We start from the raw sequence: 72,089 nt of genomic DNA on the forward strand, positions 1-72,089 counted from the left end.
GGTTCTGTTCAAGATCACGTCACAAAACGTTTCGAAACACTTTGTTGCGTGACCGGAAGTGTTTTTAAAACTCGTCTCGAAACGTTGTTCTGATGCAGTGAGTGTTGAATGTGTCGGGACTGTATCGACACCGTAGTACCGAGCAGTCCATCACTACTGTAATGTAATATTACAGATATATCTTGTAAATCTGGTACTGGAACGTGTCATAACATGGGTTTATAATGTGAATGTTCGCATCCCATGCTTCTCTTCATGCCCTTGCGCTGACAGAGACATGGATTCGCCCAGAGAACACAGAAACTCCAGCTGCTCTCTCCGTCAACCACTCGTTCTCTCACTCACCCCGCTCAACCGGGCGAGGTGGCGGGACAGGTTTGCTTCTTTCCCCACATATTAATACACATCCACCCCACTCTCTGTTACTGCCAAATCATTTGAACCCCATTATGTGATGCTAACTGATCCTATCAAAGCATTCTTAGTTGTCCTCTATCGCCCACCAGGACCGCTAGCCGACTTTGTGGAAGAACTGGACATGCTCCTCAGCGTCCTCCCGAATGATGGAACCCCACTGATAATCCTTGGGGACTTCAACATCCACCTCGAAAGAACGCAGGCCGTCAACTTCAGGTCTCTCCTGACTTCCTTCGACCTGACCCTGCTGAACACACCTGCAACCCACAAGGGAAGCAAACAGCTCGACCTCATCCTGACACGTACCTGTATCACTAACTTAACCTCTGTAACCCCACTACACATTTCTGATCACTCCTTTATCCAATTCTCTGTCTCTCTCCCTCCAACTCCTCCTACCTCGCCTCCTCTCGTAACTTTCCGCCGCAACCTCCACTCCCTATCCCCCTCCCATTTCTCCTCCATTGTATCATCCTCCCTTCCTCCCATTGACGAGTTTCATGTCACACCCCACAGACACTGCCACCAACACCCTGTTATCCACATTAACTGCATCACTCGACACTCTCTGTCCCCTGTCAACCAGGTCTGCGCGATATTCTCCCTCCTGCCCGTGGCTCACGGATGTTATTCGTGAAGAACGGTCCGTCCTTCGGGCAGCTGAGAGGATGGCGCAAGTCCAAAGACGGTCTGGACCTTGTATCACTCCCTCCTTAAATCCTTCTCTGCTCGCATAACCATTTACTGCCTAAGCCAACATTCCAAACATTCCATATGCTGTTGAAATATGATATTCATATTAATATGCAAATCTTATGAATTTTCATATTAAATCATACACCTTAACTGTTGACACCATATTGAAGAACAGAACTAGGGGATTTTTATGATGTGAATAAATATATGATTACTTAAGGCAAATCATATTTTATCAAGGTGATTTCAGGCAGCCATTTTTTACAAAAACTTCTCCATCCACCATACCTCATCAGACAACTTCATTTTTAACCACTTTAATTACAAGATGGAGGAAAACTTTGAGCAGGTGGAATATCCACAAATCTGTGGGCAATGTAGAACAGAAGACAGATTAGAAATATCATATTTTGATTAAAAGTTATGACCATTCTAGTGACTACATGGAAACACGTGGAAACATGGGGAAACCGAAATTTCTCTGCCCCAAAAATAGCTAGCGCTATGGCTGGATACTCCTCTCGATAACTAAAAAGCGTTGGAGTTTCTTCCACAATCGACCGAATTGGCCAAACAAGGCATGTACATTTAGCTTACAGTGTATATAATCTAGCTAGTTAATGTTGTTTTTCTAAGTTTTTTAGAAATCTGCTCAAATCGAGGCTAAACAGTGCTACTAACGTCATTACTGCCTGTCAGGCAGGCGCTCGCGTCACTCCCACAAACAAATTCTTCGTAAGTAAAAAGTTTAGACTTTTAATTGACAATATTGACAACACATATTAATAAACTTGTCTTTACTCAGAATATCGTCTCAGATTTCAATTCGAAGCTGTAAATCTAACACTGTAGGCAATCTCCCATGGTCTCCGCTCTGGCTCCGCCTCGAAAAACAATGGCTGCCGTTGCAGACGATACATTTATTTTCCCCTCCCAGTAACCCCTTAACCAATGATATGTACTTTGAGCTTAACTTGTCATGAGTATCTGGCAGTTTTCAGAAATAAAATCGGTGATTGGACGGCAAAGATATTAAGGCGGGTCTTATGGGTCTTTTTCGACCCATATTTGAATGGTCCGGCTAGATAGGGATAACTGGTGCTAAAACCAACTACTTCCTGAACAAAATGAACTCTGCCTCAAACCTTCACAAACTTTTCTCCACCCTTCTTAACCCACCTCCCCTACCCTCCCTTTCCACCCTGACGGCAGGCGACTTCTCCTCCTTCTTTGAGAAAAAAGTTGCCGACATTAGCAGTCGGTTCCCTGAACCCACCTTTCCTACCCTCTCACCCTCTATGACTGACCCAACTAAATGTCTAAACTCTTTCTCTCCCCTTTCCGAGGAAGAGATCTCTGACCTCTCTCATTGCCCCACCTCCTGTCCCCTTGATCCAGTCCCCTTCCCTCTCTTTCTCTCCCTCCATCATAACTTATATTCTCCATGTCCTTAACTCTTCTCTTTGGGCACTTTCCCCTCTTCCTTCAAACAGGCCAGAGTTAGCCCTCTACTCAAAAAACACTCCCTTAACCCAGCCATCCTCCAAAACTACAAACCAGTATCACTGCTACCCTTCTTTTCAAAAACTATTGAACACACTGTATCTAACCAACTGTCAAACTTTCTTTCTCAGAACAACCTGCTTGACCCCAACCAATCGGGCTTCAAGACTGGCCACTCCACAGAAACTGCCCTCCTGTCAGTCACCATGGCCCTCCAGTCTGCAAGAGCGGCTTCGAGGTCATCCGTCATCATTCTGTTGGACCTTTCTGCAGCATTTGATACAGTTAACTATCAGATCCTGCTCGCCAGACTTTCTGAGATGGGCATCACTGGCACTGCACTTCAGTGGATTTCATCTTACCTGTCGGGAAGATCCTACCAGGTCTACTGGGGAGGCAAAGTGTCAGGCTCTCCACTGGTGTCCCACAGGGCTCCGTCCTTGGACCCCTCCTCTTCTCCCGGTACACCACCTCACTTGGACCAATCATCACCTCCCATGGCTTCTTCTACCACTGCTATGCTGACGACACCCAGCTGTACCTGTCGTTCCCCCCCGACTGATCTGGGGATCTCAGCAAGGATCGAGGCCTGCCTTGCAGACAGTGGCGGCTGATCAATAGAGGGCACCCTGGTGAAAATTAACAATAACAAGAAACACATATTTAGCCAGTCAGCGTCCTCAAAAATGATGCCTAAAGGGCGCTGAAATAATCGCCCAAAGCAAAGAGTTAGACTATAGAAGTGATTTGGCAACTGTAGGGCCTACTTTACATTGTTGAAAATGAATGACTCCGGACCGGACTTCAGCCGTTCTGAAATTCTGTCAGATATCCTCTCCAAAATCCTTTTGAGAGGAGAACTTTAGTGGATACAAAATAAAAATAAAGAGTTTGGCCCAGATCAACCTGACATCAAAATTACACAACAGGCGAGCAAAAAGGGTAGAGCTAAATCATAAACAAGAGGTTTCTCCCACGATTGGGAAGCTACAACAGAAAGGCCTGGCTAGCTGGATGCAGTCATGTCAATGCCTTATTTTGCTTCCCTTGCTTGCTTTTTATAACATTCGGAACAGATACAGCATGGACTGTTACAGGAATGCTACAGTGCACAAAGGCACACATAGATAATACAATCAAGCTAGCCATGCTAGGCAGAGACAATATCGCTATGCAACTGGACGAAGGTCACCGGATTGGGGTACAGTAATAGTTGTGTTTCCTAATAATACCAGGGAGAGTGGCTCAGTGCCCAGATGTCCGTGGTTTTCAATATTTCTGAACTGAGTGTAATGATATTTATAGTCCACAAATGTGGACATTTGCCTATAGCTGTGTGCATTAATTAAATAATTACCATTTCACAGAGAACTTGTATCATGTAGTTTGTGTTCAATTGTATTAGGATGGTTACTGAATTGACTGAATATTTCACAGCCCCACCTAGAATAATTTTCACCAGCCGCCACTGCTCGCAGACATCTCCGCCTGGATGACCAAGAACAACCTCCAGCTGAACCTCGCCAAAACTGAACTTCTCATCATCCCGGCCAAACCCTCCATCTCCCACGATCTCTCAATCACCCTGGGATCTGTGACAGTGACCCCTTCATCCTCTGCCAGGAACCTTGGGGTTACCATGGATGATGAGCTCTCCCTCATAGCCCACATTGCTGCAGTCTCCCAGTCGTGTAGATTCACCCTCTACAACATCCGGAAGATCAGGAGATACCTGTCTGAGCATTCCACCCAGCTGCTAGTCCAAGCACTTGTCCTGTCCAAGTTGGACAACTGCAAATCCCTGCTCGCGGTCTCCCAGCATGCGCAACCCACCCTCTCCAGAGGATTAAGAACGCAGCGGCCTGCCTGGTCTTCAATCTACCCAGAGGCTCCCATGTTACCCCGCTCCTCATCTCCCTCCACTGGCTTCCCATCACGGCCCGTATAAGATTCAAGACTCTGGTACTGACCTTCCGAGCGATGAACGGGACTGCACCTGACTACATCAAGTCTCTACTCCAGCTTTAACCCTTGTGTTCTCTTCGGGTCATTCTGACCCATCAGTCATTGTGACCCACCGTCGTATTGCGACAACTTTACCGCATACAAAAACAAAGTGAAGCATTTTCTTTTAACTGTCGGGCTGTCTCAGACCCCCCACATTGCGAAAGTTAAAAGAAAATGCTATTTATTTGTTTTTGTATTGGGTAAAATTGGGTAAACACAACGATGGTTCGTTGTGAATCTTTGGGTCATGTGACCCAAAGGCAGCACAAGGGTTAAACCCCCACCCGCCACCTACGGTCTTCTTCTGACAACCGTCTGGTGGTCCCACCGCTCAAGAAAAGGCTCAAGAAGCACTTGTTCCGGGAGTACAACAGTACTTAGGAATGGTTTGCTGGACCTGATGTTAGTTTCCTCCAGGATCACAAATGTCTCTTATTGAGAGACATGTTGCTCTTGTTGGTTAGTTGTAACTGATTAAAAATTATTTTACTCGCTGTGAAATATATTATTGTTGCTTGCTTTTCTACAGGTACACTCTTGCACTTTGAGGTTCATGTTGTTTAATTGTAACTACATGCTCTTGTGGTTCTGGCCTTTGGCACTTATGTGGTTTTTCACAATGTATGCTTCAAGTTTTGGTTACACGTAATGTTGGGGCTATCTCGTTGTTATGATCAGTGACCTATGCACTTTTGTAAAGCTCTCTCTTGGAAGTTGCTTTGGATAAAAACGTCTGCTAAATGAATACATGTAAATGTGAACGTACACAACGTACATATGTTTGTACAATTACAAATCATTTTTTCCCCCGCAAATCTGGTTTATTCAGGATAATAGTACACATTTAAAATTTGAAATGCTGTTTTTTTACAGAGTAGTTCAATTAATAAAAGTCATATTTATCGGCAAAGAACAGCCTGTAATGTAATATTACAGATATAACATGTAAATTTGGTACAGGAAAATTACAATTATTTTGAGGTTAAGGCATCTCACAGTATGGACATTGCAATTTATTGCCCTGTCCACATCATCTGTCTTCATGCCTGCATGGCTGTATGCCTGCAGGGCTGCATGGTTGTCAGTAGAAACTAGGTCTCATGATTGTCCACATTTTTTATAACTGTGACCTTAATTTCCAACGTCTGGAAGCTGTTCTTGTCTGTGATGGCTGTTTGATATATTGCTGTACAAGTCATAAGTATCATTTTTATATGTCTGGAATATGCTCAGAGGACATATCAATGTAGTCACTATTTTGTACTTTGACACTACGTACACACAACTAAAATAGTGATGAAATTATCTGATGACACCAAGGAAACCATTTGCTTGCATTTGAAAAACTGACTTTTGGGTGTTAATCTATTTGACGACAACATGTAAGAATGCCAAAGTCCTTGCCAAACTCCAATAAGGTCTATAAAAGCTTTTTAGAATCATTGTTACTTTGAGCAACACACCTAGAGCCTGGTAGCAGGCAGGTCCTCCTTGTTATCAGACAAACAATTACTTGACAAAATTGTATTTGCTGTTTAAGCCATATCAATTTAGAATAGTGTGCTGTGGTAAAGTTTCCAGAACATGTAATAATGACCGTTCCACAGGTGCATGTTCATAATTGTTTATGGTTCAGTGAACAAGCATGGGAACATTTTTAAACCCTTTACAATAAAGATCTGTGAAGTTACAGTTAGGTCCATAAGTATGTGGACATTGACACAATTTTCATCATTTTGGCTCTGTATACCACCACAATGGATTTGAAATGAAACAATCAAGATGTGCTTTAAGTGCAGACTTTCAGCTTTAATTTCAGGGTATTTACATCCAAATCAGGTGAACGGTGTAGGAATTACAACACATTTTATATGTGACCCCCCCCCCCCCCCTTTTTAACCCTCGTGCTGCCTTCGGGTCACATGACCCAAAGGTTCATAACGAACCATCGTTGTGTTTACCCAATTTTACCCAATACAAAAACAAATAAAAATTATTTTCTTTTAACCTTCGCAATGTGGGGGGTCTGAGACAGCCCAACGTTTAAAAGAAAATGCTTCACTTTGTTTTTGTATGCGGTAAAGTTGTCGCAATACGACGGTGGGTCACAATGACTGATGGGTCAGAATGACCCGAAGATTAGGGATGGGACGTCTGGCACTGATGCATCGATGCTTGTGTCGCAAAACCAATACGCACAGTTTCGAAAAAGTGGTTTGGAGCTTGTGTCAAATTACGATGTCACGTGATTGATGACGTTCAATGCTTCAGACGTCACGAACTGGTTCAAAGTTGTGGCGCACTTCTAAACAACAACAAACAAGTAACAAATCCTGTTCCTGAATAAGAACTTATAAATGTTATCAAATAAGACTGTTGCACAAACACATTCCCCCGAACCCCGTTATGGTACACTGCCTTTTCATATTGCACAAGCACATCCCCACTGTCCCAAGTATTCCCCTGATTCACAAAACATATCACAAAATGTAAGGAAAGAGACAGCTATATAAGCAGAGTGGTCGTGTAGGCTACTACTCTGTATCAGCGGTCATTTAATACTTCCATACACTTAAGCATTCTACCGCCCTTATACTGTTTGCTGAACATTACAAAGTGTGGTGTAGACATTTATTCATTTAGCAGACGCTTTTATCCAAAGCGTCTGCTAAATGCTAAATGAATAAATGTAGACTAGTTGAACATCACAGTAAAACATATTTATTGTATGAAAATTACACAGTTCTCAAATACACATGTATGGTTTTAATGAATGAACACGAATATTAGACCATCACGTAGCCTTACAAAAATGAACGACATTGAATAATTAACAGGCGAAGTACCGTCAGAAACTACTGGTACATCTCATTCAGTTAGTTTAAACGGCTGCTATAATTTTATCTGACCACTAGATGTCACTGTGCTCTCCAATTTCAATGCGCCAATAGTTCGGCTCTTTGGTTCGGCACAATCCGGAAGAAACCACCAAAGCTTCACAAGGCATCGTTTGCCCATCCCTACCGAAGATAACACAAGGGTTAAGGGACCAAAAATAATTGGACAAACTAACAATCATAAATCTAATTGTCACTTTTAATACTTGGTTGCAAATCCTTTGCAGTCAATGACAGCCTGAAGTCTGGAACCCATAGACATCACCAGACGCTGGGTTTCGTCCCTGGTGATGCTCTGCCAGGCCTCTACTGCAACTGTCTTCAGTTCCTGCTTGTTCTTGGGGCATTTTCCCTTCAGTTTTGTCTATAGCAAGTGAAATGCATGCTCAATTGGATTTAGGTCAGGTGATTGACTTGGCCATTGCAGAACATTCCACTTCTTTGCCTTAAAAAACTCTTTGGTTGCTTTCGCAGTATGCTTCGGGTCATTGTCCATCTGCACTGTGAAGCGCCGTCCTATGAGTTCTGAAGCATTTGGCTGAATCTGAGCAGATAATATTGCCCGAAACACTTCAGAATTCATCCTACTGCTTTTGTCAGCAGTCACATCATCGATAAATACAAGGGAACCAGTTCCATTGGCAGCCATACATGCCCACGCCATAACACTACCTCCACCATGCTTCACTGATGAGGTGGTATGCTTTGGATCATGAGCAGTTCCTTCCCTTCTCCATACTCTTCTCTTCCCATCATTCTGGTACAAGTTGATCTTGGTCTCATCTGTCCATAGGATGTTGTTCCAGAACTGTACAGGCTCTTTTAGATGTTTTTTGGCAAACTCTAATCTGGTCTTCCTGTTTTTGAGGTGAACCCTCTGTATTTACTCTGGTGAAGTCTTCTCTTAATTGTTGACTTTGACACAGATACGCCTACCTCCTGGAGTGTTCTTGATCTGGCCAACTGTTGTGAAGGGGTTTTTCTTCATCAGGGAAAGAATTCTTCTGTCATCCACCACAGTTGTTTTCCGTGGTCTTCCGGGTCTTTTGGTGTTGCTGAGCTCACCAGTGCGTTCTTTCTTTTTAAGAATGTACCAAACAGTTGATTTGGCCACACCTAATGTTTTTGCTATCTCTCTGATAGGTTTGTTTTGATTTTTCAGCCTAACGATGGCTTGCTTCACTGATGGTGACAGCTCTTTGGACTTCATATTGAGAGTTGACAGCAACAGATTCCAAACACACATACCATACTTGAAATGAACTCTAGACCTTTTATCTGTTCCTTGTCAATGAAATAACAAACTCCCTTTATGAGGGAATAACATACACCTGGCCATGGAACAGCTGAGCAGCCAATTGTCCAATTACTTTTGGTCCCTTAAAAAGGGGGGGAGGCACATATAAAATGTATTGTAATTCCTACACCATTCACCTGATTTGGATGTAAATACCCTGAAATTAAAGCTGAAAGTCTGCACTTAAAGCACATCTTGATTGTTTCATTTCAAATCCATTGTGGTGGTATACAGAGCCAAAATTATGAAAATTGTGTCAATGTACAAATACTTATGGACCTAACTGTACTTGGATTTTTCTAAAATAATTTTTTAAGATACAGTATCCTGAAAAAGGCAAGTTTCTTTTTTTGCTGAGTTTAGCTAGGAACAGATACAGTTCACCAAGCAACCTAATAGACCTGGAAAGAGAGAAGTGAACTAACACTGAAATGCATACTTTCAACGCATTAACTTATCACACAGACACATACACACACACAGACATTCAAGGAACAAACATGGACATGAACACTATGACAAGAAGGTCTTGTGAGGAGACATTTTATATATGTGTACATTTGTTATGTGATCATGTCATTCAGATACATTTCCATTACATTTCTGTGGACATAACAGAGTTTTGGATGTAGACGCCAAAACCGGGATCCGTAACCATGCCCACCATCTGACCTGATACCTGGAGGTCTCTGTGACCTGTTGCTATAAGCTGCTGTGGTAACTTGGCTAACTTGGCTATGATCCAGAACATATGCCCTAGATCCAAACCCTATACTGACTTAAGATCCAAACCCTGTGTCAAGGGGAGAAACACTGGGATGCTATGCAGAGGTGCTCGGCAGTGAGGGCACTGTGACGCCGGGTAGCGAGTCCTCCTAGAAACTAGGCAGTGATGATGCCTGCAGCAGAAAAGGCATTGGGGATGGGGGCTGCAATACGGGTCCACAGGGTTGGCCAGGAGATGATGGATATGGGGCAGAAGGAGACATCCAGGGAATAGATGGCTGAACACAACCCTTAGTGGTCTGGGTGAGCTGGACTCAACCAGGGGGACTGATGAACTGGGCGGTATGGGGCCAAGGTTGGACTGGGAGGCTACTGGTGAGGAGACTAAGCTAATCAGGAGGAATATGTCAAGCTCCTCACGAAGGTCATCAGACTGGCGGCCTTTACGTAAACCATAGTAGCTGGACTGAGGTCTTCTCCAGATGTTGACACCTCTGATGTTGGGTAGAGGCCACAAGGAGCCACACAGCCTGACTGAAGTCAAACCTTCTTTCAAAGGAGAGACGCTTCTCAGCTGGGTCCAGGCAGCCAGGACTGGTGAGTGGTGAACCAGGAAGCATAGCAAACAATATGGAGAATAGGCCAACTAGATACTCTATTTAGAATGGCTGAGACACTAACTTGTAGCAGAACAACAAACTGTCGAAAAGTGACTGGAGATCCAGAAAGGATATACTGTTGGGTTGATGAGTTGATTGAAGGCAGGTAAGATGATTGGAGAAGCGGAGCAGGTGTGTAGGTAGAACTGGTAACCAGCGGTTGCTGGAGACTGGAGCCACACTCACACATACACACAGGCAGACCAACAGGGAACACTAGGGAGCAGGGAAACACTCACAAACACAAAGGAAGACATTTTTAAGTAAGCATATAAGGTTACAGTTCCAACCTTCCAACCTGCTGTCTTTCTGACCATCACTACTTTAGTTTCAATCTGCAACTTCCTTTTCAGTCTGACTTCATTACAGTCTAGATTAAGGGGATTTATTCAGGGAGTTAATGAATAATGTTGATTAAAATACTCCTGACAGTGACGCACACCCTGTCCCTTTTAGTGTTTCAGTGAAGAAGACACGCTCTGATGCTGACCCTGAACGTAACCTCCTCCACAGTTCCTTGTAAAGAGGATTAGCTGTAGCATCCTGGCAAGAAAGCACATTCTGTTGGCTGGAGCTGATGGGTACTGGCACCTATTGCATGTGTACATCTTGTCATTAGCATTTACCAGGAGGAAGTGACTCGCTCAACTGATCTGTCTGACTCTTGACCTTTTCATGCTCCCTACTCACCTCTCAATCCTTCACCCCCCCCCTACCTGGTCAACTCTTTGTCCCTCCATCCATCTGTTCCTCCAACCCTCCACCACCCATTAACCACTTCACTTCACCTCTCCATCCATCTAATTTACTACTGTCAGGAGAAACATCCTTCAGCAAAATCCATTACATTATCATAAAACTGTCTAAAACATTAACATATTTTTTAACACAAAATAATTACTAAAAACAAAAAATACTAAATATTACTTTAAACCAATTAGTATTTTCAGTAATGACTAAAACTAAATAAAATCTTTTAGTCTAAATGAACACTGCCTGGAAGTAATGGACCCCTTTATGTCATGATGTATTTTGCATCATTCTGCTGGACCTTTCTGCAGCGTTTGATACTGTTAACCATCAAATCCTGCTGGCCAGACTTTCTGAGATGGGCATCACTGGCACTCCACTTCAGTGGATCTCATCCTACCTGTCGGGAAGATCCTACCAGGTCTCCTGGGGAGGCAAAGTATCAGGCCCCCGCCAGCTCTCCACTGGTGTCCCACAGGGTTCCGTCCTTGGTCCCCTCCTCTTCTCCCTCTACACCACATCGCTTGGACCACCTCCCATGGCTTCTCCTACCACTGCTATGCTGACGACACACAGCTGTACCTGTCGTTCCCCCCGACTGATCCGGGGATCTCAGCTAGGATCGAGGCCTGCCTCACAGACATCTCTGCCTGGATGACCGAGCACCACCTCCAGCTGAACCTCGCCAAAACAGAACTCCTCATCATCCCGGCCAAACCCTCAATTTCCCACGATCTCTCAATCACCGGATCGGCAACGGTGACCCCTTTATCCTCTGCCAGGAACCTCGGGGTGACCATGGATGACGAGCTCTCCCTTACAGCCCACATTGCTGCGGTCTCCCGGTCGTGTAGATTCACCCTCTACAACATCCGGAAGATCAGGAGATACCTATCTGAGCATTCCACCCAGCTGCTAGTCCAAGCACTTGTCCTCTCAAAGTTGGACTACTGCAACTCGCTGCTCGCCGGTCTCCCAGCATGCACAACCCGCCCTCTCCAGAGGATTCAGAACGTGGCGGCCCGTCTGGTCTTCAATCTACCCAGACGCTCCCATGTTACCCCACTCCTCATCTCCCTCCACTGGCTTCCCATCACGGCCCGTATCAGATTCAAGACTCTGGTACTGACCTTCCGAGCGGTGAACGGGACTGCACCCGACTACATCAAGTCTATCCTCCAGCCTTACACCCCCCCCGCCACCTACGGTCTTCTTCTGACAACCGTCTGGTGGTCCCACCGCTCAAGAGCGCCCGGTCCCAACACAAGCTCTTCTCCTGTCTGGCCCCCCAATGGTGGAATCAACTCTCCACCACCATCAGGGACACTGACTGTCTCCCCACCTTCAAAAAAAGGCTCAAGACGCACTTTTTCTGGGAGTACAACGGAACTTAGGAATGCTTTGCTGGGAAATATTTTACTGATGATTGTTTTTTCTACAGGTACACTCTTGCACTATCTTGGGGAGTTTCATGTTGTTCAATTGTAACTTGTAACTTGTTTAACTGCATGCTCTTATGGTTCTTCCCTTTGGCACTTATTTGGTTTTCCACAATGTATGGTTCATGTTTTGGCTGCTCGCAATGTTTGGGGCTATCTTGTTGTGATGATGATGATGATCAGTGACCTATGCTGTTTTGTAAAGCTCTCTCTTGGAAGTCGCTTTGGATAAAAGCGTCTGCTAAATGCATATTCAGGACAATGAAGCAAAATTTAGTGAAATGGTGTGAAATAGTATTTAATGTATATGAATTATTTGAGCAATGTAATATGAACACTGTTTTAACACAATGTTGACTACGTGAGGTAGATGGGTGTGTCAGAGATGTTACCCAATAAGCAGCAAGTGTATGTGAGCCCCACCGTGTTAAAAAGGCAGAGTGCCTGCTGCAAGTGAAGACATCGCATAAGTGACATCTTCCCAGGTGACAGGATTTGAGGTCTTGCTTGCAGACATCCTTATAGTGTAGCTGTGGGCAGCCAGTTGGTTTCTTGCCAGATGAAAGTTCCATGAAGAGAATGTCCATAGGGATTCATCCATTGTCCGTCCTCAAACGCCGCTGCCTCAGGAGAGAGTACAAACTGGGAAGCTGTGCTCTGTCCACAACTGATGACTGTGTGATTGTTTCCCTCCAGGTGATGCTAGTTATGCGTCTCAGGCAATGCAGGTGGAGGCTGTGTAGCCTCCACTCTTGTTGTGAGTATGGACTCACTGCCAAACAAGAGTGTGCTGATGACACAGGCTATGTACACCTGTGCCTTCATGTGGGTGGGGAGTTGGCCATTGTTCCACACTCTAGCTATGAGCTTTCCAAAAGTTGAGGCTGCTTATCCAATGTGGCTGCTGAGTTCAGCATTGAGTTGAATTATTGGTGATGATGGACCCAAGGTAAGTGAAAATGCATACATCTTCCTGTGTGTAGTTGTTGATGGTAATGTCAGTGCCCTGTACCATCCTCTTGGTTTTGTCCAGGCTGGAAGTCCTAGCATGCTTGGGTGAACCGGTCCATGAGGATTTGTGCTCAAGGGTACTCCTGGGAGTTTGCCATTCCTACTGTGTGGATGATGAGTGGAATAGTTGACCAATTGTCCTTGTGTGTGTGTACACTCCCTCAGTTTATGGGTGCTAACATACATCCCTGCTTGACACCACAACAGATTTTTGGGAGGGATCTGCGGTGGACCCATCAAACTGGATGGTGTCTTGCATGCAAGGTGCAAAATTAACTTTTTTGTCCACTGGCCAATTGGCTAGTGAATATTCAAATTTGACCAGCCACTTAATAGATTACTATAGTTTTTTTGGCTGGTGAGTATAGAAAATCTACTAGCCTCTTGTATTTTGCCTGACATTGGCTGGTGGATTCAGTTATTTTTGTGCCCTGCTTGCATGTCTGTGTGGATGGACAGTAGGATGCAGTGGAGTGTTGGGGGGAAACCTCAAACTCATCCCTCTGGAAGAGGCCGCTTCTGCTCACAAAATTGAAAAGCTTTGGTGACGTCAATGAAAACAAAGGCATGCAAATGTCAGGTGTCAGGTGGCTGAGCGGTTAGGGAAGCGGGCTAGTAATCAGAAGGTTGCCAGTTCGATTCCCGGCCGTGTCAAATGACGTTGTGTCCTTGGGCAAGGCACTTCACCCTACTTGCCTCGGGGGAATGTCCCTGTACTTACTGTAGGTCGCTCTGGATAAGAGCGTCTGCTAAATGACTAAAATGTAAATGTAAAAATGTAATGTCCCATGGCTCTTCTTCATTGGCTCCCTTGCATCGACCTGGCGCGCGTGTGCGTGCGTGTTTGAGTGTGTGTGTGTGTGTGTGTGTGTGTGCGCTCTTTGACCCCTCTAAGCTTGACCAACTCTTTTATGGCCACTCCAGTAAGATTGTGATCAAGCCCAGGTCCCCTTGTTTAGGTAAGCCTAATGTTATCCAGAGTTCAGATTTGGGGTTAGGCCTCTCTTTGCACACAAGGAATACTGAACACAGAATCATTCTTATACAGGATAACAGTTACATCTTTAACTTTTCTAACAGTTTCTCTGTTCTGTACACTTCTCTTGCAGCTTTCTCAGAGAGTAGATCATGTCGGAAGTAGATCTTCCCTGCCTGTGACTTTGGGTAAAGCTTCTCTGCGGTGACCTGGATTCAGTGTAACTCTAGCAAAGAGTTTACCAGGAATGCTGAGTATAGAGATGGTGTGGTAGTTGTAAGCCACTCTTGTCTACCTTGTTCTTGTACAGAGTGGTGATGTTAGCACCTCACATGTCTTACCTTCAGCTCAGGCAGAGGAGTTTGTGTAGTCTGTGAAGAGCAGGCTTCCCACACAACAGGACTTTCGCTGTAATCCCATCACTGCCCGATGCTTTGTCGCTTGCTCGCTGTCGATTTCTTTAGTTATCCATGTCAGCTCCTCCATTATGGGTAAAAGAACTACATGGCTAAGTGCCATTAGGCGAGGGCAGGGCCAGAGTTGGACCCATTTTCAGCCCGGGAGTGTAATGGCCAAAACCAGCCCATCCCCACCAGGGGCCGAGCCATACATTGAATATTTGGGGTTTAACATAAAACTAGCTAACCATGGTAACATAGGACCTAGTCAAGGTTTTTATGTGAGCTGAAATCAGAACTTCAATTCAATTCAATATATTTATTTGTCATTGTCATAGAAAACAACAAAATTCTGTTTAGAGCATTCAAACACTGCATAGTTTGACATAAAAAGTGCAATACAAAGTGCAATATCCCTCCAATAAACTTCCCATAAATAACCCCTGTGTAAACCTTAGCACAATCAATACACGTAACAGTAATAATAACAATATTCAGTATTAGCAGCATCGTGAAGGGCTTTTAACAACATGGACGACCTAACAGAAACATAACAAGGGCGTATTTGTGCAACAATGCAAAGTCCAGTTCATTGTTATTGTAATTGGTGGGTGTGGTTACTGTCCATGAGAGGGAGGCAGAAAGGGGGGGGGGGAGGGGGTTTGGCACTGTTCAGAAGCCTCACAGCCTGTGGGTACAGACTGTTGGTCAGTCTGGATGTTCTGGCCCGTATGGACCTGTACCTTCTACCTGAGGGCAGCAGGTGGAACAGATTAGCTTCACATTAATGTGAAGTGAAGATTTTTTGCATTAGATTCAGTGCAAAATAGTTTTTTGAGCTTTATGTAATATAAACATTACGTTGGACTCATATTATATTTTACGGAAATTACAACCCAAATTTTACCTGAAAGATTCAGGGCTTTTGAGAAAACATATTTTTCCCACCCTTGCAGGAACCTATGAAGTGACAGATCTTTCTTTTTTACCTGGGTTTTTCAGTTCCTCCTGGCATCTTTTTCCCATCCATTTTATTATTTTCGCATCAGCTTAATCTTGCTAACTCCCTCCACAACAATAAATTATGGTTTAGGGTTGTCTCCATGAAAATAACCTTGGTACACGCACTTGTGTCTGAGAAAGAGAGCATGCGCAACAACTGAAAACGGCACTTTTTAATGCATGGCCTGATCATGCGTGTATTTAGATTAAAACCTAGTGTAGTCTATTAGCTTACTTATCAGTCACACAGTAACTTAACAAACTTAACACATATCGTTTTATTCGGTGTGTGAAAAAAACTAAGAGAAAGCAGGCGATCTGCTGGCCCAATTTATGAGCGGGCAGAGCGGCCCACCGGGAATTCTCCCGATTCTCCCGATGGCCACTCCGGGCCTGGGTGAATGTCCAAGAGCCTATTTGATGCCATCATACATGCCTTTGATGTTGCCGGTGTCAGCAGCTGATTTGATGTCGCTGCAAAGCTTTAGTCAGTAGCTGTTGGACCAGCGTCACAAGGCTTGCTGGAGTTTGTTCCCATGTAGGGTCTTGTTGTTTGGAGTGCATTTGGTATTTGGTGAGGGCAATAAAGAAAAATACAAGATTGTTGCCAATTTCATTGAATTGTCTCCAAACCAATTGTTGAACCTCAGCTTTTTGCCCAAAACTGTCAAGGCCATGCTACAGATGGTATAAGGTAGGCCTGTCCAATACTGCTGGACGAAGCAAGATTGAGGTAAGTGAAGGGATTTCTCTAGGGCACAGAGCAAGGCAGCAGTTTTAACAGAGTCTGCTATTTTGCTGTTGTCAATGTGAAGGACTCTTTTTGTTTTGGCAGTTATTTTTTGTCTGCAGCTTTCAGCACATGAGGAAGTGGTCTGTGCCACACAGTATGACCTGTGAAAACTTTTGATTTGGAGGATGCCTCTGAGATCAGCAAATTGTCATACTATCAGATCCAGCTAGTGCTAGTGACCAGCCAGACATTCTCTGAGAGACTTTGCGTAAGGGTTTAGTGTGACAAAATTAGTTGGTAATGCTTAGGTTGTGGTATGGCAGAACTCAAGCAGATCCTGACCACTGCTTTATTTTACCAATGCCATTGTGTCCTAAGCAAGATGGCCAGGAGTCACAGTCTGCTCTGCCTTGGCATGCATCTACAATCTTTATACATGGCCATTTTCCAGTTCGAAAAACAAGTAACGGACTTGAACGTTGTCTCAGGAGTACAGGCCAAAAATGCCTGCACACAAAACAATGTGCAGTGTCTTGAAGCTTAGATTACTCAAGCCAATTGTCCTCTTTGTACCAGGAGGCGTTGAAGGCCCTCGTCCTACCCTGTCTGTGCTGAGTGCGAGGGAAGGTATTCAGGATCGGTTGAGCAAGGCACTTGTTTGAGAAATGTCTGAAAATATAAAAAGTCTCTAAATGAGTCTATGGAAACTACTACTCATGGTCATTGCTGAAATTGTCTAGGACTGGGTAATTGTTAAGAAATAACATACCGGGGTGTTCAAGCTTTACCCGTTTTCAGCCAAAATGTACTGAGAGGATGCTGCATTCCAGCAGCAAGCATTACAAAAGAGCAATTCACATATTACTACATGGTGGGTTAATAACATTTCATTTTGAGTTGATTCATATTCTAGGTGCAGAAAATGTAGTCAATGGTTGAATTGGGAGGTTCCTGCTGTTGCTGTCATCTGATTCTGCACAGGCTTCGTTAGGGTCAGTGGTCTCATCCATGGGTGGATTATTATTGACAGTCATAAACTAGTCACTTCGTAAACTAGATTTTAAACATTCATTTACATTTTATTACAATATAATACAAAGTGCTTAACAAAGATGTTTAACAAAGACATACTACACTGTAAAAAAAAACCCCGGAACAATCTGGCAGTTGGGACACCAGATTAAACCCATTAAATTACAGTAAACAAAAAAGTTTTTATTAACATTAATTAAACAGCACTACAGGGAGACAGGAAGGATAGCTGATCGTCTTCTCAGTGGTAGACCACGTAAACAATCTTTATTGGTAATCATGGGGTACATGTGTAACAACACCTGCAGAGGATTGGTACATCTGAATATCAAACCTGTGGCACATGTAGGCCTGATGACAAGAACACTGCCCGAGTCACACACAATCCCTCCATCAGTGCTCCGCAAAAGGCTGAGAGAGGCTGGACTGAGGGCTTGTCAGGTCCACTGTAAGGCAGGTCCTTACCAGACATCACTGGCAAAAACGTCATCAGAAACCCACCTTCGCTGGACTAGACAGGACTGGCAAAAAGAGCTCTTCGCTGACGAGTCGTGGTTTTGTCTCACTAGGGGTGATGGTCGAACTCATGATTATTGTCTAAGGAATGAGCGTTACACCAAGGCCTGTACTCTGGATCGGGATCGATTTGGAGGTGAAGGGTGCTTCATGGGCTGGGCTGGGGTGTCACAGCATCATCAACAGTATGTCAACGTTGTGTGTTACAGGAAAGTGTAGCAACCCAGGGGACTTGAAGGCCCAATACACAATAAAATAGGATTCCGACACTTGGGGTTAACATAAATTGGTCTTTACTAAAGGGTTTCAGGGGAAGGGTAATGAGACAAACTTTAAATCAGGGGTCTTCCCATCCGGGGTCTGTTGTCCTTCAAAGAGTGTGGTTCTGGGGGCAGAAGGAAAGGTTAGTTGTTTGGGCAACACTCCTCCAGCGTTGTCTCTCTGGTTCTCTCCGTCCCCTGTGGCCTTGGGCTGGCTCCCTTTAAGCCCTCGCCAGGCAGATAGACTCCCTCTATCACCTCCCCCAATTGAAGCCGATGGACCCGCCTTCGGGCCGGATTGGCTGGTCTGACTCCCCTGGTTTGCTCCCCCCCCCCCCCCCCCCCTTATTCAGGGGGACACATTCCGGCCATGCTCCAGTTGTTCCAGGCCACATCTTCCACTTACCCCTGGTCAACTCATCAACCACAACAGTATATTTACCTTGGCTCTCCACCCGGCTCATCATCAGATTGTTGCTTCAGCTACATTGGCAGTCTCTCGCTCCTGAACGCTCTATTCTGAGATCAGTTTGTGTTTGCTGCACCTGTAATAATAATAATAAGACTTAATTTATATAGCACATTTCATACAAGAATTGCAGCTCAAGGTGCTTAAAATAAAATCAATAAAAACTATAATACAAGTAATAAAAGTAATAAAACCCTTCTGAACACAGGCCCACAGTCTTTGTGATATCTCGAGCCACAGTCTTTGTGGTTTCCCAATATAAATAAAAATCGAACTCAACAAAACACAGACCGCAGTATTTGCGATAATCCGGAACACACAACACACTGTACTCACCCTGTTTCCCTCTCCAAGATCACTATTCGTCGGCCCTACCTGCATATCTGTCACACCTTCCTGCTGACCGGACCCCAGATTGTCACTCTTCCTACCTCCATTCTGGTCGCTCTGCTTCACATCATCACTCACCTGGACTATTGCACTAAAACAGTTTTTCATCACCAAATTCCACTGTCCACCCCCTTGATCCTTACAATGATTTAATTTCTGTTAGTCACATGTCTTTGAAACTTTCAGTTTACGTCTTATTTGTTGAATCTTTTTTATGTTCATTCAAATATTTATGTTAGGTTTGCTGCAGATGAAGATGATCGCTTGAGGACATTGTATTTAGAAAACCCACCCTGAGTAAGATGAGACAACAACAATGTAAACAAACATAATTCTCATAGAGATCCACTAAAGCGTCTGTCATTTGGAGTAACTGTGACATGAACCAAGATCACATGGCGTGTTAGACGCCCATCACCTTTATCCACAAATGAAATTATTTGCTTGCCGTATTCATCTTTCCATTGGCCATGTTGTTTTTTTCTGTTCCTTTGTGTGTATGTAAGTGTGTGTGTGCAGTATGTTTGGGTAGGTGTGTGGTTGTGTATGTACAGTATGAGTGTATGGCTGCAATGTGTGTTTGGGCTTTTTCTCATTTTTCTTTGCATACATGTATGTACCCTTCAAGTTTCTTCCTCTTCATTGTCCCAGAAGGGGATTAGAGGTGATTGTATTGCATGTCACACTGCCCAGCATGGTGTGGCAGGACGGAGTGACAAGACAGGGGCCCTGGACACACACATACTGGCATGGATGCTGGAACAGCAACACATGCAACCCGAGGAGAGATTTAGCTTGCAAGGCCACAGAGACATGGGATTAGCAGGGCCCTGGAGGGCAGCCGAACATCTGAAATCATCTGGGACGTCTGGGCCACAGTACTGACCTGTTACGCTTCTATTGAGTTTGTTGGCCTCATTCTATAGTGTCCTATAGTTCATATTACAAGACGGCAGGCATTGCATACTGTATACAAAACATTTGCCAGAATGTTTAATGTTTAAATAGTTCCATTCTTTGGAAACCTTATTGTGTTCCCTAGACCAGTCCCACAGTGGACATGGCTCTCTAAAACCAAAATAGCAGGAGTGGATAGAACATAGTGGCAACATGCCACTTCATGTGAGTGTGCTTCCATGATAATCTGAGGACACTTGTGTTAAAGTGATACCTATGTTGCTCAGCCACAGCAATCCCTGTACGGGCTGACATTGACTCTGCTCACAGGGAGACAGTCTCTGAATAGACTACTCAGGCTAAACTCTCGGTAAGACTATCACAGCTTAGCAACAAAGCAAAACAAAGGTTATTCTCTAACAAGGAAGAAACTGTGACATTAAGGGCTTTGTCCTTTGTCCTCCTGTAATGTTTATTGAATTATACTGTGAACTCCAGTTGAACTGCAGTGTGCTTACAAAGCTCCATAGTCTAGAGAAGTCAAGAGACTGCAGTTTTTTTTTTTACATTATCTTAAATCCTGTTTGGGAAAGGTGTAGTAATATTTTGATATACAAATGCACTTAATTATGTATACAGTATAGTGTATACATTTAGTCATATATTATATAAATTGCTTTTGTGATCCTGGATTTCTTTGCATTTGTTTGCTTGACTTCTGCTATTTTGATTGGACATCTAAGAAGACCAATCAATGTATGTGTGTTCAGATTTGATTTAGGAATAACAAGTAAAGTAAGAAAATCAGAACTGACCATAACACTTCAGGGATAGGTTGTTAAAGCATATTACTTTTATGGCACAGCTTTTACATAACTTCAACATGATAAAGTAAAGGCCACTGAGACCAATCCAGTCGATTAACTATAGTCACAGTCAAGTTACCTGCCCTCAAATACAGAAGGATTGGTACACATACTGGTTGATCAATATTAATAATAAGAAGTCACATTGTTGTATTCTGGCATTTTCACATTACAGTGTGAAAATCTTTGAAGTCAAAGTTTTTGGACAATCAAACTAAATCCCCAAATCATCCATTTGAGGAAGCAATATCGCACCATCTGTGTTTACAAGACAATGGTACAGCAACATATACAATATCACTAAAAGGTTCTATATTTGTTGCATTGGTTGCACACTGCCAGCTGAACACTGTCTTTGTAGCATTTGACCAGAAATTAATGCCTCAATTTCTGTAGTATTTCCTGGAAGACTTGTCTGCAAAACCTTTGGTGCGAAGATTTAGGGGAGACGTTTTGTACTGCTCTATGAACAGTATTTCTGAATGAAAAACCTGGGCTGGAGGGGGGATAAATCAATCATAGCAAACAATGAATGAGTGGAGAGATGAAGCAGTCCTGAATTCAGGAAAAACATCAAGTCCTTGGCTCTCTTAAGCTTGTTTTGGGCAGGAGTCTCTGGGAAGCATAAACTCTGGATTGTCTAATCCTGTTAGGGTGTGCTTTGTTGGGACCTACTAAGCCAAGGCTTCCTCCTTCAGTCTGGGTATGTCCAGGAGTGTGAGACTGGCTGTCACTCAGAGCTGACAGCAGTTAGTTCAACAGCAGTCAGTGCAGCAGGAGCAAGAGAACCAGGAGCATCCAGGCTCGGAGGTCCAACGGCTCTGGACTAGCAACCTTTTCCCTAAGCAACCAGACAGACTGTGGTACAAGGTCCAGACCCAGCTAGGAACAGGACTGTAGGTATCCCAAACCAGCAGGATGGATATCATAAGGACGGTCTCTAAAAGGGTGCTGCCAGTGAAGGTGAGGGCATACGTGAAGGACTACTGCAAGAGGAATGGACTCCTGACCCTCTCTGTTATGGCGGTGGTGACAGGCTGTGTGCTGGGCTTCTTCCTCCGGACCTTCAACCTGTCCACTCAGGTGAGTGGCGTGTACGGGACACCCCAAGGGTTGGATCTGTGTGGGTGGATAGGGGGTTGGGGTTCTGAGAGTGAACTGGCTAACAAGTCTAAACCGATGTAGTTTAGAGTGAAGTGGAGGGCTTTGGGGGGCAGTGTGTTCATGGGGGATCCAGTATGAGGATGTGGAAATATTAGTTGCAGATAAATGCTTTAGATCAGAAATTGAGCCCGGCACAGGGAGATCCCATAATTAGTGACGCCACATGAGCTTTAGGTCTTATGTAAGAAAACAAGATAAGAGTACAAAGGCGTTGACATTTGTCTGTCATGTCAAGAAAGTGTGAGTAACAGAGGAGAGAAGGCTTTGTTAGATTCAGCAAACAAATTTGTATTTTTAATTTTTAAATTATTATTTTTTAAATTATCTTAATTTTTTTATCGCAGTGTAAAGTCTATATAATTTAAGTAATTTATTTCCTCGTACTGTGAATTCGGATGCAGTCAATACTCTTTATACAGAGATGAAGAACTCTGTGAGCATTGTAAAATACTGTTGTTCTCTCTAGTTAATCCATGTCTTGCCACTTTATTTAAGTAAGACAAAACTTGAACTGTCTAATTGTCTGACATACACTCAAGTAATCTTGTACTTAAGCCTCAGCCAGGATTCTACTGTAATGTATTTCAAATAATACAATACACATCTCAGACAATTCCTAACCTTAACATTAGTAATCATACACTGTACATATGTACTTTATTCACAATTATTATTATATTGCTGTTGACCACAATTTAGTGATTACAGTAGATTGATATTAATGGACCTCTGCCAGGCACAAACTTCAGGTGTGTGTATGTTTGTGTCTGTGCATGAATGTGTCTGTGCATGTGTGTGTATGTACATCTGTGTGTGTGCATGTGTGTGTGTTTCAGGCTAAGATCTACTTCTCCTTCCCTGGAGAGCTGCTGATGAGAATGCTGAAGATGTTGATCCTGCCTCTCATCACCTCCAGGTAACACTAACACACCCAAATGCCACCAATAACACAATTAATCTATGGTCCAGATGGAATCCAAATAATACACAAGGGCCTTAACCTTAACCTTAAAGTGCCCAGCTAGTTATCTAGCACTGTGCTGGGAATTTGCTGTGCACAAGATTCTTGGCCAGTTGCTATTTTTTGTCTCTTGGCTACAGTGTGATAGGCACCTTCCGAAGCCTTTAGTCGTCATAATAGAAGACAATGAAAGGTTGCACATCATTTTGTCGATAGAAATTATGGGAAGAACAGACAGTAGAAAAAAATGGAAAGCTAAAGTCCTTCCCTTCCTGTCCAGTCTCATGTCAGGCTTGTCGGCCATGGACACTAAGGCTAGTGGGCGTCTGGGCGTTCTGACCATCACCTATTATCTGTGGACCACCTTCATCGCCGTCATCGTGGGCATCGTGCTGGTACTAATCATCCACCCTGGCACGGGCTCAGAGAAGGAGGGACATCATGGAGGGACCGGCCCAGTCATGACCTCCGCAGATGCCCTGCTGGACCTCATAAGGTACCTGGATGCACAGGCACCAGCACACACGCATGCACACACCTGCACAATTTCACACACACATGAGAACATGCATGTGCACAGACTTCAGCATGCATGACACACACACACATGTAGCTTTGCAAAAAGGTACTAGTACAAGGACGTTCTTTTGCTATTCTTAAAATCATCCCACAGATGTTTCTTTAGAAAAGAGCCGTGGGCACACAATAAACACACTCTGCTTTTCCAATGAGTCAGATCTGAGTGTAGCTCTAAGACTGGTGAAATCCCAGCATGACCCTTCCAAATACATAAATACCTTTGGTATCGACAGCCAATTTCCACCCCAAAGCTTTGCAAATGCTCCGTCCGGGCTTCCTAAACATAGGATCAGACAGTTTCCTGCCCCTGGTGTTGAATCAGCGATTTGATGATTCTCATTAATAAATTAGAGTCAAACTAGTTAAATTAACTAATCAGGTAATTCATCAGTTAGTCAGGTTATTTAGTCAGTGGTTGGTGGTGGTATTGAGGATTTACTCAGTTAAACCAGTTAGACCTAGTGCACCCAGTGCAGTCCTGTTTAACCCAGTATAACCCTGTAAACTTATCAGCCAGTTGAGGTGGCTCGGGCATCTGATAAGGATGCCTCCTGGACGCCTCCCTGGTGAGGTGTTCTGGGCACGTCCCACTGGGAAGAGGCCCCGGGGAAGACCCAGGACACGCTGGAGGGACTATGTCTCTCGGCTGGCCTGGGAACGCCTCGGGGTCAAGCGGATAAGCGGAAGATGATGGATGGATGGAACCCTGTAAACTGACGACCACCTGGTCTATGCGTGCCAGGAAGGCAGCTTTATTACAAACTCAGTCGAATGTATGGAGTGACAAATCAGATAAGTCTGGATCAGTTGATAAAAGGTTTACTGAAAAACTATTGTTTCATGTTCATTCTTATTAATTGTTACAGTCACAATCCCCCTTCGGTTTGACCACATTTAGGCCCTTCAGAACCTGCTAGGTCTGGCCGGCTTAAAGATCCTGTAAAGTGGAATTGAAAATTAGTTTTAAGTTCATCACATCATGGATGAATGTGTTGTTAACTACCCATCCAAATTTGAATGAAAAAAACCCACCGACAAGTATGTTAAATTAGGTTTTGAAATCGTGAGAAAATCAGCAGAAAATCAGCAGTCTTCTCTCCTTGAGACTGGGGAGGCGTGTCGTCTGAAGGAGCAGAATCTCCGCCCCCTCAAATTTATTGAATTTAGCAACAACAGCAACACTAGCTAAATCAATTGCAGATATCAGAACAGACATACCTGCAGTCTCTGAGTGTTTTATGTGTTGATTACTTTGTGTTTGCATGTACCTCAGTAACAGAATGCAACTGTCTGTGATCTGACATAGATAGGTCGCTGTGACGTAGATTGGTCGGTTTTCGCTCCGCCTATACAAAACCTGAGCTGAAAACGGAAGACAAGCTGTTCAACGGTGTAACTCCACATTTCAGTGTGAGAAAGTTTTCGCGCTTTGCACATGCTTTCATGAACTCATTTCACACGTATATAATGTACTGAGAAGCAAATCAGGGAATTTGCTTTACAGGATCTTTAACTCTTCCGGCAGTGGAGATCCTAGGTCATCATTATATCAGACTGTCTTAAGCTTCCATCTTCTCAGAAGAGCCGAGTGTGGAGGCTTTACTGAGAAGGGCCTGTGCAGGCTTGCATTGCGACGAGGCTTACATCAGGGGCTCCGTGTCAGAGCACCAGCTAAGACGACAAGATTAGGGCTATCTTTAGAGCCTGGGTCGGCCGACTGCGTATGTGAGTCTGTAAGACAGCTTCCAGAGGTGAGTTGAGCCCTCTATCGCGTTTGATAGATTTACTGGCTAGGGGGTAATTTCACGCTTTTTAAACACTAGTGCACAGTGCCCATGATGCAGTCGGTGATTAAGATGTCAGTGAAACACAAAAATACAGATTCCTTGAACTAGATAGAGATAGTGCATAGTGCCCATGATAAAAGTGGTGGCACACAAACACAGATTATTGGGATTATAGATAGGGCACAGTGCCCGTGATGATGTTGGTGACACAGACAGATTTCTAGAATTATAGATAGATAGAGCAGTGCCTGTGATGCAGCTGGTGATTACATTTTTTCTCAATGGTTTTGGTACCTATATTTCTCAGATCACAACTGAAATTCTCTGGCATCTCTGAAGTACTTGTTAAACCTCCACATCTATTCTAGTCAAATTGCCAATGCAGGTAGTCTACATTTATACAAATGAATATGTAGCCTTCATTTGATTATGTTATGTTGATAAAAATGTACGATATTGGTTTTCTGTTAAATTGTCTTATCACCACAAACATCTAAACATTTAGTTAATTACAGAAGTCATTACACATGCACAATCAGTCATGCAAAATGGTTTAGCCAGTTTTCATAATTGTAGGCCTAAACACATTAATTTAATTTATGTAATAAAATTCACTGCTCTATGCTGAAAGTATATATATTGTCGTCCTGTGCTAGCCAGCCCCTTTGAAAGCAACTGATTATCGGTTGTAAAAGCGAATTCGCTTCTAAATAACAAAACAGAATTTCCCTATTTTCCTTACTATGCTTAGTTTAATTTAATTGTGAATACCTTTGTTAATCGCATTAGTTCAATCGCGGTACTGCAGTCCGTTGGATTATAAAAAGGACACATGCAAAATATGAACTTTGCAAAGTGCCCAATTCTTGAAAAATGTGTAGGAAACTCACTGCAGACCAGAGGACCAATCAGAGTGAAGGGGCTGGGACACAAAGAGAGCAAGCCAAACTGGAGGCAAATCATTCTTTCATTATTATTCCAAACAAGGTACTTTGCGGCACTGCACTCCGTTGGATTATAAAGAGGACACATGCAGAGTATGAACTTTGCAGATTGCCTGGTTCTTGAGCTGATCGTGGGAAACTAAACCCATTCTTATTTGCACACACACACAAATTCCTGGCATTTTTAGACAGATGTCTTTTAAAACAAGCCCCCTCTCCTCCTATAAACACACACAAACACAACCACCCAAGATACCTGACTCCTTCCCAATGCTGCATCCTTCCTGACTAAGTCCTGCTAAGATCCAAGTCAGGTGAGTCAGGGAGTCAGGTGGCTGAGCGGTTAGGGAATCGGGCTAGTAATCTGAATGTTGCTAGTTCGATTCCTGGCCATGTCAAATTACATTGTGTCCTTGGGCAAGGCACTGATACAATTGACTACACTAAACTAAATTGAACAGCATTTCAATAAAATGGAAAAGGACTCCTGTTCCAACACATTCTTCTATTTTCTATCTTTACAGAAACATGATCCCCTCCAATCTGGTTGAAGCAACCTTTCAGCAGGTGAGTGGATTTTGATGTGTATCACAGTCCTGGAAACACATGTTGGACAAATGCCTTTATATTATGTATTGAGGTTCAAACTAACAATTTGAATGCATGCACACGCAATATGAAAGGAATCCTTACACTGACCTCTGACCCTGATCTCTGACCCTGACCCCCTGCTCCCCCCTCAGTATCGGACAGATCTCGTGCCCATCGTGACCTCCAGCAGCAGCGAGTCCCAGGCCAACTACGTGTATGTGATGCCTGACTACCACAACCCCCAGCTTGGCCACCCGGTCTTCCTTGAGATCACCCCTGCTCCAGACGTCAAGTACAAGATTGTCCCTGGCAGCAGCAAGGGCATGAACGTTCTGGGGATCGTTATCTTTTCTGCTACCATGGGTATGGCACACATACACTCACATGGACACATGTTCATATTTGCAGGAATTCACATACATTACACACACGCATTAAGTCAAATATGTACGGATGTTCACACACTTGTGATTCCTCATTCCATCTGTGCAGGTCTGTTGCTGGGGAAGATGGGGATGCGTGGGACACCCCTGGTCCACGTGTGCCAGTGCGTCAATGAGTGTGTCATGAAGATCATCAATGCAGCCATGTGGTGAGACAGCAAATCCTTCACACACAAGGACACACACACACAATAATGATCTCCAGCGCACACATGAGGACACACATATACACACACACACACACACACACACACACACAAGAATACACACATAAAGAAGCACATGGATGTTCATTGCATATTGCAGCCTTTGGTGAGATGAAATCAAATGTTCTTTAACTGACCATACTCTTAATCCCTCCTACACAAACAGAATGATCAGATTAGGCAGTTTAGCTGCCATGTCCAGATTACGTCTCAAGATTAGTTGACTTTCAAAACTATTAAGCAAAGACAGCAACCGTGTCTGAACTGTCCTTCACACTCAGCGCAGGGATTTGATGATCCAGGCATGTGGACAGGACTCAGATTAGGATTGCAGGTACCATTAGTCTCGTCACCCTCTGGCATGAGTCGTGATGCTGCAACTCAACCACTGCAATGGAAACCATCTGATAAATGTGCAAATCTCATGTACAGTATAAAGACTTAAAGTCTCTTTAGTGCCCCTCTATACACACACCTACCCAGGTGACATTATAATATAACATTGTACATACTGTATGAACCATCTTGTGTTTGTTCATACCAACACATGCAGTCCACACAGATGCATTCCTCGCACATGCAGTCCACACACATGCAGTCCACACACATGCAGTCCACACACATGCAGTCCACACAGATGCAGTCCACACAGATGCAGTCCACACACATGCAGTCCACACAGATGCAGTCCACACACATGCAGTCCACACAGATGCAGTCCACACACATGCAGTCCACACACATGCAGTCCACACAGATGCAGTCCACACACATGCAGTCCACACAGATGCAGTCCACACACATGCAGTCCACACACATGCAGTCCACACAGATGCAGTCCACACAGATGCAGTCCACACACACGCAGTCCACACAGATGCAGTCCACACACATGCAGTCCACACAGATGCAGTCCACACACATGCAGTCCACACAGATGCAGTCCACACACATGCAGTCCACACACATGCAGTCCACACAGATGCAGTCCACACAGATGCAGTCCACACACACGCAGTCCACACAGATGCAGTGTACACACATGCAGACCCTCTGCTTCTCCTCAGCTTCTGGCAGAGAATGCCGATGACACAATCTTGGATTGACATTTACTTTTCTATTCACACACACCTACCCAGGTGACATTATAATATAACATTGTACATACTGTATGAACCATCTTGTGTTTGTTCATACTAACACATGCAGTCCACACAGATGCAGTCCTCGCACATGCAGTCCACACACATGCAGTCCACACACATGCAGTCCACACACATGCAGTCCACACAGATGCAGTCCACACAGATGCAGTCCACACACATGCAGTCCACACAGATGCAGTCCACACAGATGCAGTCCACACACATGCAGTCCACACAGATGCAGTCCACACAGATGCAGTCCACACACATGCAGTCCACACAGATGCAGTGTACACACATGCAGACCCTCTGCTTCTCCTCAGCTTCTGGCAGAGAATGCCGATGACACAATCTTGGATTGACATTTACTTTTCTATTCACTTGATCCAGTTGAGTGGATAGTCACGTGTAACGGGTGTCATCGCAATGCTCAGTTTCCTCCTGTTCCTCCCACACTAGGTCCACTGACTCGCAAATACGCCGACTACCTCTCAACACTGTGTAAACCAGCTACACCGCCAAAAAACAAGCTCTTCAATAGCGCAGGTGGGCGGTATACATACCCCGAGGAATGTGTCTTACCAAGTCAGCTCAGTTACACTTTAACGGTACACTGACAGTATACCGTAAGTGGCACAAGCATGGATAGATAATACATGGCATCAGAGTGCGAATTATACAATGACAATCGGAGGGGTTATGATTACAGGTAAGAACAATATATACATTTATCGACCCCCCCGACCTGTTGTTTTTACCTCTTTTGGGGGGGTCCAAGTCTTAATTAGGGGGGTCAAACCCCCCCCCCAAATTCCCCCCCGTAATTCGAACCCTGCATGGCATGTCCAATACCCAGTACACTGGAAAGATGCCAGTGACGTGAACAGGACAAAGGCAGAATAGATAGTACATTACATAGCCATGCACAGTGGACTGACAGTCCATTTGTCTATGTGTTTCAGGTACTTCCCTTTTGGTATCGTATTCCTGGTGGCGGGGAAGATTCTTGACATGCACGACCCAGCCCATCTAGGGGAGAAGCTGGGCATGTACTTCATCACGGTCCTGGCGGGACTTTTCGTCCATGGTCTCATCCTGCTGCCGCTTTTTTACTTCATCCTAACCCACAAAAATCCCTTCACTTACATCCGAGGCCTGCTTCAAGCCCTGGTTATCGCTCTCGCCACCTCCTCCAGGTGGGTTTCCTCTGCAGGCCTTGGGTGGGGTGGAACCGGACAGTCAGCATGCTAATCCAGGGGGGATGAAATGAAATTCTAAAATGCTCTTTCTCTCTGTCCCTCTCTGTCTCTCTTTCTGTCTCTGTCTATCTCCCATCCATTTCTCTCCCATTTTCCTCTGTCTGTCTCTCTGTATCTCTACCCTTTCTCTCTCTCTATCCCTGTATATCTCTGGTCACCTCCCCAAGTTCGGCCACCCTTCCCATTACCATGAAGTGTCTGTTGGAAAATTGTGGAGTGGACCGGCAGATAGCCCGCTTCGTGCTGCCTGTGGGAGCCACCATCAACATGGACGGGACGGCGCTCTACGAGGCTGTGGCAGCCATCTTCATTGCCCAGGTCAACGAGTATGAGCTCGACTTCGGGCAGCTGGTCACCATCAGGTGAGAACACCCTTGCTCTCTCTGTCTCTCAATCTTTCTTTCTTTCTTTCTCTGACTCTCTTTCCTTCCCTCTCTCTTTACTTATTTATCTCTTTCTCTCATGTTGTGGTGTGATTTGCTATGATTCACATCCTGGTTGTTGTACTGCAGTATCACAGCAACAGCAGCCAGTATCGGGGCTGCTGGAATTCCTCAGGCCGGCCTTGTAACCATGGTGATCGTTCTGACCTCTGTGGGGCTGCCGCCCGCTGACATCACTCTCATCGTGGCCATCGATTGGGTCTTGTGAGTACAATAGCCTGTCTGGAAACCACAGCATTTATGGTTGGATTTAACAAGGAGGTGATAAGATGTCATGCGACAATGTAAACAACTTCCTCCGTCTGATTTTTCAGAGACCGTTTCCGCACAATGATCAATGTCCTGGGAGATGGCTTGGCTGCTGGGATCATGGCTCACCTCTGCAGGGATGATTTTGACTTGGGTCCACCAAAGGAAATGAACTCCCACCGGGTATGAACATGACTAGAACATCCAACTTTGCAATGTGCATTTATTATACCTGTAACCTCGAGCACGAGACAGTAGGTTTGATAACATATCTCCGATGTTAGTGAGAATCGTTTCAAAGCTTGATCAGGGCACCGATCTCAATGCAGTCGTGTGCATTAAACTGCTGTTCCACTGACACTAGAGGTTCTAAACCATTTCAACTGGGGATTTTAAACAAGGTATAAAATCATTCAGACTCTACATTTAGGGGGACCACAAGGGGGTCCAAGCTTGTTGTCACATGGGCACTGTCTCAAGGTGGCTGGCTGGCAGGTAGACCCAAATGCTAGACTCAGACCCAGGAAGTAAATTTAAGATTTATTTTCAAAACTAAGTTGGAGAAAAGGCAGGGCTGCGGTAGCGGAGAATCCGGGAGGAATTCTGGACTGACGAGACGAGACTGGAGCAATCAGGGGTATGAACCGGGTCTAAGAAACAGACAGAGAAACTAAGTTATTAACAGAATACGAACCAGGGTTAATATTCAGATGGTGATGAGTAATGATCCGCAGATGTGCGTAGTTAACACGGAGCGTGTGGACAGGAATGCAGGAGCCTGTAATTGAAAATAAAAAGGGACCGACAGACAAATAACAGACAGGTAGAGAACGAAAAGGGCAGGTCCAACCCAGGGACATGACACACTGGCAACCCCCCAGGACTGCCCCTGTCCACCAATACTGAGACTATGAAGTGAACCACAATCAAAGTAAAGCAAACAGACCCCCAGATGTTAAAGTGACATGCCAGGAGAATTGAAATCTTTACAGAAATAGTGAGGCACCACTTTTGTCCTTGTTCACAAGCAAGTTTTTAATAACAGTTAAAAGCCGTGTCAATCGGACTAGCAATCTCACTTCGTGAGTGAAAGATACATGGAGAACCAGCCCCTTTAATTGTCGTTTAATTATCGAAATAGTCAAATAATTTATGTATTAATGTGTATTAAAATGAAACAAATCAATTCAGAAAACTACCTTCAGATAATTCAGTAACAAAGGCAACTGTAATGAAATGAAATTAAGCGCTTAGTGCATCTGAGCTTATATAGGCTAGTACATAGGCGGAAATCCTGGGGGGGACATGACCCCCCCATCCTGGGAAAAATATGATTTGTCCTCCCCAATAAATCACTGTAAACATAAGGAAATGTAAATAATCTTAATAATATACATTTAACATATTACAATGTAGGCTAAGTGTTACAGCAGTAATTTTGGTGTCCCCCTCAGGAATTGCTCTTGAAAAAATGTCACATAATTGTCCCCCCCAAAATTGATAGCATATTTTCGCCACTGGGCTAGTAAGTAAAACTCCTAAGTCTACGTGCCTAGTGCATGGTAGTAAAGTCTGAAAGAAGTTACATTGACCTTGTCTTAAAATTTAAATTCATTTTCCATTTTCCAGTTGTTGTACGGAAATTATAGCCTGGTCCTAACCAGACTCTCGTACGTTTCATTTGTACACAGAGTCTGGCCTCGCTCCATTGACAAGCGTTGACTTCCTTGTAGGCGGGTACTCTGTTGAAGTTTAAAACTATTGGATCTGCCCAGAGCCACTCTGATCTGCCATAACCAATCGCTAGCGTTCGCCTTAGCCAATTCTTTCACCACTACTGTAACAGAGCTAGCTGCCGTAGCTGGAAAATCAAACTGTTCCCGACCCCCGTGGGGAGGAGGGCCACAACATCATGGCCACCAACAAAACTCAGCAAAACTTGTTCTTGCTCTGGCTTTAGCTTATGGATATTCGGCAGCGTTGCCACAACGGACCGAATGGCTTCCCTCGCATCTTTCTCCGCCGCCATTACGGAACTACAACACAAACTAGCGCACGACAGCCACTCCCTCTGTTCGCTGATTGGCCGGTAGAAAATTAACCAGAGACATCTGACTTACTTACCTCATGGCCAGACCTAGCCTGGTCCTAACCAGACCCTCGTACATTTAATTTGTACAGAGGGTCTGGGATTGCTCCATTGACAAGCGTTAACTTCCTTGAAGGCAGGTACTCTGTTGAAGTTTAAAATAATTGGATCTGCCCAGAGCCACTCTGGTCTGCCATAACCAATTGCTAGCATTCGCCTTAGCCAACTCCTTCACCACAGAGCTAGCTGCCGTAGCTGGAAAATCAAACTTTTCCAGAACCCCGTGGGGAGGAGGGCCACAACATCATGACCACCAACAAAACTCAGCAAGGATTGTTCTTGCTCCGGCTTTAACTTATGGATATTCGGCAGTGTTGCCACAACCGCAGAATAGCTTCACTCGCATCTTTCTCCTCCGCCATTACTGAACTACAACTCAAACTAGTGCACAACATCAACGTCATCGTTCTCAGCCACTCCCTCTGTTCGCTGATTGGACCGACAAAAAATTTGTTTCCGAAAACCGACTGATGCACTGAAATCCCACACCTAATACAGAAGCAAAATCCAAATTGAGCGGAAGTACGTAGGAGGGCAGAGCCAGGCTAGGCCAGACCTAGTACAGAAGCAAAATCAAAATTGAACAGAAGTACGTAAGAGGGCAGAGCCAGGATACGGAAATCAGTGACCTATCGAAAACTGTGACCAGGGGTCACTGTTCAGCAAATGTTCGAACCCTAACCTTAACCCTAAAATTGGCTGAACAGCAACCCCTGGTCACAGATCAGGTCACCGATTTCGGTACAACACCGGCTATCACAGTTACGGCAGGGGACCAAACATGTCTTTGGAAGGAGTTTGCATACACGTTTTAGTCTGCTGCATGCACACACTGTGTAAAATCTGTGAAATATAATAAATTAAAAAAAGCGTTATCAAACATTACATTAAAAGCTATTAAGAACAATATTAACAGGAATACAACTTTTAATGAAGATTTCGGAGCCTTCCTCAGTTCCCCTTTCTCTTCAATGTTGAGACCACCCCTCAGGGGATGTGGGCTAAAAGGTGCGAAGATAGTCCTTTTGGAACAATTGCTCTCTCTGTCACCATATAGTCACTAAGGTGAAAATGAACGACTCTCTGAGAATCCATGTGGGTCCCCTTATTCAGCCGTACACGTTCAGTCCTACAAGCAAGAGTGAGCGTGAGAGAGCGAGTGCGAGAAGGTGTGTGTGCGAGAGAATCTAATTAGTTTCATGTGTGTTTTCTTTGCAGAGGGACACGGTGATCTCCCTCTCTAATGCAGTTCGGGTAAGAACATTAACTTGACTCTAGAGAGAGAAGGATGTGTGTGCGAGAGAGAGAGAAAGAGAGCGAGAGACCATTTGACTAATTGCCTAGTGTCTCTTGTGTGTGTTTTTCTGCAGAGGGACACAATGATCTCCTTCAATCCAAATCGGGTAAGAACATTACTTCTACTGACTTTGTAAGAGGGAAAGAGGGGAGGGAGAGAAAGAGAGAACAAAAAGAGAGCAAGGCTACTCATGTTTGTCCATGAAATCTTCAAAGAAATCCTTTTTAAATCTTTCAAAAGAAGATATCGTGAAAACATCTGTACTTGTGTTTTCCGCAGAGGGACACAGTGATTTCCCTGGGTACCCACAGTGTGACACTGTCTGAGGCCCCCCTCCTGTCTCATCGCTGCGACTATGTGTACGACGTGGATGGAGAGTCTGTGACTGAGAAACCTGTGCCTAGCTATGCTCTCTGTCAGGTCTGAGGTCCATCCTCCGTCAACAGCAGGGGGTGATGGCTGCCTTCAACACACGCATACACAAACACATGCACACACACACATCCACACACAAACATCTCAAGGCATAAAGCAAGAAATAGTGGTCACCGTAAGGTAGTTGGACCACAGTTTTCACTGTATCAAAGCCTGTGGGTTTAATGTTCCAGATCTATACACTAAATACGCCGTTTGGATAAAAATCTTTGGATAAAAGGAGACATCAGTTCAGTTAACATTTATTATTCACACCTGTGCCATGAAGAAGAAGCACTTTTCCTCCTGATTTTGTGACTGGATGCCTGGCTGACTGACTCTCACAGGTGTACACAGATTCAACATTATCTGATTGTGTCAGACTGTTAGGACTAAAACAGCAGTTGCACAGGACTGTGAGGCGCTACACAAGTTTTAGGCAGTGTTTTGTGGCCTACAGACAGTTTTTTGTAGACGTCAGACTTCTGTATTCAGTTTTTAAATTATTGCTTAACGACATGGTTAGATAAAAACAAATTTTTGTCAGTATACTAAATGTATTCTGTTTAATGTACCACTCTGTCCCATTATGCACATCTTAATTGTCATTGTGCAGTCGGTTTTGGAGTTGCCTTAAAACATTACCATGTCACAGCTGAGAATGTTACAACCTTGACAGACTTGAAATACTTCATACCATATGTTTGATATATTTTGTTTAGGCACAGTGCAGGTCCACTCTTACCATGTATAGTAGCGTCGTCTACACTGAGTCAGCAGACACCAAACTCCTTACAGAACCTTGTTTTGTAACTTTAGACCCAATAATTATCACACGTGATTTGATAGGGTAGATGACTAGGTAGATGACATATTCAACTAAGATTGTATGTTGAACTTGGTTTAGAGGCATTAACAGGAATGATGGAAAACAAGTGAAATACAGTGACAATGTTTGCTTTTATACATGATGTTATTTTTGATGTCCTGGTGATATTAATTTTCTAATAAAATTCAAACCATTTAAAGTGTTTGATCCTTGTTGCAAATTTCCCCCACAACCTGACACAGAATCTGAAGGCATTTCTCATTTTATTAAAAATAATGTTAGTTATTGAACAGATACATTGTTTTGTTTAAAACAAAACGCAACAGCAAAAAACAAAAAGGTAAAACACTCCCAACATTAGTACAAACTTGTAGTACTATGTCATAAAACTAGTGAAATAAATTACATCCAAGTGCCTTTGCTGACATGGCGGCCTCCAATATCAAACATAAATTAAGGCTGGAAAACAAGGTATTAGTTAAACTGGGAGTCTAGTTCACCCTCAAGCATCTATTCACACTGATGTCTGAGGAGGCAGTGTGTTGGAACTGCTCAATAAAAAAAAGATATCAAAAGGATGTGAGTAAAACATACGATTAGACATTTCTCGTACCTGACCTGTTTTTATTGTGAGGGAAGGGATTTGAGAATTTACATTAAAAACATTTTCTTTCCTTAAATATCACATTCTGTAATGAATATTAATTTTAGGCCTACAGGCCAACAATACGAAGTAATGTGGTGGATATTTCCATCTGTAAAAACAAGAATTAATCAGAGCATGAATAACAACATACTGGAGTGTGAAATGTTTGGGTCATTAAAATTAACATATCGCTCCCTAAAATATGTACAAGAGAAAAGGATGCACTGGTCTATCTGCTCCTCGTGTGTGTGTGGCTGTTAAAAAGTCAAACAGGTGTTAGACAGGCAAGGCCGCTGTGAGAGCAAAAGTGCAGAGGGGGGGGAAGCAACAGTATAGATGGTTGACTTGAACGAGAGACTGAAAATCCTTTACGCATCTTTAAAATAACAAGCATCTAAATGACAGCCAAGGGGAAGTGTCCCATCACCGAGATGTAATGGGAAGGACGGATGTCTGTGATAAGATAATTAAAAGGATAATTAATCTCCAAAACCAACACAATCTACACATTACTGTCATCAGCCTGGGAACCAGTTACAACTTGTGTTCCATATGTTGCTATACCATGTCAGTTAGCAGGAAGTGTTGGGAGAAAATGCACGAACCACACGAACACCCTCCAACTCCACTTCCATCATTTTGGCCAAGGAAGAATTGTCCTTAAAAATCCAAAAGGAGTTATTATAGTGTATTGGACCAACATAAGCAAGAGATTAATGGACAGAAAGCTACTGATTGGTCTGTGCATGTCCACTGAGTAGTTCTGTTTGGTCCATCAGTTTGCCTTTACAAAACGTGGGTTCTAGATACCACAGCTATAATGTTACCATACAAACTCATACGTATCACACACACAATGCCACCAAAATGATTGACCTCCCCACTCTCAAACTTAAACAGCTAAACCAAAAAACGTAGAGCACGTACCATTGCACATGGCCCCAGGCACCCACTCAACCCATTCTTCATACTGCTTGCCTCAGGTCCCAGTTACAGATCTCTGGCCTGGAAACAGGCATGCTGGCCAGAGTTTAGTTCCCTCTCCCATAGCGTCATAAACACACTGGTATTTAGCATGTGGAAAGGTTCACTGTTTACACCAAGTATACCAATAAGTATGTGTCATGTAGTTGTATTGGTGTAATATACATCTTTATCTGAGGCTCAGTACAAACTGTGGTAACAAACCGTCTTGCAAAAGGACAAGAAAAGAAACCATCTATTCCATCTACGGCTGGCCAGTGTTCTGATCCAAAACCTCCTGCTCCAATACTGTCTGATACATTGCCAACTATATGCAGAAACCTGTACTGAAATACATTACAATTATACATTGACTGTTCAGAAACTCTTTTATCCTGGCTGCAGAGTGGGGTTCTACCACGAGTAGCATTCTTCAGAGCCTAAATCAACACGGAAATAAAAATTTAAAACTACCTTTGTTAGTAAATAAAAGAAATGAAACAAAACTGAAAGTTCGGCAAAACAAAATAAAATTTAATGATCACATATTCAATCAAAACAAAGGAGGAAAATAAGCAAAAACTAAAAACAAAAAGTATCAAAGGCCATTAATTCTCCCTCAACTCGATCATTAGCACAATATCACATTTACCCATCTTTACTTCTTGAAAATAAATGTTTCTTTCAAAAAGAAAACAAAGCCATAAAATGAAAAATATTTTTTTAAGCGCAGTTGCTCTCAGGTCTGTGACATCAGTTTTAGTACCTCTTCTGACATTCTCTTCAAAAGGGGGAGAGAATAATTAGAAGTGGAAGACCAATATTTCTATGTTTACTTTACTATTGAATGGAGGTGGGGGGGTATACTTTATAATATCCTTCAATCTCTTTGGTCCATCTCTTATCCTCACCTCGTACTTCCAGGTCCTTAAACAGGACAGTTTTTGGGAGTTTCCCTCACTGGTAGACACAGACATTCCCCCCCAGTGCCAACACTGATGTGTTTAAAACTTGGATGCCCCCTGCATTAGCCAATCAGTGACTGGGATGACTACATCAAAACTACTGACACGCTACCCTAAAAAACAAAACGATTAAAAAGTGCTTTGCTCTCAGAATCACTGCAGACACAGTGAGTGACAGGGTGGTGGAGCTGATGATAAATTAAGGCATCTATTTCTACACTGGAGCCCAATCCTGGCACACAGCAAAGCATTCCTGTGCTTTGGTTCAGGGGGATATGACCCCGCTGCTTGCTTCCTGGTAAAGAAATGCTTTGCACACCTTCTCAGGAAACAGACAACAAGCATAATTTAGTGTGTGAAATGCTGCCAATCAACCTAACAGATGTTTGAGAAACTGAATTGTATTGTATTTACCGTCACACTGGCTAGAGGGACTCTTACAAGATGAGAATCCACCATGCAAACGTATGGCAAAGACAATAATCTAGCCTCACAGAAATATGTACTCATTCTTAAAATGTGAAATTGGTCAGCATGGGATACACCCCCAACCCCCCCTATAAGTGTAAAAACAAAGAAGAAAATCTGTCATGTCTATACATTTTTAGACTAGTACAAAGATGCAATGACTGAAAATCAGCTCAGTTAGAATATGCTTAAACAAGTTGTTCTGACAACTTAAGTCCTACTCTCTGCAATAAACGCCTGGTGGCACCCATCTCTCTCTTGGTCGCTCTCCCTCCCTCACCCCTCCCCACCCCGCTCTACTTGTGGCCTTTGCTGGTCTTGAAGGACACCTGCAGGATCTTGTCTCCAAGCCGATAGCCGTTAAGGCTGGCGATGGCCATGGCTGCCTCCTCGTAGTTTGTCATGGTGACGAAGCCAAAGCCCTTGCACTTGTTGGTGTTGAAGTCTCGGATGACTTTGACGTTGGTGACGGCGCCGAATGGCCCAAACATCTGCCACAGGATGCCCTCGTCCGCATCCTGGCCCAGGTTGTAGATGAAGATGCACCAGCCGGAGGACGCGCTGCTGGGCACGCTCACGCCAGACATGCCGCTCATGTGGTCCACGCTCATCGGAGAGAACCTGGGGCGGGGAGGGGGGGGGAGCATGTGTGGCTCATTACAGAGTAACTTGAGAGGAGGAGAGATTGTGTGTGTTATATATGATTAATTCATCACAGAAAAAGTAGAGACAGTGATGAGTGAACCTTATTTTAGGATACAAACAAACAAGGATAGATGTGCGTGTGTAAGCCCCTCTCACCTAAACCTCTGAGCTTGATGGTGCACTGGGCCCCCGAAGCGTCTAGACTGGTTGTGGTAGAGCTGGGAGATCAGCTGGGTGTTCTTGGCCTGGTTGGGGCTGGCAGCAAACTTGACGGTAATTGCCTCAGAGGCCCCAGGGGGCTTCTGACCGTTCAGGTCTTTGATGGCGTCCTCAGCCTCTGCCCTTTTGTCGAAACGAATAAACGCCACACCCCGAGACAGACCTACACACACGGAATACTAGGTGACTGGGAGAGTATACCATTTCATTAACGATTATAATTATAAGAATATAATAAAAGGTAAGTTTGAGCATCCTAGAACATAGGCAGAAGAATGAATAGAACAAAGTTGGGACTCTGTAATACCATCTCCTGCCCCACCTGAGGCCTGGTCCACCAGCACACGGGAGTTGATGATGCGTCCATAGCGAGCGAACATGTCCTCCACATCCTTCTGGGTCATTGTCTTAGGAAGGCCACTGATGTACAGGTTAGCGTCTTTGATGGTGTCAGAGCTGGGCCTCGCGTACGACACCTAACCACCAGGGGACAGCAGAGAGCAGATTATATTTCAAGGTCAACAAAGGAGGACAACATTCTCTTGCTAAAACTTTCGGGTTTCAAACAGGCACTGAATGCATAGAGCCCTATTATCACATCAACGATGGGTGTTTTTTTTATAGGGGTGGACCGGTGTTAAAACACATTAGTTTAATGTGTCATGTAATTTGTCCATAAGGTAAGTCAGTACTGTGTTTTATCTAAAACTCCAGGGTTGTTTCAACTATACTCTAACATACACTAGAATCACATCAGCTCTTAAAATAAAATCCCCCCTAAAAAAGAAGTGTGATGAATTCCATTTGCTTGGTCATTAGACTTAAGGAAGCAAGGGTTAGGCTATGAGCTAGGCTAAGTAAGAAAGCCCATTAACCAGTGTTTCAATTAAAAATAAAAATAGCAAAACAAATTAAAGTAAAGAAGAAAAATTAAATAATCCGGATTGAAAATATTCAATAACCCAATCAAAACTTTCTTGAATAAATACATTTGAAAAGGAAAATAAATTAAAGTCTAGTGTCAGGTCTGTGGGCCCTCTCTACTCATATACAAGGCTGTCAGTGAGCTTTCAGACTAGTCCCATAATGCTGTCCTATCTGGTGTGTTGAGGAGCTAGACAGCCTTGGAGCCAGAGGATAGTTAGCTACAGCAAATGACATGACATCGTTGGGTTGACACATGTAGGAACACCTTATTGCACGTTACCTTGATAGTTTTAGACTGTAGTCTTAGTCCATTCAGAGTACTGATAGCTCTTTCTGCATCACTAGGGTTAAGATAGTTAACAAATCCGTACCCTAAACTGTGGCCTAGAGAAAAAAAAAAGGAAAACAATAAAATAAAACAAAAAAACGTATTGTTCAAAAACTGCATACTGCACAAATAAATGTAGAAACAAAACAAAGCTACACATGTCATGCTAGTCAGAAAAACAACCAAGATATCCAGTTCAATTGAAAACAGAACCCATAACGATGAACAGATATTTTGTCAGAGTCTTCATAAAAATCTGCCTTTAAAGAAAACAATTTAAAATGCCTTAAAGTAAACAGCCTAGGCCAAAAAATAATGACTGAATCATATTCTGTAAAACATGACAAAATATCTACAAGCAAACAGTCTCAAGGTGGCCATGTTTGCTGTGCTCTCAGCCAATAACGAGGACAAGAATCACATTACCTTCCATGTTCACGGAAGTGTCAATTTTATTTATGTGTCTGAACTGAGGGGGGAGGTTGTTGCCCTGTGTTGTTGAGGGAGTCTGGCCAGCCCACGGGCAGTCCTATGTTGTAACCCTTACAAGCAGACCAACTGCACCCCATGCCTGGCTAACTGGCTATGTGCACTATGGCCCATGAGAGGTGACGGGTCTCGCATGTTGCAGTTCTGTACCTGCTACTTTGTCTCTTATGAGCTTGGCTGACTCCACCTCTCCGATGCTGCAGAACAGGCTGCGCAGCTCGTCCTGGGTCATGCTCTGGGGCAGGTAGTTCACTATCAAGTTGGTCTTGGCGTCCTTCCCCTCGTCCCCTCCCATGTGGTCCTCATAACCGTTTGACATGTCATACACCTCCTGTGTATTGACGGGGGGGGAGAAAAAAGACAATAACTTAAAAGGCAGGGTAGATAATGTTATCGAGAAGCATTTTGTTACATATTTATGGAAATAAACTTCACATCCTGACAGCAACAGCGTTTCCCCTACTATTATATTAGGGGGGTGCCCCGCCCCCCCTGGAAGGTCAAGTTAATAAAAATAAAAAGATTTTATATATATATATATATATATATATATATATATATATATATAATATGCCCGATCACAAAATAAGTCATTTAAGGTTACCTTTCCTATAAAAACAGGTCTATAGCTTGCTCTTTTATTAAACAAACTAAATGGCCTCATGTTATTTATCTTATTTACACGACGGCATGTAATTTCTGTCTCTACATGGTCGCCCCTCCCGCTCCCACTTGTCTGCCTGCCTCCCGGCAGTCATCAGGAAGCAAGTACATGTGTTTTGGAGGAGTGGCTTTGAAGGGATAGGGTGGGATATTTTGGTTTGAATCCTTTCAATCTCAAGCTAAAATTGCCAGGTTCACAAAACTTGCCAATCCGGCCTATAACAGTAATGATTTCCAATTGGAAAACAAGTTACAACAGTCTCCCTCTACACCCATTTAGTTCAGATAATCCATGTTTCACAACCACTCATGCAGTGTCAGTCACTGCCAATTACAAGCTAACAAACAAAAACAAATGAAATTTGCCAGCTACACTTAGCCTAGCGTTCTTATATGTCTGCTAGATCCCAATTTTGGTGCACAACAGACTTCTTATCTGAGTCTGGGTCTGTTTTAGGCACAAACATGAATGGCTAAATCACTGATGTTTCATCTAGCCATCTTGGCAACCGTTGCTCTTTCACCGGTGAACCAAGCTCATGCAACAGTGGTGGGCGAGGTAAAAGGCCGGTGATACTTGCATATTCATAAATCCCAAATTTCTAAATGAGAGACTAGCCTCTTCAGTTTTGTATTTATTATTATGTAGGAAAACCATGTTATGCCAAATATTAATAATAGAATGTTTTAGAAATTAAAAAATTACTGTGGAACTCCTTTTAAAACATGCAATACTTAATTTTTTTAAACAAATACCTTAACGAGATTAGTGAAATTGGATTTAAAATAAGTTTGGCCTTTCCTGTATTATTGGTATAAATATTAGACAATTTCTCTACAAGTTACAAACTAATTAACTGTTACAAGTATTAATACTACTTAGTGCTGTCAGTTAAACGCGTTATTAACGGCGTTAACGCAAACGTTTACTCCTCGACAGGTCTGCAAACGCTTTGTTGCCTCGATTTGTTAAAACGATTAACAAATCTTGGTTTACAAAGACGTTTGCAGACCTGTCGAGGAGTAAACATTTGGTTTCTTATATACTACAACAATACATGGGAAGATCACAAATCAAACAGGTCGAATTTGGAGCAGACACCATGTTGTCAGAGCAATCAGCTGCACTTGCACTGGTGACGTCACTACATCTCCAAGGCAACATAACAACATCAATTCGTCTTCTGTCTGCTTCAGATACTTCTTTAAAACGGGAAGCGATTGCGGGGCGTTTGCAGACCTGTGTAAAAACCATATTTGGTTGTTTTAGTTTTTTGGGGGGCAATTTAGGCTACTTGCCGAGCAGATGCCACGTTGTTATGGTCAATGGCTACATCTCCAAGGCAACAGCTTGTTGCTAGGTCCGTAAAAACATTTATTTACCTCTGAGAACTTTCAGGAGGTATATAAACGGATTTTAACTTTTGAGAACGTCTTCTGGACCAATAGGAACAGCGTATTGGTCCAATTATTACACTAGTATATAAGAAACCCATTTTAACGGCGTACATTTTTTTATCGCGAGATTAACATTCTTTTTGGCCTAGCAAACTTTGTAGTTTTTTTTTCACATGCTGTTGCAACAACTAGCGAAGTTAGAAAAACTACAACACCACACCGGATCTAGCTAGACCGGAAACAAAACAACATGCATGCCGCACACACTTGTTTGGGCTTGCAAGCCGGCTGAAGAGTAGTAGGCTAACGTTAAGTTTTGAGTGGATGGCGAGACGCCAAAATGGATGCCAATAAGATTCTGAATGGAAAGTTTACTTTTAAAAAGTTGCCAAATGGTTCCATTGACAAGACCAAAGGGATCTGTGTGTTTTGTTGTTGTGAACTGAGCTATCCTCGCAGCACGTCCAGTCTGAAATACCACTTGATGGCCAAGCACGCTGATGTATCACCCCTCGTCAAAGCCAGGCAATTGCAATGTTGTTTTCAATAAAAATAAAAAATTGCACTAAGCAAGCCAATCCACTTTTCCATGTTGATAAGAGCATTAAAATGAGAACAAACTAGAGAGGGTACAATTTCTGGGGAAATTGTAGGGTGTGCTTGCTTGCGTCGGTTGCACAGGGGGCCGTTTTTGAATGACATTTTTACAACTGATATTTCTGTATATTTTATATAAAAATGAATACTTATTATTTATAAAGATTACATAGATTTAAAAGCATTTTTTTTTGCTGCTCATTTACAACTGAAAATACGAGTGAAGTGTAGAATGAAATAGATGTCTTCTCATTTCCCCTGCAAGAGGCAGCCTCAACGTTGAATCAGCTGCAAAGAGGCCAGGGTGATAACTTTACAATATCTGCAGATAAGGAGGACAACTCTACGAGTAGCCCTGTAGAAACTTAAGTTGACAACAGTGCACCAAGCACAAGTGCTCGTGGCTACTTCAGCAGTGCCAGTAACATTTTCACAGCACATGCTAGCAGCAAACGACGACGGTATGAACGCGAATACCGGTATAGTGTTGTGCCATGATATGGATTTTGCCATATCATGGATATCACGATATATTAATAAATGTATTAAGTAGTGTTTCTGTTTGGTATAAAATAAGTCAAGTGATAGGCCTAGTGGGCTTTTCAAATTTGTATGTTTTACAAAAAAAAACATGGACGCTGCAAGCATTGTGCCAGCCAATAAAAGTCAAACAAGCTAGCGCAACTCCAGAGGAAGCAAACACTCATTGGAGTAAACTGCTTTTGTTGGCAAGTGTAAGCAAGCGTTAATGATGTCTGAAAATAACGCCAGTGGGGTTTATTTGCCGGACGAAGAAGAATTGGTATAAAAAGGGGGCCTCTTCTGTCGTTTGGAAATTGTTTGGTTTAAAGTTATCCATCATCGACCAACAAACAGTAGCCTACTCCGTAAGTTGTGTCGTCGAATTGTGCTAGCCAACGGTGGAAACACTAGCAATCTTTTTCACCACCTGAAAGCCATGCGTATGCGCGAAAATGAGTCTACCAGAATGCGTTTGACAAATCCAATGCCAGGTTGGTTAGAATAGTGAAAAGTTTATTGTAGGCCAACAGAATCGAGTATTCAGCCATGTAATAATTGTTTATAGCTAGAGCTAACTATAGCTAGAGTTTTCTTGCGATCCCATAAACGTACGCTACTGTTTAACGCGTAGGCTACTGAGAAGTTGCTCTTCCGCGGCAAACACTGCAATATTCAACTTATGCGACACACCGAAGTTACCCAATCCAAATCCGTCCGAGTGCAGTAGATTAGCCGCTGAGGTGTGGATTGCATTGTCATGACATTTTTAAGAATAACTAATATATAGTGATATATACCGATACCGTCAGTTCTTACGAATTATACTGTGATAAACATTTTAGGCCATACCACCCAGACCTAGGTGGAACGGTACATGTATTCGTAACGAACCGTACAGTACGGGCGTCACGGTTCGGTACATGAAATTAGACGGAGTACACGGTATAAAAATAAATAAAACTTGCGTGCAAATTAATTAATGTAATGCGGAACCACTGTTAGATACTCGTGTTCTTTAGGGACATCTAATATGTAGCTCTCATTGGCGCCGCCGTGAGTCAGAGATAGGCTAGCTAGCAGCACTAAGGACGAGTATGGCGAGTGGTGGCGACCCACGAGAGATAGAGGACCCGCCGGCCTTTTTAAGATTGCAAGTTTGGGAAAACTTTGGTTACCCATTCAGTTACAGTAGTACAGGCAAGAGAGTGGTGGATAAGACAAGCACTGTGTCGGCGTTGTTCAGCACTGTGTCGGCGTTGTTCAGCAGTTGTGGGCAGTGACGTGCAGTCTGGGTAGGCACTGCATACCCTGCCAAAATTCAAACGTGAACATTTTTATTAAATAATTGTATTTAATAAACTTGTATTTTTACTGTTTATTCTTGTGATTTATATATGCAATATGCGTGTTATTCCAATTGTTTAGACGTTACGATGACGAATGTAGCAGTTACGCATAATCAAATGCAAACATTTTTTTAGAATAAGCAGTGCTTTTACTGTCCGTTCACTGTGGACGACAGGCGAAAAACTCACTTGCGCACTTCGATCCTGTATTCTTCAACATGTACAGTACCAGTCAAAACTTTGGACACATTTTCCCATTCAAGTGCCTATCCTCTTACTGACATCACTACATGTCACTGGTTGCGGGGTATGTGAGTGGAAATACATCTAACATGCTAACGCATATAAATCATCTGGCATGTGCTAAATGACTAAATATCCGACGCAATCACTGGAATGAGACAAAAAGGGCGTAGAGGTAGGGCTGCATGATTATGGCCAAAATGATAATCACGATTATTTTGATCAATATTGAGATCACGATTAATTATCCAATTATTTGTTGATTTTAACCAAATCAAATTTTATTGTCACAATGCATTGTACCTGCATAATGGATGTGAATAAAACTCAAAATATACAATCAATAAAAAACAAATATTCCATAACAGAATGTAACCAAATGAGAACATTTCAGAACTACGCAGAAAGACTAGTTTACAGGTTTTTGGAAAGAAACACTAGCCTGTCAACATTTTCTGGCTCAGTTGATGTTGTGTTTTGTTTAGTTTTTGCAACGCATTTTCTTGGCCCTCATACATTCATCGTATTGAACTTTATGGTGTTTTTTTAAGTGGTTAAAAAGGTTTGTTGTGTTGCTTTGTGGCGCCAACACAACTTTACGGCACTCTTTGCATATGACCAGACCTGTTCTTGTTTTGTGTCACTTGCCTTGAACCCAAAATGCTTCCACACAATGGATGACGATCCGATTCTCGGGACAAGGCCATCGGCCCCCGCTACGTTAGACATTTTTTTGTTTTATTTGTTAAGATCGTAGCCTTATGACCGACTGCTATCTGTTGTGGAATTTTCCTCACGTTACTCTGTCCTCTGTAACCGTCTACATCTAGAAACTAAGCTGCATGGTGCAGGGAACAACTCTGATTGGCTCATGGAGGCACGTGATCAGACATTAGGTGTATTCGCAGCCGGCTGCAGCCTGCAGTTTGGAGAAAGTTTACCATAGCCCAATACATAAAATGACCAATTTTCCGACTTTACGGAGCCGTTTATAACTCCTCCCCGACTGCAAGTGGCAACTCTCGCTGGTCGTTTCATGCAGCCAATATCGAACGCACCTATTGGTTTACGGAGCGATAGATTGGCTTTGCAAAAAAGAACTTAGATACGGAGCGTTCTATGAACGGAATGACGCATTTTAAATATCGCTCGATCACACAAATTTGATTGTGTGAAGCCGAAATCGTGATCGTGATAAAAATTTTATTAATCGTGCAGCCCTACGTAGAGGAACCTGGTTTGTTTTGCTTTTCCCTCCGTTGTACCGAACTCGTATCGAACTGTGATGTCTGAACCACGGTATGAACCGAACCGTGACTTCAGTGTACCGTTCCACCCCTAGTGGTGATGGTCAATGAATCCATAAAACCGTCGTTTCTCAAACGTCATCTTACAATCAAATGTGCAGTGTTGAAAGGCACCCAGTTGATTGTTTAAGAAAACATGACAAACTGAGGCAGCCCAAGTACACGGTTCAGATTGCTGAAATATATGCTTGGGTGTTATATGTAGGCCAAATATGCTATGCACCAAGTGCGCTTATGGTTCAAAACCTAATTATAGCTTTGCACAGTCCAAAAAAAGTTTATATACTGTGTTGTCCTGTGTTTTGGGCCTCAGATAGGTGTGATTCAGTAAGTCTCAATTCCATGAGTGTATATATATATATATATATATAATGCCTGCCAAAATTTGGGGTATTCTGGTGGAGAAAATCTGTCTGCGCGATCGAATGAGACGGCCTGTGCTCTACCAGAAAAGCCCTGTCAGTTGCACTCAAGGGTGCAAACATTTGCTTGATTTCCAAAATGCTTTTCTGCGATCGTTACTCCTCAAAGTACTGGCCTTTGACTGATACTCACTTTTAAGTACCTAATGTGTCCTCTTCGAACTGCCATGAAGACCCTTCACTGCTCCTGAGGCTGGATGACAGAAAAAAAAGGGGGGGGGGGGGGTGGAAAAACTATAAACACATGCAAGATGATAAAGGGGATACATTGCTGTACCTTTTCAGCCACTGTAAAACGTAAATAAACATACGACCACAGCACAGGCTCAAGTCAATCAGCTACTAGATAGCTTTTGTATACACGTTAACTAGCCACAGAGCTAGCCTAGTAGAGTAGGTAGCCTTAGCTAGAGAGCTAGCTAGTTAAATGTTTTTAAAGGGGGCGTGGGCACTGTAATAGCTTGCAAGCTACCAGTTAGCAAAGCGCCAGCACATCACAGCAGTACTGTATCAAAACAATACCGGCGGTTAACTGCGTGACTTGCAGGCTTACTAATTTGTCCAGACATACTAATTTGTCCAGACATACCTGGCTAGTTACTAAACTTGCTCTAGCTATAAATGTTACAGATGTGCGTACTTACTAGTCTAGCACGCCAGCATGGAACATATTTCCGCGCGTGAAGCCTACTACTAGCTGTACTAGTACTGCTAAGTTTAAGTTCGCAAGCTTCATGGACACCCATAAAACAATAACCGTGACTATATTTTCACGGGTTACACTTGAATGCGGTGAATATATCACTCAGATAAAAAAATGTCGACGGCCTCATTCGGCCGTGTTGACTTGCATTGCTAGCACTAAATATAGAGCTAACTAGCTAGATCGAAGCTCGCCAACCCTTGTTAGCCAAGCTAGCTAGCGAACACTACAAGGCCTCAAAAACAGCATGGCAGACATTGGCTGCTTTGTTCCAACTTGGCTAAACCAAATGCGTTGTCAAATGACTTACAATATTACTAGGGACAATAGTCATATAAATAGCCAATATGCCGACTCTTACCAGTTTTTGTAGAGGTTCTTTCGCTGTTTTCGGTTAAGATCTTGCTCAGTTTGACAGCAAGCGGCACAACCACGGAAGGTTACTTACTGACAGCACCCTAGCAAGTGTATGGCGAATACAGTTCCACGCCCACCAAGCCAGTCACATATTTTTCTTCTTCTTCCTTGATCGCAGCCAAAGTAAAGGTGCATACACCGCCATCTACTGTGAAGTGTTAGGCTCTTTCGAAATCTACGCACTCAAAACGTCTTGAGTTTATTCACGGGGGGGGGGGGGGGGGGGGGGGGTCTTTATTCATGTATCTCTTCTTAGCAACTAAAGGGATATTACAATGGATGATCAAGAAAAAAAAAGGATTGATTAAACTTGGAAAAATTATTTTAATTCTGATTGTTCAGCACTGTTAATACACATGATAGTTTGCTTTCCATATGTCCCTCCTATTGTGGGGAACGTAGATGTGTAGGACATGACAACAACTTAGATGAAGGAAATGTAAGTAGTCTGCGTTTCTCAGTCTTCAGTCTCTGTCCAGAATCCGATACTCCAGCAGTGGCTGATCCCGCATCAACTGGGCCACACTCACAAACCCAACAATCTAAGAAAGAAAGATTGATCAACAAACAGACACTGAGTAAATACAATATATTTCCCAACATTACTTTTGATAACCAGAGTTCTTAAATGGCTACACCATGGACTTGGTCTTGAATTAAGGTTTTAATCATTTAATTGACTGGCTCCAGGTTGTTGATTTTTGCGTTTAGTGGTGCATACCTACCTCCACCACTGCCACAGCTAGAGATGACCACATGATGAGGCTCAGTACAAACAGCAAGGCCTCCTCCAGCTTGATCTGGCAGCCCTGTGAGGAAGGAAGGAGAAACAGGGGTTAAGAGAGCGAGAGACAAATAAAGGCAATGAAAGTGAAGAAAAAAAGACAATGGAAAGTGGAGAGAAATAGTGCTGGGTGAGTTATACATAGTGAGCATGGTGATGGTGACGGTAATGTCGGTGGTGATGACAAGGGTTATCATTTAACTTGAAGTATATAACTAAACCCATGGCATGCATGTAACCATAAACACGATAGGTATTTGTAGTAGACGAGTGAGCTCACCTTCGGGTAGAGCTTCCATGGCTGGTCCAGGGTACCATTGCAGGTGAGGAAGGTGGAGTTGCAGCAGCTGTGTGGAACTCTGACCCCTCCACTGTGGTTAAACCAGGGCGTGGTCAGCCAGTCCTTGTAGTCATGGATACCACAGCACTGCAGCTAGGACAAGGAATATGAAACATTACCTTCCAAATGAAAACAATCAAGGCTTAAATGTAGCGGTATATTTTCAAAAGTCACACAGCGTCACGTTTGACGCTGTGTGGAATGAAGTGGCCACCTGGTGATTTGGGGTTGAGGTTTAGTTTCAGGCCTTGATCTGGTGTTTAGGGGTTAACATTTAAGTCCAGGTCTAGTGCTTAGGGGTTGAGGTTCAGTTTACAGTCTACATCTAGGTCAAGATCAAGGTTTAGATCCTATACTTGAGACCAATACTGCAAAGGGTCCTATACTACGCATGATTAGGGATAAGCGAGGCAACTTCAGGTTTAATGCTGGGTTTTCAGTGTCACAACAGTGGTTCACTTTTTACAGGAGTACATTGCCATGGCAATTTATGCTATACACCTAACCTGCTTCGGAGCAGATTATGTGTGAGATAACATATAAATACGTATATAAGCACCACCTCTAACCAATGACCAATATCATCCCTAATCAAAGAATGATTAACCCTTGTGTTATCTTCGGGTCATTCTGACCCATCAGTCATTGTGACCCACCGTCATATTGCGACAAATTTACCTCATACAAAAACAAAGTGAAGCATTTTCTTTTAACTGTCGGGCTGTCTCAGACCCCCCACATTGGAATGGTTAAAAGAAAATTATTTTTATTTGTTTTTGTATTGGGTAAAATTGGGTAAACACAACGATGGTTCGTTATGAACCTTTGGGTCATGTGACCCGAAGGCAGCACGAGGGTTAAAGCACTAAAGCCTTGTACTTGTTGACCAAATACAATCTACAGGTAAGCCCATTTACTGGTTTGAATTATATTCATATTTATATCACATTTGTTCTTTACTTGCTCCCATATTAACATTGCAGGGGTTGCAACTGAAAGGCAAAAATGGTCTTACAAGCTGCATGAAAACATCTTAGCAATGAATTACTTTTATGGAATACAGAACTGTAATTATAGTCAGACCCACGTGTTCCTTATTGATGGGGCAGTAATCTAGATAAGCCTATTTACTTACATATTCACACAGTCTGCAATTTTTGCCAGCTTTCCTTCTAAACACTGCCCCATTTATGTGAACATGCTTAAAGCTAGATTGAGAAAACCATGGTTAACTTGTGATGATAACCATCGTTGTGATACTGGTTATGCATGATTGTTAGGCTTAGTGGAGCCAATTAAGGTAGCAAATATCCTGGGTATGTTGAACTTGGCAGGACTACCTCATCCTGTGTGGCATCCACAGCATTGGAGTCTAGGTCCTGACTGCTGCCTGTGTATCTCTGAAACACACTTCTGAAAGGAGCCAGTTCTGAATGCACCTGAAAACACACACACACAATTATGCTACCATATAATACTGTGATAAAGGGTGTGAGTATTAGCTTTGTCTGTATTGCCGTACCTGTCCGATGTTGAAATATGCCAGTGCAGCAGCAGTAGCCTCAAGGCACAACACTATGACCAAAACGTAGACAAACTGGGGAAGGAAACACATCAGAAAAATGTGTGCACATACACACACGCATTGATACACACCACACTCACTCACACAGATCCAAACCAAACACACGTACACACACACACACACACATCCAATCTACACCTACCCACATCCACAAACCCATAGGGTAGCCATGAGCCTTGGCCCCCTCATTGTCATGTCCGGCCCCCCAGATTTCTGATTGCTTCCAATAAAAAAGGAATATAGTATATATATATATATACATATATATATATTTTTTATCTGGCTACGCTACTGCCACAAACGGAAATACACACCAACCTCGTATCCACACACACAGGCACTATCTTACCACTGCTTGAAGCCATACTGACTCTCTCATAGACACCCAGCATCCCAAGCCTCCACTGGCCAATAGGCATGCGGCACTGGCGAGAGAAAGGACTCCTGGGAGGATGATGTACATGTGAGAGAAGAAAAGTCCGTTCTGGTTGTAGTTTAACAGCAGGTAAACCCCACTCAGGCCCACCACCAAAGCAACCAACTGAGAGAGGGGACAAGGAATTGATGAACGTTTAAAAACCAGGAATGGAGGAAAATGTAAAACCATTATCCTTTTCTAAAGATTGATGTGCGCGCTGTCTGGTGTGAGAGACAAATCCCAACTTTCTGTGTATGTGTTTGTGCAGTGGACAGTATTGTAAACTTAAACTACTTAGACCCACTCACTGAACTCAAGTAAGCCAGAGAGAGAGAGAGAGAGAGAGAGAGAGAGAGAGAGAGAGAGAGAGAGAGAGAGAGAGAGAGAGAGAGAGAGAGAGAGAGAGAGAGAGAGAGAGAGAGAGAGAGGGAACAAGAGAGTCACGTGAACTCAGCAGTATGTAGGCAATTAATCTGCAACAACTTGAAAGAACTATAAATTGGACACACATGCATAAAATAATTAATAACTAAAATTCTGATAGTAAAAAGTAGTCTAATTTTTGGATATGGGGACGATTTTGAGTGCACGCATAACGTCTCATTAAACTTCTGTAGTAAAACACAACTTCCGTTACTAATTTCATTTTACTGTTATAAAAACACAGACTACTACGCATTAATCACCAATACATATCTTACCCAAAGAAGCTGGCATGTAATCTGAAGAACTATTTTAAATGCTCTCATGTTTTCGCTCATGTTTCGCAGTCACGCATTTGACATTGACCAAGATAAAAACTGAAGTTGATCACTTAATAGAAATATAATAGGCTACGGGGGTACGAACTGACAATACAAACGGTAACATTCTGTGTTTTAAATATCCGATCACAAAATCTCGTCAAATTATTTACGAAGCTGTCAGACTGACAGTAGCGAAACAACTGATCTCAGTAAAAAAAAAGTGATGCGCTCGAAAAGCGGAAATACCGGTTTGGGTGTGTGGCAGGCTAACAAAAAGATAGAAGTACATTTCCTTTAAAGCGTTTCATCATGTAACATCAGAGAATAGGTGCATTCGACATGGACTGCGGCTGCATGAAACGACCGGCGAGAGTAGCCGCTTGCAATCGGGGAGGAGTTAAAAACGGCTCTGTGAAGTCGGACATTCCTTTTTATTTATTTATTATTAATTGGGTGTGCTCAAGCCTTCGGCGAGAGCACAACCTTTGTTCTCTCACATATATATTATTATTATTATTTTTATTTCTTTTTGCCCCCCTAAAACTCAGTCAATATTTGGCCTACATAGACAACGTAGGTGTCAAAAGTTTCGTCTTGATAGCGATTGAGTTGCTTCTATTGGAATTTACGTTCCGTTGCATGGTTTAGGCTTCAGTTAAGATTTTGTGGCGAAAAGTGAAGCTAACGGTGGCTAATTTGCTAGCCACAGTCACTGACGTTACTAACGTCACTACGTCACTAACGTCACGAAAACACGCGTGACTACCTTTGGCAGAACATTCGTTTCGCATCTGTTAACTTGGGGGATAGCTAGGCTAACTATAGCTTTACTGCAAGGCAGCTGCAGAAACGCCACAAGCAAAAAGCCTAGGGTGATAACTATTTACTCATTTTACTTTGTGATATGACACACAATTGTGATGTGTAATGTACAGTATAAGCTGATATTATTAAGGAAGTACATCTACTTTCGGAAACAGTAGTCTGTGTTGCCCGGGCAACACATACTACAGTGGTCTATGATGTAGCGTTATCTGTTTTCAATCGTTAAAATAAACATTCCTCACATATACATTTTCGTTGTAGGATTTATTCTGACATTAGTAAACGATTTGTTGGTGAAATTACCATTACCTGTGGTTTCAAACCAGTGTAGCTCACTGCAACGCTGTAGCTTACGCGAGACACACTACAAAAACATCTACAGTACCGTACACAGCTGTTTAGGAAGTCAAACGGCGACAGAACATGTTCGGCACTCCCCTTACTTAAATCAAAAGTCTACTAACCTGAACGTCATTGCCACAGCCTAAATGTTGTCAATATGTTCATGAAATTAATTAATTTCAGCCTAAACCGTACAACGGAACGTTAAATCCAATTCAACCAACGCAATCGCTACCAAGACGAACACAGCAGTAGTCTAGTACTGTACCGTAGTAGTACAATTTACCGGGGCAGCTTCTCCACACAGGGCTATATCGCACTTTGCGTTGTTACTGACAATGATCGCTACCCGCGAGCTTTTTATGAATGAGCGATTTTCCACTAAATAAATGTCAAGCTTATTTACGTTTTGGGGGGCATATTTTCAGTTAGCAGATGGTACTGTTTGAATCGCGATTCCATCTTCTACTGCCGGGTAACGTAGAATAATCTTCAAAGGGGGTTCTTTATTAATGAATGAATGCAATGAGTAGGCTACATGCCTGAAAATATCACGAGAAGGGAAAAACTTAAAATGACGTTTAAGTCATAGAGATTAGGTCAATTTTTACACCGGTCTGACGAAATTTATTCGTTTTGATTCAACGATGAGTCTGCATCTTGCAGGGGAAATGAGAAGACATCTATTTCATTCTACACTTCACTCGTATTTTCAGTTGTAAATGAGCAGCAAAGAAAAAATGCTTTTAAATCTATTTAATCTTTACAAATAATAAGTATGCATTTTCATATAAAATATACAGAAATCAGTTGTAAAAATGTCATTCAAAAACGGACCCCTGTGCAACCGACGCAAGCAAGCACACCCTACAATTTCCCCAGAAATTGTACCCTCTGTAGTTAGAATTTAGTTTACAAATATTCAGTTTTCACATTTTGCAAACATAAGAATGTAAACAAAAACAAAAAAAATATGTAGCCTAACAAGGTGACAGACTTGCAAACTTCCTTAAAGACAATAGGTGCGTTCGACATGAACTGACTTCATGCAGCGCTACAGCCGGCTGCAGGCGGCTGACTAGAAACAGTGAATTCTGGTTAGACGTTTTGTCCGACTTGAGACGGCGCCGAGGCTAGGTCACTGTGACTTACCATCAAAGTACCGTGAGATTGATTCGAGAACTGCCAGCTGTGTAGCCCAAGCCCCCAACCCTCGCCCCTCGGCTTGAAGCAACGGCCCCGGTGGATGTAGGTGGTATTGCATTTCGTGTTTGACTTACGACTCTTCCGGTCGTTTTTATTCTATTAACTCCATCAACATTTACAAAACTATCTCCCCCAATTATTTTTGTTCGATTCTTGAACCTAACTCATAATACTAGCTTTTTCATAGAAGAATTTCTCCTGATTTTTGCTAAGTTTGAAACCAATCCGAAATGGGTAAACTAGCACCCCATTTATTACTTACGTCAATAAAAGTTGCCTGCAAATGTGCTCGCGGATACTAACAGGGCACGAGCACAAAAGTTCACATTGGCCGATAGCCGATTTACCTGGAGCTGAAAGAAATGGCTTGAGTTCCCTGCCTTGTTGTTGCAAGTTTAGCAAATGGTTGTCACACATACATGAAATGTTGTTAATATAGTTTATTCCCGTTATTTTAAAATAGATTAGATTTTTCGTAATAACGTTCATGACATGATGGCAAATATTATATTATGTTAAGCGTGACCATGTTGACATGTCTATCTGGAGCAAAGACGAAGATTAATAGTACTTTAACTGATAACCACAATAGGAAATGATATATATATTTAAATAATATTAGTCTTGCCTTCAGAAGCTTTTGTTAAACACACTCATTCTTTTTTTGATCGTGTCAAAGCCTGCTTTTGTGGGACAATGAAGGTCCTCAGTGACTCTTATGTTTCACCCCCACTTATATCTGATGGAAACGTCTTGTATACAGTTCTGTTAATATGCCCCTTTCAAAGGCACGTTCAATAAAGTAGATTATATTTTAGACACACGTCTCAATTTATTACATTATTACCAAGTCTTGTTAGATCACGTTATATCCATTAATAGGCGTTTGGGTTAGGGTTAACCCTACAAAACCAATTGTTTTTGTAGGTTGAACATATAAAACACAGGCCACATTTCTACACTGATGTTAAATTGAAGGCAGTGTGATTTACGTGGGATTTCGTTTGAATATAAAGTTGACAGTAAGTTATGGTAAGTCTGCATTATGGAAGATTTCTGTTACAAAAATAACTATTAAGCTTTCTTTGCCTGGCGAGAACAGCGACGGAGCTAAGTGTTCATGTTAACAGTTTATTTAATCCGATACAATGCGTTGGAAATCATACTCAAATCACGAAGAAAAAAACAACATATGTGATGAGTTCTATCTAGAATAGCCCTATATTTAGCCCTATAGCCTATTTCCAAAAAACAAGTGTGAAAGGAATACTATACAGCATACATTTCCGTAAAGTTTGCATCATGTCTCTGATTCTTATAGATCCTGTAAAGTAAATTCCATGTTTTGCTTGTAAGTACATTATATACGTGTGAAATGAGTTCCTGAAAGCATGTGTAAAGCGCTAAAACTATGTCGCACTGAAATGTGGAGTTAGACCGAAGAACAGTTTCTCTTCCGTTTTCAGATCAGGTTTTAATGGGCGGAGCCAAAAAATGCCCTATCTACGTCACATCACTGAATGGCTCCTCCTGCTGTACTGTTATTGTAGCTTACATCAGCTAGCTAGCTAGCTTCAGGATGTCTCCCACCACCCGCAACTGCATCTTCCCTGGATGCAAGAACTCCAGCTGCGCTGCAACGCCATTTAAGTTCCCTGTTGATAATGAAAGGAAAAATAGGTGGATAGATTTTGTGAAGAGCCACGCTCATGGAAAGCTTCGGATAAACTCCAACAGCTGTCTCTGCGCCACTGACCATTTCAAGGCGGACAGTTTTAACATGGACCAGAGACAGACGGGGTTCACCAACACACGGCTTCTCTTGCAGCGCGGAGCCATACCGAGCATGGCCCCCCCGGCCGTTCATCCTCCGGTCACACCTGGACCATCCACCGCCGCCAGCAGTTCATCACTCAGTTCTGTTTGCTTGTTATAATTGTACTAGATAACTTTTCCAGAGGTATCTCTGCTATAATTAGTGCAAACCGCTAACTTGATATTAGACTACTCGGTGTAGAATTATGGTATTTTGGTAAAATGGTAGCTAATGTGCTAGAAGTAGTTGGAGAGCTCACTGTGCTGTCTCTGCTGTAAATGTTTACTCCTGTGTTACAGCTCAGGGGGATATTTCATTTACATGCATTTATTATTATATTTATAATTCTAAACTGATTCGTTTGGCTTGACGTAGCGTCCATTATCTGGGTCGTAGGTAGCTTACTTGAGAGAGGCGGCGCCTTCCAGCGAGGGGGCCGAGCTTCAGCTCCTTCAGGCGACACGCCCCCCCAGTCTCGAACAGAGAAGACTGCTGATTTTCTTACGATTTCAAAGCCAAATTTAACATACTTGTCTGTGTTTTTTTTTATTCGAATTTGGATGGGTAGTTAATAACACATTATTCTGTGGTGTGGGGAAGTTGAAACTCGTTTTTAATTCCACTTTACAGGATCTTTATCGGACTTGTACTCCATTCTGCCACTGCAATGCCTTAGCTCACAAGCTTGCAACCATATAAATCTATGCTCACGACTGGTTGTCGCAAAGTATGACGTGTACAGCTAGTTGCAAGCATGCACGAGGTCTCGGAGCTAGGGAAAAAAAGAGCCACTGTTTAAAGCTAGACCGGAAGAGTCGGAAGTGGAAAGATGGCGCGTTCCAGTTTCGTACTCTCGCTTGCCTCACTGCGCCACTGAGCACTTTTCATCTAAATGAATAGGGAAGACAAAAGTTGCTTCCTCTAGTTATATTAACTCGATGTCCCATCCTCTATTTGCCAAACATCCATCCATGTGGACAAAAAGCAGCTACCTTATTGGTGTAGAACGATCACGTGTCGAACCGTGCCACCAAAATCCTATTACGCTCTGAAGAAACTAGTTCTGCATAAAACATAGACGCATCGATTGGAATTTTAGCAACAAACTTTTTTTTGGGTAGTTAAGCACGACTCGTAATTTTTTATGAGCTAAAGATTGTGTAGATGCCAGACTGTTTAGCGGGAATCATTTTCTTACTTCGACGTTGAAATGGGGCATGCGCAACGTTGTTGCACAGGCAGATTAACAGGCAGATTCTGATGTATTCCTCAAATATAAAATGTACCTTTATTCGGCCAACAATGGGGAAATTTGGGATAACAATTAGGTTTGCTAAGGAAGAACTGTAATATTCTGTGATGACATGTTTTTGGAAATGAAACTCTTAAGAGTTCCTTTCCTTTTGATCACATTTAACACTTTTATGTAGCCTGGGTGCCAGCCAAATTTAACCCGCCCACAAAAACATTTGGTTGGGTCTGGGGTCGCTCGAGCTGTTCGGACCAATCAAATTGTCAGGGCGGGCTTTATACGATGATGGACAGATAATCAACGGTAACGTAATAGGTGTGTATGTATTGTCTACTGAGAGAGAGCCCTAGGGATAGCATCCCTCTGTTAGCTTGTGTTTGAGGTAGTGCTCTACTCTAATGACAAACACATACACACTTCACCCTCTCTCAAGATCTAGCTAATCACCGTCTGTCGACATTTAATTTGGTGTTTAAAAAGTAAGAGTCTTAAAAACAAATCAAATCAAATTTATTTGTATAGCCCTTTTTACACGCAAGCATGTCACAGAGGGCTTCACATATGCCCATAGAACTGCCCCTCAACCAACCTAAACCCTCAAGGAAGACAAGGAAAAACTCCCAAAAAACTCTCAACAGGAGAAAAAAATGGAAGAAACCTTGGGAGGAGCAATTCAGAGAGGGATCCCCTCCTCCAGAGACGGTTGGTGAGAGAGAGGAGCAGAACACAGGCTAAACATAGTCATACAGTGTCGATGTGTTTTTAAAACACCAAAATCCATTGTTCAACTTTATAGATGTAGGACAGGACCGGGAGACTCGCGACCAGGTCCAGCGTTGGCTGACCGATGACCAGGCAGGTGCTGACAACTCAAACCCCCCACACCACAAGGGATGTGTGTGGGGGGGGGACAGAGAGAGGAGAGCAGGGATTAGAGAATGCCAGGAGCAGCTAACAGTTACAGTCATAATAGAATGAGATCCCCACCGGTCAAGTGTGGACTGGTGCAGCAATTTAACAGAGCAAAAAAGGGGAATTTGATGCAACCCCACACACCAAGACAGCGACAGCCCCCCTCATTTGGAACATGAAATCTGTTCCAGGGGAAGAGAACTCTAAAATAAGTTATACTTATAGAATAAGGATGGAAGCAACCCGTCCCCCGTTGCCTCCAACTAGTAACATACTTACCTTTAACAGTCGTAGAATTGACTAAACAATAACGTTTTAACCTAATTTTAAATGTCGAAACAGTATCAGACTCCTTAATTGAGATGGGTAATTTGTTCCAGAGAAGAGGTGCTCTATATGAGAACGCCCTACCTCCAGCTGTTTTTTTCTTAACTTTGGGAACCACCAGATAGCCGGCATCTTGAGATCTAAGTGTCCTTGCGGGGCAATAGGGTGCAAGGAGACCGGAGAGGTACAGTGGTGCCAATCCATGCAGAGATTTGTAGGTTAGTAGTAGAACTTTGAAGTCAGCTCTGGCTTGGATAGGAAGCCAGTGTAGAGAGACAAGAGTAGATGTTATGTGATCAAACTTTCTTGATCTGGTCAATAGTCTAGCAGCAGCATTCTGCACCCGCTGTAAATTTTTTAGGTGGGTAATTGGGAGGCCAGAGAACAACACATTGCAATAGTCCAATCGGGACGTAACAAATGCATGTATTAGTTTTTCGGCATCATCCTTTGAGAGAAATTTTCGTATTTTGGCAATATTACGTAGATGGAAAAATGCAGTTCTGGTAATTTGCTTAATATGGTACTCAAACGAAAGGTCTGGGTCCATTGTGACCCCTACATTTTTTACTAGCTGGCTTTGAGAGACTTTGACGCCGTCTAGGTCTAAGGTCAGATTGGAAAAATTATTTCTATATTTTTTAGGACCGAAAATTTATTATCTGAATTTAGAAGAAGGAAATTTGCAGTCATCCAAGCTCTCAACCTAGAAACACATTTTTCCATAGCATGTGGAAATTCTCCAGACTTTATAGACATATATAGCTGAGTATCATCTGCATAACAGTGAAAATTTACCCCAGAGCTTCTAATTATGTTTCCTAAAGGCAGCATATAGAGAGAAAATAACAGAGGGCCTAGAACTGAACCCTGTGGTACTCCGTATTTTACAGTGGAGCTCCTGGATGAGCAGCCATCATAGTGGACATATTGTGATCTATCAGATAGATACGATCTAAACCACTGAAGTGACGTACCAGAAATCCCAACATAGTTCTCCATACGTTCCAAGAGAATCTCATGATCCACCGTGTCAAAAGCTGCACTTAGGTCTAGAAGAACCAGGACAGAGATAGAACCCGCGTCAGAGGCTAACAGTAGATCATTGACTACCTTGGCTAATGCAGTTTCAGTGCTGTGGTGGAGACGAAATCCAGACTGGAGAGGTTCATAAAGCTGATTTGAGGAGAGGTGCTCAGTGAGCTGTTGTGCCACAGCCTTCTCTAAAATTTTTGAGAGAAATGGCAAATTTGAAATTGGTCTGTAGTTGCTAAGACAACCTGGATCCAGGTTTGTTTTTTTAAGAAGGGGCTTAATAATAGCTTGTTTGAAATCATTGGGGACTTGGCCAATTACAATAGAATCATTAATAATACTAAGCATGGGTGGTCCAATAATAGGGAGAAGTTCCCTACAGAGCTTAGCAGGGAGGGTATCGAGAAGGCAGCTAGTGGGTTTCGAGGAGTCTATCAGCTCGATGAACGCTTCCATAGAAATAGGGTTAAAGTGAGTGAGAGCCTCAACATGCAGCATGCTTGGTATAGGGGAAAGTTCAGTGTTGATGGCCACTCCTCCAGAAATAGTCTGTAGTTTGTCCCTTATTGCATAGATTGTTTGGTCAAAGAAATATAAGAAATCATTGGGAGAGAAATCTGAACTAACACATAGTGTACTTTTCTTAGTGAGATTTGCAACAGTATCAAATAGGAACTTAGTGTTGTGTTTGTTCTTACTAATCAACCTAGAGAAATAATCTGATCTGGACCTGATGAGGACTTTCTTGTACTCCATTAGGCTGTCCTTCCAGGCCAGGCGGAAAACCTCCAATTTAGTATCTGCTTTAGTTTTTTAAATGACCTGTCCCCGTCGATGGAGGAGCTGGATTTTTGATATTATCAACGTCATTTTTTTTCTTTCTGTAGCTTAGTTCAAAGTTAGCAACTTTATCAGGCAATCGTCTCAACATTGTCTCCTCTCACTTCAGGCTCAAAAATGTCGCTGACAACAGCATCTGAAGCTAGTTTTCATGATGTTATGTGACTTTCTCCCTCCAATGTCTGGTCAAATGGGTTGATCACCATTTGATTGTTGACATGTTGTTTTGAATATCCTTTTTATTGTACCTGTAGGTATTTCAATCGGGAGAGACCTGGGATGAGTGAAAGATGGTTATTACAGAATAATACATGTATTATAGTGTTTGGAGCTTGGAATTATATAGATCAACGGGAGTCAGGTGGCTGAGCGGTTAGGGAAGCAGGCTAGTAATCTGAAGGTTGCCAGTTCGATTTCCCGGCTGTGCCAAATGACGTTGTGTCCTTGGGCAAGGCACTTCACCCTACTTGCCTCGGGGAGAATGTCCCTGTACTTACTGTAAGTCGCTCTGGATAAGAGCGTCTGCTAAATGACTAAATGTAAACTACCTAAACTCTCCAACCAACCAGAACTCGTGTATCATCTTGTTAGCTAATCGAATGGTTCGTAACAGGATCAGCTGATAGTAAAAACAACCTAAGTGACCATGCGTCAAGTAGCTAGCCTAGTAAGCCTACAAGTCTCGGCACCACAATGGTAGCTCGGTTGAGCTAAAAACGTGCTTTCTGTGTCACTGTCTGTCTTTAATTTACCTTATTTTCTTCATTTTTAAAATCAGTGGCGGTGATTAAAACTGTTGGGTACTCACTGACACTGGAGATTTAGCTGGCTGTGCTCAGGATAGCCAAACAACACAAAGAAACATGAGAACATTATTGAGACTTTTTTATACAACGAATACCAGCATGTTGAAATTGTTTATGTAGTCTTGGCTCTTCCTCTTGTTGTGTTTAGTGGAGACTTAAAATCGACACTGGCTGACCCTGAATGGGGTAGCCCTTCAAGTGATCCCCAAAAACCCTGTAAAAAGTAATACACAACATCTGAGTTGGACTGTTTTTAAACATCTGATGCTATAATGTGTTCCAGGTAGAGGGTGTTCCAGGTAGAGGGTGTTCCAGGTAGAGGGTGTAAGCTGACTTGTGTCTACCTCTTGTTGAGTGTACTGTAGACTGAGCTGGCTGGTGAAGGGACCCTGAGCTGACTGGTGATGGGACCCTGAGCTGACTGGAGATAGTCGACTGAGCTGGCTGGTGATGGGTCCCTGAGCTGACTGGAGATGGTAGACTGAGCTGGCTGGTGATGGGACCCTGAGCTGACTGGAGTTGGTAGACTGAGCTGGCTGGTGATGGGACCCTGAGCTGGCTGAAGATGGGAGACTGAGCTGTGTCAACATAATCAAATGAGCGATAGGTCTCGGTCTGCTCTAAAAGTTATTTCCCGACCTTTAACCTTCGTCATTGTCTTTCTTGCTCTGTCCTTAAACATATAGGCCCAGTTTCCCAGACATGGATTAAGCCTAGTCCTAAAGTAAGAGAAAAATAAAATGAAGATCTCCATTGAAAACGTTTTTAGTCTAGGACTAGGCTTAATCCATGTCTGGAAAACTGGGCCCTAAAGATTATGTTTTTTAATCTCTTCACTCTATAGCCTTCATTGTACAACTCTACAAAGGCATTGTCTCCTCTCACTTCAGGCTCAAAAATGTCGCTGACAACAGCATCTGAAGCTAGTTTTCATGATGTTATGTGACTTTCTCCCTCCAATGTCTGGTCAAATGGGTTGATCACCATTTGATTGTTGACATGTCGTTTTGAATATCCTTTTTATTGTACCTGTAGGTATTTCAATCGGGAGAGACCTGGGATGAGTGAAAGATGGTTATTACAGAATAATAAATGTATTATAGTGTTTGGAGCTTGGAATTATATAGATCAACGGGCGCCTGCCCAACGCCCGAAGAAGAATCCCCCACGGAGTCCAGACACTGGTGGCGGTGGCGGCAGCCGACGACCAATCGAGCCGAAGACTGAGACAGGAACCGGGTGGCGACAGGGTGGTGGAGGGTCGCGCACTTGATAGCATGGACAAACTACACAGGGGGAGAATCATATTTAAAGGCTACACACACGACAACTTTGACCCGTGTTTTGTAATTATTCTGACACCTTCAGTTTCGCCAACGCTCAAATCCGGACCAAACTGTTTAATTGAATTAAAAATTTGTTGAAGAAAGGGTTTTAGTCCGCCTCTTCACTAACGGAAATACTAAGTTTAATTATAAATAAAGTAAAGTAAGCAAACAGCGCTTGATCGGCCATGACTGACGTCAACGCAGCAAACCACGAGAAGCTGGAATGTCAGACTTTACAGAGCCGTTTTCAACTCCTCCCCGACTGCAAGCGGCTACTCTCGCCGGTTGTTTCATGCAGCCGCAGTCCATGTCGAACGCACCTATTGAACGCAAGAGTTCTTAATTGAATAGTTAGTAGTGAGTAGAGTGAGTAGATATCCATTATTAAAATACCTTTCTTATTTGTTACCAACTTAAGGGACTCAAAGTACATGTCAGTATCAATTCGGAATAGTTTAAAACATTGGGTCGATTTGGAAAACTTTGAATATGGAACTTACCTAATAAAATAAATAGGTTAACAATATTACACAAATTGCTATCTGTACATTCAAAATAAGTAATATGTTTCCCTTCAAGTGAGATTGTATGTGTCGTTTTAGATACAATATAATCAAACTAGTGGTTTGCTGCGTTGATGTCAGTCATGGCCGATCAAGCGCTGTTTGCTTACTTTACTTTATTTATAATAAATAAAATGTTTGGTCTGGATTTGAGCATTGGCAAAACTGAAGGTGGCAGAATACACTTTTCTCAGGATAACATTTTTTGTCTAGTAATTTGAATATTGCATTCGAAAGGGGAGGCAAAGAAAATACACACTGCTCGGTGTTAGATTTTTTTAAAGTTGCTTTTTTTGTTCTAAAAAGCATTTTAAAAGGTCAATGATGACATACACATCGTACGGCCAGGGATACTACTTTATGGCAAGCTCTGAGTCAATCCTTTTTTCTCTCGAGGCATCGACAACACAACTGACAGGTGAGGTTCTCTCTGTCAATACACATGCTAGAAAGAGTTTTGGTTTGCTCATGTTTCACACACACACACACACACACACACACACACACACACACACACACACACACACACACACACTTTGGATGCCATCAAGCAGGATTAGGTGGTGGGCCGAAGCTCAAAATCGTGCATTTGAATGGTCCCTGGCGATGGAGGAGCTGGATTTTTCTGTATCGCTTTAAAACTTTTCTAAAACCCTTAAAAAAAAGTGTTGTCATGTCCAGTTCTTGCACATTTTTCAAGGCACAAACATTTTGTTTATTTCTCGACACATGCATGTTTTCCGGACAACTTTCCATGTTTTTTTTTTTTTCTCATTCGATAAGGTAAACTATGCAAGATGCCTTTCTTCTTACTGGCTGGAGATGAACAGTCTGGTGGACACACATTTTGCATATGAAGCTTGCGCAAGTTCAGTCAGGCAAGACCGATCCCTGCACTCGGGCTTAATCGTATTGTACACTACTCACTCCCCCCGCTAAAACGCCCTACCTTCCCCAGCTCCCTGGTCGGGGGGTCACTTGGGTTCAGGTCGATTAGCGCTCCCGCCTATCAATTAATGGCATCCATATGATCCGTGTCTTTAAATATGATTGTCTCCCTGTGTAGTTTGTTCCTGCTATCAAGTGTGCGATTGCTATTTGGTGTTGTGTTGGCTGGACCTTACTTTGTTCTGTTTTTGGAGGCTAGGTATGTCGGATTGCGAGCTGGATTTGTTCGAAGAGGTCGTCCCGGTTCCGGGTTCCGCCTCACCGGCTGCTTGACTTAGCTCCCGGCTCGCTGCTTGTCGGGGCTCCGACGGGTCTGCGTTAGAGGCGGGGCTGCGCGCCATGGGTGTCCTTCCTGCGCCCGGGTTGGAGCTTTCCCAGCTCCACGCCCTGGCCGTCCGGGTGGCAGGTCTCCTGTCCGAGACCTGTTGCCCGTGGCTCCCCCCTCCGCTGCTGTTCCAAGTCGGAAGCGTACCAGGAAGTCGCGCGGCTTGGGGCATCCTGCTCCTCTCTGTCCGCTGGTGCCGTTTCTCTCGAGGGATCCTGGGCTCCTGCCTCGCGCTCGCGGGCTTAGTGCTTCCAGTAGAAAGGCGAACGTGGACGTCCGTGGCCGCAAGCGGCTGTCAGGAAGCCCATCCGTGGTCTGTGTGCCCACGTCGGGCCCGCCCTCAGCGAGAGCGTTGTGGTGGTCCGAATTAACGGCCGAGCACCCCTCCACTCCAATAAATGTTTCTGCATTGGCCTTCGAACTCTCATCCCATCCTGATTCTGTGTTCGTCGATCATCTGCTCACTGGGCTGACTCAAGGGTTCAGGGTGGGGGTTTCATGTACATTGTCCTCTTTTGTTTTAGGCAACCTAAACGCTGCGGGAGCTGGCCGTCGTTTCCCAGCTGTGGCCAGAGAGTGTAGTAAGCACTATGTGATAGGCCCGTTTGACTCATCCCTGTTTCCGCTGTTTCGTAGCAGTCCCCTCGGTGTCGCTACATGGAAATATTCTGGTAAAAAACGTCTTATCCTGGACCTGTCTGCTCCGCGCTCTGGTAAACGGGCTCATTCCCCTGGAGCCTTTCTCGCTCCACTATGCCACCGTGGACCACGCCATCAAGCTTATAGAGCTGGCGGGGCCCGGTGCCTGGCTTTCCAAAGCCGACATCACTGACGCGTTCAAGATCATCCCCGTTCACCCGTCACAGTGGCACTTGCTTGGAATGAAATGGGGGAATCGGTTTTATTTCGCCGTGCGCCTCCCCTTCGGGAGCAGGAGCAACCCCTCCATCTTCAATAAGGTTTCCGAGGCCCTTTGCTGGATCCTGTTAAATCGGGTCCGGGTCCCCGCGTTGCTCCACTTATTAGACGATTTTCTCTTGGTAGATCCTCCGAGCGATGCGTTCGGCGCTTCCCTGCTGCTGTTAAAAAACCTGTTCCACGGACTGGGCGTTCCCCTCTCCGACGAGAAAACTCTCGGGCCGGCCACTCACCTCGAGTTTCTGGGCATCACGCTGGACACGGTCGAGATGAAGGCTTCCCTGCCGGCTGAGAAGCTCGAGCCCCCCCTCGCGTCGCTGGCCCTAGATTAGAAGAGCACTCCCTGCAGGCTTACTTAGAGGTAGCTAAGGGTTATATGAGGAAGGGATTGGCTGCTTCCACCCTTAAATCGTATGATTTCGCCTGGAGAACGTACGCCATGTTCTGTCTGTCCCGCTAGTACCCGTTTGGTTAACGTGGTGTGTGCTTTTGTGTGTCACTGCACTGATGTTCGCCACTTCCAGCCACGCTACATTAAAGGTCTGGTTGCGGGTATTCAATTCAATGCCCGATGCCTTGATCCTTCGTTCCCCAGCCTTTTCATTAATCCAGTCAAACTTCTGTTCAAAGGCATAGGCAAAGTTTTCCCCGCTAAGGTGGATGATAGACTCCCTTTCACTCTGTCTATTCTGCATGCCATGCTCTCGGTGCTCAGACGCGGTTGCTTTTCCCCCTACATTGATTCCCTCTTGGATTGTACGTTTTTAATGGCTTTCTATGGGTTTTTACGGTGCGGGGAATTCACAACTCGGTCAAACGTGTTCAATCTTGCCACTGATGTGTGTTTTTCTGACTTAACGTTTCACCCTGATTTCTTCAATCTGCTTCTCAAACATTCCAAAACCGGAGGCTCTTGCACGATCATCATTGCTAACACGGGGGGTCCTTTCTTATCTATGCTTAGATACGTAAAGAGGAGGCCCCCCTACGGTCCACTCTCCCCCCTCTTCTTAACCCCTACCAATAATCCCATGTCACAATCCTGGTTCAGCCACCATCTAGCACAGGTCGTAGCCAAATGCAACCTTCCCCCTGGACGGTATTCAGGCCATTCATTCAGAATAGGCGCTGCGACGTCCGCTGCCTTGCAAGGGATGTCCACTGCGTCTCTGCAGCAGCTGGGCCGCTGGTCTTTATCAGCGTACTCTTCATACGTTCGTCTTGATTCTGCTGCCATCATTGAGGCCCAAAGATCGCTACGGCCCTAACGGCTCTCGGTGAGTACTTGCAAATAACTGGTGGTCGGTGTTGTCACCGTGTCTCTCGTTAAACTGTCTCGTGTTTACAGGCTCCCGCATTGGATGGAGAAAGTCACATAACATCATGAAAACTAGCTTCAGATGCTGTTGTCAGCGACATTTTTGAGCCTGAAGTGAGAGGAGACAATGCCTTTGTAGAGTTGTACAATGAAGGCTATAGAGTGAAGAGATTAAAAAACAATCTTTAGGGCCCAGTTTTCAAGACATGGATTAAGCCTAGTCCTAGACTATAAACGTTTTCAATGGAGATCTTCATTTTATTTTTCTCTTACTTTAGGACTAGGCTTAATCCATGTCTGGGAAACTGGGCCTATATGTTTAAGGACAGAGCAAGAAAGACAATGACGAAGGTTAAAGGTCGGGAAATAACTTTTAGAGCAGACCGAGACCTATCGCTCATTTGATTATGTTGACACAGCTCAGTCTCCCATCTTCAGCCAGCTCAGAGTCCCATCACCAGCCAGCTCAGTCTACCATCTCCAGTCAGCTCAGGGTCCCATCACCAGCCAGCTCAGTCTACCATCTCCAGTCAGCTCAGGGACCCATCACCAGCCAGCTCAGTCGACTATCTCCAGTCAGCTCAGGGTCCCATTACCAGTCAGCTCAGGGACACACAACTATATATATCCACTGAACCCAACGATGCAACGGCCATCAATTCCATTACCAACTGCCTGTTGGCAATAAACAAATGGATGACTGATAACTTTCTTAAATTAAATGAAGACAAAACCGAAGTCCTACTATGTGGCCCCAAATCCAAAAGAGAGATGCTTATTAAGAATCTTGGAGGCTTAACCCCCTGTCTTAAACCAGAGGTGACGAGTCTCGGTGTAATCCTGGACTCAGATTTGAATTTCAACTCTCACATTAATAAAGTGACCAAAACAGCTTTCTTTCACCTGAGGAATATAGCAAAGGTACGACCATTCATAAACCAAAATGATGCAGAGAAGTTAATTCATGCTTTTATATCCAGCCGGCTGGACTACTGTAACGCACTTTTCACTGGTCTTCCCAAGAAAACCACTGAAAGACTACAGCTCATTCAAAATTATGCAGCTAGATTATTAACCAAAACTAAAAGGAGAGAACACATTAGTCCTGTCCTAGCTACTTTACACTGGCTCCCTGTTACCTTCAGAATTGACTTTAAGGTCCTTTTCCTCACATACAAAGCTCTACACGGACAAGGACCTAGCTACATTGCTAACTCCTTTTTAAACTACACACCAGCTAGAACACTGCGATCATCAAATGCAGGCCTATTAGAGGTCACCAGAAGCAGTCATAAGAAGATTGGTGATTCGGCCTTTGTAAATTACGCCCCAAAACTATGGAACAAATTACCCATAAATATTAGGGAAGCAAACACTCTAGACATTTTAAAAAGACAGCTTAAAACCTACATTTCTACCGAAGCATTTAAGTAATTTTATCTCAAAAGGGTTTTCCTACTTTTAAAGTAGTTTTTTCTCTTGAACAGAGATCTTATTGGGATTTGTATTTTTGTTTGAATTGTTTATCACTTGTATTATTGTTTTTATTGATTTTATGTAAAGCACCTTGAGTTACAATTCTTGTATGAAATGTGCTATATAAATAAAGTCTTACTTACCAGCCAGCTCAGTCTACAGTACACTCAACAAGAGGTAGACACAAGACAGCTTACACCCTCTGGAACACCCCCTACCTGGAACACATTATAGCATCAGATGTTTAAAAACAGTCCAACTCAGATGTTGTGTATTACTTTTTTACAGGGTTTTTGGGGATCCCTTGCAAGGGCTACCACATTCAGGGTCAGCCAGTGTCGATTTTAAATCTCCACTACACACAACAAGAGGAAGAGCCAAGACTACATAAACAATTTCAACATGCTGGTATTCGTTGTATAAAAAAAGTCTCAATAATGTTCTCATGTTTCTTTGTGTTGTTTGGCTATCCTGAGCACAGCCAGCTAAATCTCCAGTGTCAGTGAGTACCCAACAGTTTTAATCACCGCCACTGATTTTAAAAATGAAGAAAATAAGGTAAATTAAAGACAGACAGTGACACAGAAAGCACGTTTTTAGCTCAACCGAGCTACCATTGTGGTGCCGAGACTTGTAGGCTTACTAGGCTAGCTACTTGACGCATGGTCACAGGTTGTTTTTAATATCAGCTGATCCTGTTACGAACCATTCGATTAGCTAACAAGATGATACACGAGTTCTGGTTGGTTGGAGAGTTTAGGTAGTTGAGACGATTGCCTGATAAAGTTGCTAACTTTGAACTAAGCTACAGAAAAAAATTGCAAGAATTGGATGTGCCAACAAAAAAAAATGTTTTAAGAAAAAAAATGACGTTGATAATATCAAAAATCCAGCTCCTCCATCGACGGGGACAGGTCATTTAAAAAACTAAAGCAGATAAGCGGGCTCAGCCCACCACCTAAAGCGCTCTTAGGTGATGTGGTTTATTACGTTACTGTTGATCATCTGTCCATCATCGTATAAAGCCCGCCCTGACAATTTGATTGGTCCGAACAGCTCGAGCGACCCCAGACCCAACCAAATGTTTTTGTGGGCGGGTTAAATTTGGCTGGCACCCAGGCTACATAAAAGTGTTAAATGTGATCAAAAGGAAAAGCGACTCTTAAGAGTTTCATTTCCAAAAACATGTCATCACAGAATATTACAGTTCTTCCTTAGCACGCCTAATTGTTATCCCAAATTTCCCCATTGTTGGCCGAATAAAGGTATATTTTATATTTGAGGAATACATCAGAATCTGCCTGTTAATCTGCCTGTGCAACAACGTTGCGCATGCCCCATTTCAACGCCTCGCCGAAACCGGGGTTTCCGAAGTAGGCCGCAAGGTGAACCACAAAAAGTCTTTTAGAAAATGATTCGCTAAACAGTCTGGCATCTACACAATCTTTAGCTCATAAAAAATAACGAGTCTTGCTTAAAAAGTTTGTCGCTAAAATTCCAATCGATGCGTCTATGTTTTATGCAGAACTAGTTTCTTCAGAGCGTAATAGGATTTTGGTGGCACGGTTCGACACGTGATCGTTCTACACCAATAAGGTAGCTGCTTTTTGTCCACATGGATGGATGTTTGGCAAATAGAGGATGGTATGGCAGGCCTAGTGGGCAAGTATTAAGACGCCCCCGTGTGTCAACCACGCGTAATTGACGCCGACTTTGCATGCAAAGACGGCGTCCATTACGCCGACTTCTATACAAAGACGGCGTCTTTTCCGCCTCAAATCGAACCGTGTCACGTGACACGTTCAAAGCTTTTTTGAGACGTGTCTATCAAACCACACGAAATTAACGCCTGGTTTGGCTCAATCCGCGTCTGGTTTTCCGAAATTAAAGTCTGCTGGCTTGAATCTCCGATGGGAAATTATGACAATAATTGTAACAACTAATACGTAAGTAAAGTAGGTCTAAGGATGCTTGTGCGAGCTACTATCAAATACAATGTTGGTTAGCTAGTTAGCTATTAGTATGAAGTTGGTGGTCACAATTGCAATACTGTAGGATATAAAAAGGGGTGCAGACAAATAAATACAGTAATATCAGGCTGGCTGGCTGTCTGGCTTGGAGCTTTGTGAACTTCCCTTGCGCTGCGTTTGCGTTGCCTCAGTATTGTGCGCAATTTGGTTTCACTGCCAACATCCCTTAATGTAAGAGGCAATGCGCAAACTCAGTTGGTGGCAATATACAACTGTTGTTAGGCTACTATTCAAGTCAAGTGTATTTTATTGTCATTTTCAATTACATATGGTTGTACATACTAAAAACGAAACAGAGTTTCAAGTTCGAGATGCACAGACCAACACAGGGTCAGACTGGGCACTGAAATTCTTAGGACAAGATAACGCAAAGCAACCTGGCATAACATGACATATAAGTAGGCTACTCAGAAGGCAATAATATGACATATAAGTACTCAGAACAAGTTTACACCTATGACAAGCAAACATATAATGTAATAAACCTCCTAAATAAATACAAAATAAACAATAGAGTATACTAAACCTTTAGGACCACAGGACGAAACCTATTTCCCCAGGACCATGATGCCATATAAAACAACATATAACAGTAATTGGTGCCAGTGCAAACCTATGTAGCCTACAGTGACCTGAGAAGGTGACCTTCTGGCAGCAACCTTGCAGCTGGGTTTCACTGTGCAACCAGGCCTACCAAGCTGCTGCTGGGCCAAGAGATGATTGTAATGGCACACTGGGACTTGCAGATTACCTGAAATAAATATTTGTCTTTCTGCTGTGTAAGATGTAGGCCTACTGCTTTTAACTTGAGTTGAACGCTGTTAAACACTGCCATGGTCAGCAAACACTTGCCATGTCTACTTCAGAAAGGATACTGTTCACAGCTGTATGAGTCAATATGGCATTACCATTACCTGAATGACTTGTAGTGATCGGGAGGTTATGCCTGTTCTGATGATGGCATAAACCATGTTAGATTGTTTGCTCTATGTGCATTGTTTGGGTCTACTCTCCATTGTCTTCTGTTTTGTCTTTGGTTCTGTTGCAGGATGGCAGGCAGGTAGAGGAGCTGTGATTGCTGCAGGGGCACACCTGTGATCTGTGCCTTGGTCCTTAATAAGCTGTGCCCTAACAAGCTATATATAATATAGTGTTTATATATATATCTATGGGCTACACAGCCGGCAGTTCTCGAATCGATATCACGGTACTTTGATGGCTACGTCACAGTGACCTAGCCTCGGCGCCGTCTCAAGTCGGACAAAAAGTCTAACCATAAT

General features: G+C 43.2%; 3 protein-coding genes and 1 pseudogene across 5 annotated transcripts; 2 read left to right on the forward strand and 2 right to left on the reverse strand.

Moving 5' to 3' along the window:
• Positions 1–213: 213 nt before the first annotated feature.
• Positions 214–13,091, forward strand: LOC136948627 (uncharacterized; annotated as a pseudogene).
• An 8,768-nt stretch (positions 13,092–21,859) lies between these two features.
• On the forward strand, positions 21,860–34,584 carry slc1a8b (solute carrier family 1 member 8b). The gene is made up of 11 exons (XM_067242635.1): positions 21,860–22,024; positions 22,942–23,021; positions 23,347–23,562; positions 26,901–26,943; positions 27,120–27,330; positions 27,460–27,559; positions 29,724–29,957; positions 30,188–30,382; positions 30,533–30,667; positions 30,778–30,895; positions 34,438–34,584. The coding sequence occupies exons 1-11, from the start codon at positions 21,860–21,862 to the stop codon at positions 34,582–34,584; spliced, it is 1,644 nt and encodes a 547-aa protein (XP_067098736.1).
• On the reverse strand, positions 31,242–48,708 carry LOC136948683 (ELAV-like protein 1). 3 transcript variants are annotated; one of them, XM_067242636.1, is made up of 8 exons: positions 48,614–48,708; positions 47,683–47,742; positions 41,202–41,382; positions 40,515–40,618; positions 39,615–39,783; positions 39,245–39,470; positions 38,773–39,064; positions 31,242–31,362 (listed from the first exon to the last, which is right to left on the reverse strand). In XM_067242636.1, the coding sequence occupies exons 2-8, from the start codon at positions 47,716–47,718 to the stop codon at positions 31,246–31,248; spliced, it is 1,125 nt and encodes a 374-aa protein (XP_067098737.1). In that variant the 5' UTR covers positions 47,719–47,742; positions 48,614–48,708; the 3' UTR covers positions 31,242–31,245. The 3 variants fall into 3 exon arrangements, with proteins under 3 accessions (XP_067098737.1, XP_067098740.1, XP_067098739.1); XM_067242639.1 differs by lacking the exon at positions 31,242–31,362 and having other exon boundaries at positions 35,652–39,064; positions 39,630–39,783; XM_067242638.1 differs by lacking the exon at positions 31,242–31,362 and having other exon boundaries at positions 35,652–39,064.
• Positions 48,709–48,984: 276 nt separating this feature from the next.
• tspan37 (tetraspanin 37) lies at positions 48,985–52,752 on the reverse strand. Its single transcript, XM_067243610.1, has 7 exons — positions 52,498–52,752; positions 51,728–51,919; positions 51,316–51,390; positions 51,134–51,232; positions 49,734–49,886; positions 49,395–49,478; positions 48,985–49,211 (listed from the first exon to the last, which is right to left on the reverse strand). Exons 1-7 carry the CDS (start codon positions 52,555–52,557, stop codon positions 49,134–49,136), a joined length of 741 nt encoding a protein of 246 aa, XP_067099711.1. The 5' UTR covers positions 52,558–52,752; the 3' UTR covers positions 48,985–49,133.
• Positions 52,753–72,089: the final 19,337 nt, after the last annotated feature.

The sequence above is a fragment of the Osmerus mordax genome, chromosome 9 (genome assembly GCF_038355195.1).
Source record: "Osmerus mordax isolate fOsmMor3 chromosome 9, fOsmMor3.pri, whole genome shotgun sequence".
Lineage (NCBI taxonomy): Eukaryota > Metazoa > Chordata > Actinopteri > Osmeriformes > Osmeridae > Osmerus > Osmerus mordax.

What these genes read in the sequence shown, in the direction of transcription:
- slc1a8b (XM_067242635.1), top strand. Translation starts at nt 21,860, where the DNA reads ATGGATATCATAAGGACGGTCTCTAAAAGGGTGCTGCCAGTGAAGGTG. An exon ending in GCTCTCGCCACCTCCTCCAG is followed by an intron (nt 29,958 to 30,187) that starts GTGGGTTTCCTC and finishes CACCTCCCCAAG; the next exon opens with TTCGGCCACCCTTCCCATTA. An exon ending in GTGGCCATCGATTGGGTCTT is followed by an intron (nt 30,668 to 30,777) that starts GTGAGTACAATA and finishes CTGATTTTTCAG; the next exon opens with AGACCGTTTCCGCACAATGA.
- tspan37 (XM_067243610.1), bottom strand. Translation starts at nt 52,557, where the DNA reads ATGAGCGAAAACATGAGAGCATTTAAAATAGTTCTTCAGATTACATGC. An exon ending in TTACATGCCAGCTTCTTTGG is followed by an intron (nt 51,920 to 52,497) that starts GTAAGATATGTA and finishes CCCCTCTCTCAG; the next exon opens with TTGGTTGCTTTGGTGGTGGG. An exon ending in CATATTTCAACATCGGACAG is followed by an intron (nt 51,233 to 51,315) that starts GTACGGCAATAC and finishes GTGTGTTTTCAG; the next exon opens with GTGCATTCAGAACTGGCTCC.
- LOC136948683 (XM_067242636.1), bottom strand. Translation starts at nt 47,718, where the DNA reads ATGGCAGTTCGAAGAGGACACATTAGGTACTTAAAA. An exon ending in CATCAAGCTCAGAGGTTTAG is followed by an intron (nt 39,065 to 39,244) that starts GTGAGAGGGGCT and finishes TCCCCGCCCCAG; the next exon opens with GTTCTCTCCGATGAGCGTGG. An exon ending in TTGGAGACAAGATCCTGCAG is followed by an intron (nt 31,363 to 38,772) that starts GTGTCCTTCAAG and finishes TCTGTTTCTTAG; the next exon opens with ACCCGGTTCATACCCCTGAT.